Genomic DNA, 72,089 nt, shown 5'->3' on the forward strand with positions numbered 1-72,089 from the left:
GGTTTAATTACTAGTTATATATTACTATATTGTATTTGTTTAATTAGCATGACATTTAAATGGACATGTAGTTTACAACAATTTTATACAATAGCTATAATCATACAATTTATCACAACCCCTCAGAAACATTTAATGAGTTTTGAGTTCAAGTCCCATAAACTACAAAATTAAATTAGAAATTCACCTTTGAAAAAACAAAACAAAAGAAAAAAAAGGTTATAAAACTCTTGAATTCATAAAAGGCAAAGACTTGATAATTAAAGTTGTAATAACACAAAATGCCTGAGATTCTCTACAATGATTTATTACGTTCAGTTTTTAACGTTTTAATCCATTTATTTCATAACCTAACATTATGAAAATAATCCGTTGTGAAAACAAAAAAATATATTATGAAAGAATACGAAAAAGTCTCTCAACATAGATTATAGAAAAAATCACTAAACAAATAGTAGAATAATAACATAATTAAAAATAACACGCTTTCAATCAAAATAACATCAGGTTACATCAGGTTCTGGCTTGATATGTGGCTTATGGACGAGCTTCTCAAAACTTTCTTTCCTAATTCATTCAGCTTGGAGGCTGTAAAAATTGTTCAGTAAAAATTGTTTGGAGGTTGTGTGATAGTGCCGGCCCAACAGGCTAAGGACCCTAGGCCCAAGCCTAGGGCCACCAGTATTTAAGGGCCTCAAATTTTCAATATGTTTTCTATATAATAGGCCCATAATGTTACAAAAGAATTTGTTGTTTAGGGCTTATACTTGTTTCATTGTTTGCTTATTTCAAGTTGTTGTTTAGGTGATTAGGATTTATTTGCTGATTTTATATTTGTTTTATACTTGATTAAGATTATTTCATCAAACAATTTGCCTCAATTAAAGCTATAAAGATAAAATTTATTTAAACATATACTATATCTATAGAAAACATATAAGTTTCAAAAAAATATATATATTTAACTTCGCCAATTATAAACTTTTTAGTTTGTAATTGTTGGTCCCAAGCCCGAGTAAAGGAGGAGGGTTTTGTTACTAAATATATTGAAAAAGATAATTTTTCAAAAGGGCCTCCACTTTGTAGTTCGCTTAGGGTCTCCAAAAACATAGGAACGACCCTATGATAAGCTTAGGTCGGTTTCTTTATCGAACAAAAAGGATGAATTGAGTTGGATAGGGGAATCTTCGGGAGAGTTCAGCGTGGGCTGAATAAAGCGGTTAATTTCAGCATGTTTGATTACAACAGGCTCTTCGTTATGGACTGGTGCAGTTGGGTTTCACTCAAGTGTAACATATTCGCTTGGCGCGCGTAAATGAATAAAATTCCTACTGCTAATGTGCTTTCTAGAAAGAATATCCCAGTGGATGATGAATCTTGCCCTCTATGTAGCTTGGGTGATGAGATGGTCGATCATTTGTTCACTTCGTGTGCTATCGTCACTGTTATATGGCAAAAGGTGAGTGTTTGGTGCCATGTGCCGAATGTTTTTGTGTCTTGTTTCAGAGATCTGCTCGAACTTCATAACCACTATGGGAAGGGAGAGCCGAAGAAACAAGTGATTCATGGTATCATATTGGTCTCGTGTTAAAGCATATGAAGGGCTAGAAACAACTTAGATTTGTGGGGAAGCATGTTAAGATTGAAGACATCTTTAGCGAAGTTGGATCGTTGGGTTTTTTATGGTATAAAAGTAGATCTAAGTTCAAGACAATTTCGTGGTCGGATTGGTGTAAATTTATAATTATGTAACCAGTTGTGTTGTTTTGTTGCCCCAGTTTTGCAGGGTGTATGTGTTTCTAATGAAGCTAGCTTTGCAAACATGGAACAAGTCACGACTATAGTAAACCATGAACAAATACCAAGTTTACTCGCACTTGCAGGGATTGTGATTTTTTACTAGCATTTGAATTTATGTATAATATCCTTGTTATGCTTTGAATTCTCTCCCCATTAGATCATTAATCAAAGGGTTAGTTTATATCAAAGTTCATGATCAGTCTTCAAGTATTTGATGCATATCCTCGATATTCAGTTACCTTAATAACGGTCAGATTGCTAGTGGAGATAAACTTTGACATATTCAAAACCCATTCAACATACGCGGTTTACTTATTTTTGGGTTACATGTGTGACACCTGTCAAGTCACATGTTGTACACATGTTCCCCATGTAATGTTCTGTATTTTTCAAGCCTTTTCCATTTTATTGTTAATTCGTATTCTATCTTCAAGCCTTTGTAATTCAAGAATTAATCATAATGGAAACTATATTTTATATCACCCTTGTTTAATCATACTTACATAATACGTAAACATTTCGCGAATACGCGTTTTAAATCAAAATCAAGCCATACATCGAGATCGTATTCTATTTGAAATATTATTCATACGTGATTTAATATTACACATGCTCGCATACACTTAAAACACTTAAAAACATGCTTAACTATGTGTTTTGAGCACCAAATAACCAACAAAACAACCACAAGGACCAAAAATGAAATTTCCCTCTTCCTAACTTCCAACCAACTCATTTAAAACCACAAACATATATCTCACTTATAAATACCAACCCCAACACCTTCTAAACACTTTCACCACTTCTAAATCACTCTCAAACACTCTATAATATTCTAATTCTTCCACTTTGGGTAGAAAGTTCAAGAACCAAAATAGTGAGTTTTGGTCTTCCTTCTTACACTTTGCTTCTTTGTTTCTTCTTCTCCTTCCTTGAATAACCTCTAGGAGTATTACCACATGTTTACCAAGGTAAACAAAGTTGGTATACCACCATTTTCGAGGTCTAAGTGTCACACCCCAACCGATGGCGGAATCATCGGGGCGCGGCACTGAGCGAAACAGATTGTCCAGAAGTTTCCACAACAACTATTATTACAAATTCAGTTAAGTGATACGTCCCATACCGTATCCCAAATAAATAAACAAGTTATCATAGAATACAACTAAACAAATAGTACTGTTTCGACAACTCAGATTCAATTTATTACAAACCAAATGTTTAAAAGTACTGCCCAGAGTCATTAAGACTCGTCCGGACAAGATCTACAGACAACTAATGCCATAGATGCTTGATCGAACAACTCCAACGGCTCCATGGCTATAGTTTATTCGCTTCTAGAGACCCCTAGGTAGGCTACGACCTACAACTGCTAGATGGGCTCTAAAGCTTTATTATTGCCTCGCTTTCCTAGCAAGTAAGCATCCTAATTACCTGTCACATACGTTAAATAAAGTCAATATATAAAATGTAAAGGTGAGCACACAAGTTTGATAGCAGCATATAGAGTTCGAATAGTTTACGCATAACCAGGCACGTACACAAAGGAAAACAATGCATGTTAATTATCGTCATGGGACCATCGGTACCAACGACTGCGGGTTGACCGTCCGAGACGGTTCGCAATACATGATTACCACCGTAATCCATGCAAGTATTTGTCCTTAACAACCCCCGTGTGAACGGGTGCTGAGTCCAAACTATAGTACTATGTTGCTAAGGCAGGTAGATAGCACTCCACGTGTAAACATAATAAACAGCATTCATTTAGTCAAATAGCACATGCAATTCGGTCAGCGTTCAAATAGTTTGTGTTGGATTGTGATTTGATAGGTAACGTATGTAACACCCAAAAGTGCTAAAGCAAAAAGGGATCGAGTATACTCACAGTGATTGGTTGTGGATTGAAGGGAGCGCTGAGAGTAAGATTAGCCTGAATAGTTCGATAGCATAACGATGAGTAACGCGGAAAAGTAAACAAGTATGGATGGATCGAATGGGCTGGTCGATCGAACGGCAGGTTCGATCGGACGGCCTGTTCGATCGGCTAGTATATCCGGTTGGACAGTCCTGTTCGACCGGCCGGTTGGCTCGATCGGCTGGACCATTCGAGTGGATTGTTTCTTCCTCTGGTGTGTTTGTGTTAGAGGATTTGAACTTTTGAAGTTCTTGTTGCAGTATTTGAGAACACTGAAGTGTTCCTACCTTTTCAAGTCGTTCGATCGAACGGTTCGTTCGATCGGCTAGCTCGCTCGATCGGCTAGCTCACTCGATCGACTAGGAGCTTCAAAGTTAGCCCTCAATTGAATGTCACTCGATCGAACAGTCTGTTCGATCGGCTGACATTCTCTACTAAGAACGAGTTGTGAAAATGGTCAAGTGTTGAAGCATAGTATCTCATGATCCGAACAGTAATGTTTACCAATCGGGCGGCCCATTTGGTTGAACATTACTTCGTCAATACTATACTTCGAAAGTTTGGAATTGTGGGACCATGTGCTAGCCGATCGGCTGGCCCGGTCGATCGACTGGTATGTCCGATCGGCTGGGCTGTTTGAACAGCCTAGCCGTTCTGCCAGCATTTCTGACCTGGTCGGCCTTTCGTCTAACACTTGATTGTTTGTTTATTTGTCATTCTTTCAAGGCATCTTGACAACGTGTTGAACCATGATAACCTTCGTTCCTACCTGTTCCCTTGGCTCGAACAGGAATCACCCAAGTCCGGCCGGTTGAACGGTGCAGAATGTCGGTTTAGAGTTTAACCGATATCGGGTTAACCTTGTATATAGAATCCGAATCTTGAACCCTTTAACTGTTAGAAGGATTGGTTAGCCGGTTCAAGCTCCGTTTCTATTAATTTGAAGGTATTGAGTGTAAAAGAGTTGAAAGAAAGTTGGAAATCCTTCTTTCAATCCTTTACATTATGAAAATGTTTAGATCCATGATGGATCTTAGCTTGTTTATGTGGAAATCAGTTAGATCTAAGCTAATCATAGTGGAATGAGGTCAAAACATGATGTTCTTCAAGAACACCATGATGACATCACCCAAGAACACTTAGATCTTGGTGATTTCACGGTTAGAATCCAAGTTTTGAAAGATAGAAAGGTGTAGAATCAAGTAATGATTAAGAACGTACAAGATTTAGAGTGAAAACTTACCGGGTTTGAGAGAAATCTGAGAAAAAGTGAAGAAGATGGCTGGTTCGGTCAGAGCTTTCCAAAAATGGAAAGTATGACAATGACAGCCCTATTTATAGGCTTCCAAAAGTGGAAAGTGGCAGCCTATCGGCTGGGAACTCCGATCGAGTGGGCAGCTCGATCGGCTGGCAAGGTGCTTAGCCGATCGGCTGGCCTGTTCGATCAGGATGTTTCCTGTTCGATCTGCCACGCACTTCGAGTATTTTGCGACGATTTTTCGACGTTTCGATTCCGACGTATGATGATATGATTTCGATAGTGTTCCTAGTCAAATTACTTTTAATCCCAACCACTATATCTAACATACAATCTTCTATAAGTCACGTTTCGATGTCGGTTTCGATTGAGTTCGATTGCTTTTCGAGTTTCGATTCGATTTTCGATTGATTTGCTTGAATACCACACCAAACCTAAAGTAAGCACGCACAAGTAACACATAAGGCACACACACACATATAATAATAACACAATTCGCGTAATTCGAGTCTCGAGTTCGATTGATTGTTAGATCGGTTTGATTACTGATTAGGTTAACTTTATCGCATTGTTACTTCCTATCATTCACAGTCGTAGATCAGTTCGCGTTAAAACACATTCGATTACTTCGATTCTTGCTGATTTCAACACTTACTCCACATAATACAACTAAAACACAAAATCGACTATCTACAGTCAAAGAATGTCAAAGTTGACTTGGACTTTGACTTTGACTTTGACATTCGAAAACACGGGGTGTTACACTAAGTGAGGATTTTTTGTTAAACGTTATAAACATGTTCATCTTTACTTTGTTTTTGGAACATTTTCGCACCAAACCAAGTCACCAAAAAACTTCCATGTTGGAGGGCTTGTGTTAACGTTTTGTTACAGAAACTTTAAGGTTTTGTAAGTCTCTAAGTAATCTCCAAGTCATAAAGTGAGTAAACCTACACCAAGCCTCCAATTGCGCAATGTCGGAAGTACTCATCTAGGTGATACCTCACTTGGTTACTTTGCAAATAGATAGTTTAGTTATGTTCTTCGTACATGTATTCATGACCATTCGAATCATCCATGTGGTGATTTCATGCAGTCGTGAAAATCTTGAGGTTAGTGGATTACCCTACCTCTAATACATGACAAATACATGACTATAATATACCTAATAATATACATATATAGTACTTCCAAAAACCAAACCATAATATCAACCAAAACTATGGTTGAATGTTATGTGTTAAGGTGGAAATTATATTAGCTTTAGACTCCTTATTTTAGACTTCTAAAGGGTGTAACACTCATGAAAAACACAAACTAAAAATAGTTTCCAAATAAGTATTTAGGCAAGATATGTTTATGTATTTTCTTACTTATGAGTTTTCCATTTATATTCCAATCCTAAAATCTTCATACTCATACACTTGTGTTTACCATTTTAGGGTAAACTTTGGTATAACAACCCTCCTAAAATTATTTCCGACACCCTAAAAATATTTAGAACGTCCCTATACGTCCTAAAATACACCCCGTATACGAGAAATGGCCCAAAATTCCTTTATATAATTAAAAATAAAATAAAAACAATAAAAACAAGTCTGTCGCGGGCCGCGACAGACTACCCTTGGTTCTAAGCGGGCCGCGAGGAGACAAACGGGGTGACCCGGTGCCGCCACGTGTCAGACTCGTGTCGAGTCTAGCATCCGAGTCAGCCAAGCTAGGGCCTACCCTAGCTGGCATCGCGGGCCGCGAAGCCCTCCTTGGTTTCCGTCGCGGGGCGCGACAAAGTGCTGTATCAGCACTATAAATAGCCTCGATCGGATTCAGTTGAATCCGTTAAAAATTTTCATATTCTCTCTCAATATTCTGCATAGCAAATATAATATCGGGCATAATACCCCCCCCTAAAATAGCGAATTTCTGCCTCGTTGTAAGTATCATAACCCCCGGTTACGTATTAGATACGCTGCCCGATTGATCTAGTGCTCCGTAGCGGCTGTCGAGGCTCTGCCCGACGTAGTCGTTGGAGTTTTGTCTCGGGGAGGGTATAACTAATGTAAATATTGGGTTATTATACTAACGCGTGTGCATTGTTTACATTAATAGATTATAACCAGGAAAACACAAAGGAAAAACCTAAAGTAGCAATGTGAGTAATCCTTCTTTTTGTAAACTGTTATTACAAAACCTCAACTATTTTAATTTATATTTAACAGTGATTGAGTATTTGTATTCTACAATTATCGTCGGTATGTTGGGGTTTTGTATACAAAATTTGTTGCTACAATGTGAGTAGTAACATGACCACAAGTCGGGTTGACAGTACCGTGGGTGGTAATTAAAGTAGAAAAATAAACAAATGTAATTGCGAGATCGCCCTTAATGCTGTAAACTGATTTACCTGTCTTGATTAAATTGGGATTCACTCACCAGTATTTCCCACTGACAAAATGTTTTTGAACGCGTTTCAGGTAACAAAATGTGAAAGCCAAATAGAAGCCAGCTGGACAACATTGAAGGCTTGGAAAAGTGGCTATAAAAGTTACCTAAATAAAGACGATGTTTTTATTTAATAAAATATGATTTATTCCTATAAAATGGTTGTAATAGAAACTTGGGAATTTCTCATATGTTTATTATTATAAAAATGTGGTATTTTACTCTGATAAAATATTTCCTAACTACGGTCCTGATGTAATTTCCGCTGCCAAATTGATAAATACCGATACCACCATCTCTGAGTAGGCCGCGACCGCCCGCCTCCCGAGGTAGGGGTCGGGGGTTGCGACATAAGGTGGTATCAGAGCTACAACCACTGATTTCAGCCACAGAAGTGTTCTGCTGATACCAGAATTTTATCCATTTTTGTTAGGAACTAATCTACGTGATTATGTGCATATCCATATATTATTGTTTTGTGTTATTTGACAATTTGTTAGTTTACAGTATGAGTGACCAAAGACCTTCAGACGCTTACAGTCAGTTGTCCAACTCTCCTAGGGACGAAGGAACCTCTTCACAGCCTACCCCATCGGGGTATTCGGCTGATACCGAAGAAGGAATTTTCGTATTCAAAGCACAATCTGAAGAGCCATTCCTTCCCAAGAAGAGAGGATGGTTCAGTAGAGGAGCTCATGAACGTAGAAAAAGAATGAGAAAACTTCAGCAGCAGCGAGCTTTAGCAGCTGCGAATAGAGAAATGAATGCTCAAACACAGGACATGATCAATAGGAGATTAGCAAATTTTCATATCTTAGAAACCACAGCTGCAGACCCGAATCTAGAACAACTCATAGCACCCCAACCATTACCACTATTTCCCACACAACCTATGGAAATTGAGCCAAACCCAGTAGACCAAATCCTAGTGCCTGCTTTTGACCCAGCTGAAATTCCTAGAGTCCCAGCACCCCATCCCCCAGATTATGACCCATGGTTTGATGACCATAGAGATTATCAGGAACTATATCCAATAAAGGAACCCATGCAAAACCCAGTAGCACCGTATCCCAACCTGGACCCACTAGATCCATATTGGGATAATGACTAGTATATCAGAGAAATCTTAGAAAACCCTTACCCACACAAAGAACCCATGCCCCAGTTTCCTGACCCAATACCAGCACAACCCCACCCATGAGTAATGAGAATGTGCAAGAACTCCGAACCTTTGGTGAGGAGATATTAGAAGGAAGTGAGAGAATGAGACAGATAGGCGAAAGGCTCGTTTGGAAATATGACGAGCGTAACATGCAATTCTGGATGAACCCATATCAGTAATAGTAATAATAATAACAATATATATATATATATATATATATATATATATATATATATATATATATATTAAGATCGGAGGCTCTCATGATTGTGTTTGTTTGGAATAAATGAACAATGAATAAACATGATTCAATGATTTATGCAGCGGAAATGAACACAAACTTTGTAAACACAATCAAAGAGGAAAATAGTTTTGATAAACACATGCTTTCCATTAGTCAAAAGATTACAGATCAAATCAAATGATTACAATGCATGCTTACAAACTAAACTCCCCCTCAGCCTGATGCTCCCTGGTTGATTGCACAAGATGAAAGGATTGGAGGAGAAGAACTCACTCAGTCAATCAAATGTAACAGTACAGGGTACTGTTCCATTTATAGGCAAATCAAAGCACTGAAGCATCTTAGCTGACGTCACCATGAAAGTGACATCTAACAACCTATAACCACTGTTCTTAGACAAATACTGCTAATCTTAACCACTGATTCTATACACTATAAGTGACAGACTAAACTACTGCTTCTTCCTTCCATTGTTGCATGCCAAGCACTGATGTTTGACAATCAGTGCTTTCCTCAAAGTTGATCAGTCCTTGAGTGGGCAGTTCTTTAGTCAACAGCGGTACTTAGATAACATCAGTAGATTGAACCAGTATTGTTTGATTCTTAACAGTCTTCAGGGCTTCATCAGCAGTTTGAAGGGCAGCAGCTGTTGTATAGGGACAGTGGATAGAGGACTCAGATGTTATAAACACTTTCAAGGGGAAAGCCTGGTGTAAACAACTGCTTATGATGAATCCACTGTTGTGAACCAGTTTTGGCTCTAATTATCTGTTCCTCTGATAGGGTTCAATCCCAACAATCTCCCCCTGGAACAGATATTGCCAAAACCCTTCATTATTCAGGATTTTTATTGTCTCATCAGAAGTTCCCTAATTTGTCCTTTAAATTGCAGTGCAAAATCCATGGAACTTGTATCATCCTCATCCCTACACAGTATAAGCTCAAGGAGATCTTGTAGATCTTCAACACCCAGGCCCAGTGCTTGTTCCCTTGATATGTGCTTTACTTCTCCATTGGATCTGATCAATGTCAATATATGGCTCTTTTGATCAGACATCCATTTTAGTATTTTTGAACCCAATGGGTTTCGTGGGAGAGGTTTATTTACTGATGAGTTGGGAGATTGTGGCCTTGTGAGAATTTGTTGATCAGTACCCTGAACTTTTGCTAGTTCAGATTTTCAGCTGACATTTGTTTGAAAGCCATTTTGATGATGTCATTTGCTGCAGCTATGTCTTCTGCAGTTTCTTTTTCAATCTGCTCTTGTCTCTTACTTTGATCTAACTCAATGACTGAAACATCTGCTGTTGTAATCAGTGGTTCAGGAGCATTGATCTGTTTTGGCTCTTTGTGTTCAGACTTCTGTGGTAAACTGGGATCTGGCATCCTTCTTTTCTTTAATCTTTCATGAGCCTCATCTGTGTATTGCCTAGTCCATTTTGCTATGGCTTTGGCAGTTCCAACCTTTGCATCCACCAGCTCTTGTTTCTTTCTTTTGTATTCTGAAGTAAGCTTATCAATGGCCTTTTTGTATTTGCTCCAATTTGGAGCTGTCCTTTTCTTACTTGGATCATTCTTGATTCGCTTGATTCTGTTTACCTCATGCTTTAGTGCAATGAGTGGCCATTCACTGAATTGTTCTTCTTTGGCTGGATAAAACTTTTCTTTCATGATGAATTCAAGATAATCCTTTCTCATTTCCTTTTGTAGGGCAGCATCAGGTGGCATATTTGACATATCTTTTCTCAGGTCTCTTGCATAATCTTCCATTTGGTTGACCTTAGTGAGTAAAAATTCCATTCTCTCAGAAATGGCTTTATCACATTGATCTTTGCATTCAATTCTAGCTCTTATATCTGCTTGCCTGGCTTTGAGTTTTAGATACTCATTCATGTTTACTGGATTCCTGAAGCCAATGAGAGAAGGAAATCTTCTTTTTAAAGGATCATCCACCGTATAGAATTGTCTCATCTCATCCTTTACAGCTTCCAATTCCAGTGGATAACTTTCAGCAACGGATACAATGTTTGCAGGGTTTACTGGTTTGGCCAGAGTTGGTGGAGTGGATGGTTGTGGCTTGATAACATTGTAAGGTGTGGAGGATAATGGAGTAGGTGCTGGTATATCATCATTACTCTTCTAAAATTTCCTTTTCCTTGTATAAAGCTTTTTGGGTGAAGGGATTTTTGGTTGTGATGTGACACTGGGTTGTATGGTGATTGTAGAAATGGTGAGAGCAGTGGTAGATGGCTGGCAAACAGCTATTGAAACAACTGGTGTTTCAACCTCTGTTATCATTACAACTACTTATGTGTCAGTAGATGTCTTCTGCTTTTCAGCAGGTGGTGATTTGATGGGTGATGATGTAGTTGAAGTGATGGATTTTGGTGGTGAGGTGATTTTAGGTGGTGGTAGGGCAGTGGTTGTGGTGTGTGTTGAAGTGATGGTTTTAACAATTGCTGAAACTACTGATGTACCAACAGTTGTTGATACAACGGGAGTTACATCAGCTGTTTGGGTAGAGGTTTGGTGCTTGGAGTCTTTGGGAGATGGTTTTGAAACATGCTTTTCCGGTTCAACATAAAGGCCATCATCTATTCCCTTCTTCTTCCACTCCTTGATTTTCTCCCCCTTTTTGGCATTATCTGGGGGTAGTTGATCAATGAGGAGAACAGTGGAAGGAGCAGTGCCAGTGGTATTCATGATGTGGGCCTTTATAGCCTTGATGTCTGCTTGGGTGTTTCTAAACCTTGACTCCATCATGTTTCTTAGCGCTTATACATATATTGCATGTTGCTGATCTGCCATTTGTCTTTGTTTTTGGAGCAGGGGCTGAAATAAATTCCATAGCTCATTTGCAGCAGGTGCAGGTTGCGCAGGTGCTTGAGCTGGAACAGCAGTGGGTTGTACCTTTTGAGCTTTTAACAACTGTTGCACCATATCCTTTATTTCAGTGACAGACGTTTCAAGGTTGTCAATTCTACCCGTCAATTCCTGATATTGTAAATCATCACCCAATTAAATGGGATCATCTGATTCCCCACCAGCAGTGGTTGTATCATTGTGTGACTTAGGAATCGAATCCCAAAAATCATTCATGGATGCCCCTTGTTCTTGGTACTGGGGTCTTCTTCCTTCAGCACTTGATAGCCTTTTGAAGGTACCAGTGGTCATAACAGACTCACTGGTGGTTATCAGAGGTGCTATAGAAGGAATTGCCTTCAAGGGAGTCTGATTAATGAAACAACTGGCCAAATGCAGATCTGTTGATCCAACACTTGTAGTTGCTGCTCCACTTGAACTACTGTCAGGAATTACTTGTAATTCCTGCAGTGTAACCTCCTCAATTGTTGCTGGGATAGTAGAGGTATGAGTATCAGACCCAGTCACTTGTGGGAGTGTACTCTCAGTGATAGGTGATTTAGAGGAACAGGTTGTAAACACAGGGACCCCACATAAGGGTGGAGATCTTTCTTCCATCTGCTGTGAGGAAGTAGCAGTAGTGGTTGTTGGTGACATTTGTGTTGTCACTGGCAGTGGCTCTGGGATCTCATCTTCCAGAGTTGCCTTTGATTTGGGTTTGGGGGGCTTTTTGAATGATTTCTTTTTGGTCGTTTTGGTAATGGCAGGTGTGGGTTTCATAGCAGTGGTTGTGCTACTGTGATCACCTGGAGCAGTGGGCTCAGCAGCAGATACCAGAGGAGCAGTGGTTGCTGCTAAAGTCTGTTCAGGCACCTCTGCTTGTGTTTTTGTAAGTGTTAACATTCTAGTGAATGTTTCAGGTGTTAAACCATTTATTTTAAAATAAACACCTTGGTTGATCAAATTTTCATTTTCCTTTCCCAATTTTTGTTTAAAATAGTAGCTTAGAAACCTTGAAAAAAGTAAAAATGATTTGCTATCAACATTTTTTACCAAATCATCAAAGATCTCCTGGGAATAGTTATAATTTTCATTATGTAAAATGGCAAATCCCAGGCATTGGATCTTTAATGGTATTTCGTTAAAAGCAGTTGTTTTATTTGAAACACACATCAAAAGGGTATGGAATAAAAACCTAGGTGCAGAAGGGAAGTAGCCTTTTTGTAAGGTATCCCTTTTTGTTTGTTCCGCATACCCTCTTTCCAGAAAATCAGTTTTTAACTCGTTTTTGGGAAAAGAGATTTTACCTTGTTGATCATCGAGTTGAAAGACTTCTGAGATGGATTATGGTGTAATTTGAATCTTTTTACCCTGTATGGAAGAGTTGATGGCTATGACAGTATCACCTTGAGACTCAAGTGTGGCATTTTTCCAGAACTCTCTCTGGGTTTGTTGGTAAATTGGAGCATCAGCAGTTAACAAAGTTTTGTACTTTGATGCAGACATGATGTCGATGATGGAATCGAAGGTGTGGGTGGTGGTGGGTTTTGTGAGTATACCCAAGTAATTATGAGGAGATTTGTAAGGAATTTCAATAGGGCCAGTGGCCATTTAGTGCCCTTTTTGGAGGATGATGATGATTTTGATTTTGATTTTGTCATTTTGATGACAAAGAACGGAGAATGATTTGAGACGGAGGTTGGAAACTGCTTTGAGAAGAGAATTTTGGAATTCAATTCGACAGTGTAAACCCTGTTTGGGGGTTTTGGTCAGGGTTTTATTTAGGGAAAAAGTGAATGCTGACGTGGCAGCAGTTACAAAGATCTGATGGCTAAGAACTGACCACGTGCCAACCCCTGATGAAAAGAAAAAAATGAATAATGGAGGACAATTGTTTAGGGAACCACTGATTAAAGCAAATATCAGTGGTAGCAACGGTCATTAGTGAAAACAGTGGATGATTTTTACTATCAGTGGATAAAACACTGATTTTGAACAACAATGCTTATCAAGAGAACGAAAGGACAGGGGTTGACTTTGAGCAGTGGACAGTATTTAGAAAGCAGATGTTTGAGCAAAGCAGTAGTTAGGGGTAAGGATTTGAAAGGCTATTATGTCAACAACTGTTAGTGCAGCAATGATTAAGCTTTTGACAAATGTTTTGAACATCTGTTGTGCTGATGAAAGGAATGATTTTGTCTTGTGTCACCACAATATCATGTCCAACCTCTGTAGATGATGATTATGAAATATCTGCAAGATTGCTATTCTCAACAAAATACATTTTAGATGCAAATTGTTAAGTTTAATATGTCAGCAGTTTCCACAGGAATTTGCATTCAAGGTTTTGCCACATGTCTATTATAAGTTTTGAAGCTTTTATAGATTCCTGACAGTGGTTTAGTACCCCAGATGATTGAAACCTTTTTTTTTTTTACTATGGCTACTCATTTTGTGTCATAATATTTGAATTATAACATGAGTATCCAAGTATTTAAAGGTCTGTTAGCAATCAGTCTTTGATCTTTGTAAAAACAAACTTGAGTTTGACATGACCTTGACACTTGCACCATTTCCTTTTGATCTATTTTCAAGGATAATATCACCCAAAATAATAAGGGTTCTATATCCTAACAGAAGATTGAAACTTTAACTATCAAAAACAAGTAAAAGCACAATAATATATCATAAAAAAAACTGATATATATCCTGTTTTATTTTTTTTTAAAAAAACATTTTTAAGAAAAATAATTAAAGGTTTTTCTAAAAACAGCATCAAAAAGAATCTGGTACATTTTCAATTAAAAACTCATAATCACACCACTCACAAGTTTTATGAAAATGGTCAGTGGTTTGAAATACATTGTAATAACCACTGTTTAAGACCATTTCCTTGTCAGATGATTGCAGACATGAGGAAACTTTGTTGACAAATGTTTTGAAAATCCTTTTATCACCATAAAAATTTTGTCTAGTCCTCTTGTATAATTATTAACTGGTGATACCTTTGTTACCTGAACTTCCCTGAATCAATGAATGCACACAGTTGCTTGATGACCTTTGTTCACCCAATTTTGGACTCTTAAGTGTTTTATATTTATACTCTTTTCTTTTGACTTCAAAAGTTTTGAGATAAATACACCTTTTGAGTTTTTGTGATTTTTCTTCTTCCATTTTTACCCTTCCCATTCATAAAAACTGAAATACTCACTATGAGGTTTTTTTTATGGAATACTTATTCCAGAGTCATTTTTGCAGCAATGTTTTGAGAGATCTGGCCATATTTGTACATGTTTTTGGCAAATCTGACATTACATAAGATTCGGACTACTTTAACACCTGATTTTCTTAATGCATTTTTAACAAAATTGATTTTGGTCTTTTAGAGGATTCTCAACCTGTTTTTCAATACATAAGATTTATGTGACTAAAGTTTTAATTTCCATCTTTTAATGTTAACAAAAAAACTAATGTTTGTACGAATCATAGGTTTTTGTTGACCAGAGGTTCATACCTTAGTATCAAACATGATGGAAACAACACAAACTTCATATCAACACTTGAAATCAAATTTGTAAAGAAAATGATTATACCATAGTTATCAGACATTTTTCAGATCTGAAAGCTATAGGTGGTTTATGTATGACATCACTTGTTATAAGAAGTTTGTGTGTCTTATGACATCTTGGTTGTTTTACAGAGTTTTTGAGTAGCAACTGTGAACGTCCTTACTCGTTACTCTGTTTTTCAACAAAATACAATCAACCTTAGTATCAATGAATTTTGAGCTGAACTGTTATGTCAAATTGATTGTTAGATCGAATTTGACTGTCCGAGCTCTGATACCAATTGTTAAGATCAGAGGCTCTCATGATTGTGTTTGTTTGGAATAAATGAACAATGAATAAACATGATTCAATGATTTATGCAGCGGAAATGAACACAAACTTTGTAAACACAATCAAAGAGGAAAATAGTTTTGATAAACACATGCTTTCCATTAGTCAAAAGATTACAGATCAAATCAAAAGATTACAATGCATGCTTACAAACTAAACTCCCCCTCAGCCTGATGCTCCCTGGTTGATTGCACAAGATGAAAGGGTTGGAGGAGAAGAACTCACTCAGTCAATCAAATGTAACAGTACAGGGTACTGTTCCATTTATAGGCAAATCAAAGCACTGAAGCATCTTAGCTGACGTCACCATGAAAGTGACATCTAACAACCTAACAACCTATAACCACTGTTCTTAGACAAATACTGCTAATCTTAACCACTGATTCTATACACTATAAGTGACAGACTAAACTACTGCTTCTTCCTTCCATTGTTGCATGCTAAGCACTGATGTTTGACAATCAGTGCTTTCCTCAAAGTTGATCAGTCCTTGAGTGGGCAGTTCTTTAGTCAACATCAGTACTTAGATAACATCAGTTGATTGAACCAACAGTGTTTAATTCTTAACAGTCTTCAGGGCTTCGTCAGCAGTTTGAAGGGCAGCAGCTGTTGTATAGGGACAGTGGATAGAGGACTCAGATGTTATAAACACTTTCAAGGGGAAAGCCTGGTGTAAACAACTGCTTATGATGAATCCACTGTTGTGAACCAGTTTTAGCTCTAATTATCTGTTCCTCTGATAGGGTTCAATCCTAACAATATATATATATATATATACACACTAGGTTATTACCTGGGATTGCTTCCCGGGCTCGGAAAACTTAGTTATATTAATTATTATTTGTTATTAATACGACCTCATTACATCAAGCATCTCATTGGATTCAACAACAATGTCTTCACATCACCGGATTAGATCATGAACCCATATTAGAGGTCAAACAAAAGCGCAACAGGACCACATGAATAACATCATTTCCACTTTTACTTCAATGCACTTACGTGATCGGGTGATTTGGGATTTTGTAAAAATGTTTGTTCTTGTACTTCTTTACAAAATTACATAGAATTCAAGAAAACAAAATAATGACTTAAAGAACTATAATTTAACACCCAATCTAATCGGGCAAACATATGTTGACCAAAAGTCAAACAGTTGTTGACCAAAAGTGAAACAGATGTTTAACCAGATCCACTGTCTTCTTATATTTTAGCACTGTTTTCCTCTTCAAAACACTGTTCAACCTAACATGGGTTTCCATCAACTGTTGACCAAAAGTTAAACAGATGTTAAAACCACTGTTTGAGTTATTCAAACGTCTGTTGAATACTAAATGAGATGTTGACCAAAAGTCAATCAGATGTTTGAGTTACATATAATATATTTGTATGATGAAAAGAAAAATATATATATATATATAGATAATAGCTATGGATGCATACTAGTATTGCAATTTTAGATTTTAGTTCCAGTTTGTACTATATGCACATATATATATAGGGGGCTGTTAGAATGAAAACCACCCCGAGTTGTAAGAACCGTGAGAACCACACCATCCAGGTCGCCGTTTACCATGATTTTTTTTACAACTAGATGTGTATATTATAAACACATCCGTAAAAAAAAATTTTAAACGCCCCCCCCCCCCGAGGGGGTAGTTTTTTACACCACAAGTTTGGTGTTTTTATTTTTTTTTTGTTTTCTTTTTTTTTTCACCAAACTTGTGGTGTAATAGAGTAAAGGTGGCAATGTTCGACGATTTTGATCAATATGCTTGTTGTGTAATTGTTTGCATTGGATATTGTATTATGATATTAATATATGGTAAATGTTTAAAATCCAGATGGACAATGAAGTGAATCAAGGAAATCCGAATAACGATAATAACGGAAACCAAGTAGATAACAGTGCCATCCAACATATAGTGGCACAAGGGATTATAGACGCAATGCCATATATTATCAAAACAGTTAAGGAAGCGGAAAATAATAAAAGTAATATTAGAAGTAAACGACCACCTACTGAACCTGATCACAGCGTAAACAATGGACCCTTTCTTCAAGTGCCAATTCCAAAAAGAAGAAGAACCATGTCTTATGGTTGTTCTTACAAAGATTTCTGGTCCTGTAAACCAATAGAATTCTCTGGCAATGAAGGGGCCATTGCAGCTCTACGCTGAATAGAAAAGACTGAGGCAGTCTTAAAAATAAGCAAGTGCGCAGAAGAGGATAAAATAATGTTTGCTTCCAATCTATTTAAGAACTCAGCTTTAGAATGGTGGAACACTATCCTCCAGTCTAGGGGAAGTGACAGGGTTTATAATATGGAATGAAATGAGTTTAAGAATATGGTGCAAAGGAAATTCTGTCCTCCTAATGAAAAGGAACAAATAGCTAATAAGTTCTTAAATCTTAGAATGACTGGAGTGGATAGTAAGGGTTACACTACTACATTCTTCGAATATGCTATAATAGTGCCAACTCTTGTATAACCAGAACCAGTATTAATCTCCCGTTACATTTGGGGATTAATCAGTGAGAATAGACATGTAGTCAAGGCATCTCGACCACAAACTATAGAGAAAGCTGTAGAACTAGCAAATACCTTGACTGATGAATTAGTACGCACACAAGAATAGAACCAGAGGAGGAACCTAGCACAAAAACTTACCCAAGAATTTCGCTATGGAAATTCCAACCGTGGGAAAAACGTAGGTTCTACCTCTGCACCTTACTGTAAGGCCTGCAAGAAGAAGCATTCAGGAAGATGCTCCACCTACTGCAACTTCTGCAAGATACCAGGACACAAAGAAGAAGATTATAGGAAGACACCCAGTAATGGAGTGTGCTTTAACTGTGGAGAAAAAGGGCATATTAAGCCGAACTGTCCGAAACTAGCTCCATCCATGAACAACAAGACTACTAAAAATGCTAGAGCATTTGTTCTGACTGCAAAAGAAGCGAAGATGATCCCGGACGTGATCGCCGGTACGTTTATAGTTAATGATGTTTGTGCCAAAGTATTATTTGACTCTTGTGCGAACCAAAGTTTTATTAATACTTCATTTTGCAAACTTCTCAATAAACCATTAACTAAACTTCCACAAGAATGTTTAGTAGAGACCGCAAATGGGGAAACCATTAAGATCACTGAAATCTTGCAGGGAGCAAGAATAGAATTTTTAAATCAAAAGTTTATTGCAAACCTTTATCCAATGAATCTGGCAGGATTTGATGTTGTATTAGGAATGGATTGGTTAATAGCCAATAAAGCCAGTATTCTATGTGATCAAAAGTCAATCCAAGTAAATTCACCAAAAGGTGAAAACATCACAATTAAAGGAGATAAGCCGTCTAGATCCACAAAATTCATCTCTGTGATGAAAACAGCTAGTTGTGCAAGAAAAGGGTCATTAGTATATATGATTTCCATTATCATTAACACTAAAGGGAAGGAATTGAAAGATATTTCGGTAGTATCTTAGTTTTCAGATGTGTTTCCAGAAGAATTACCAGGACTACCGCCGGACAGGGAAGTTGAATTCAGAATCCATCTGCTACCAGGAACAGCGCCGATTGCCAAAGCACCTTACCGTTTGGCACCATCAGAAATGAAAGAACTGAAGAAACAACTGGACGATCTTTTGGAAAAAGGATTCATACGCCCAAGCTCATCGCCATGTGGAGCACCGATCTTATTCGTCAAAAAGAAAGACGGGTCAATGCGAATGTGCATTGATTACCGTGAATTAAATAAAGTCACGATTAAAAATCGGTACCCATTACCGAGAATCGATGATTTGTTTGATCAACTGCAAGGAGCTCGATTCTTTTCTAAAATCGATTTATGCTCAGGATATCATCAATTAAAAGTACATGAAGAGGACATTCCTAAGACCGCTTTAGAACAAGGTATGGCCATTATGAATTTACTGTCATGTCATTTGGTTTAACCAATGCCCTAGCCGCATTTATGGACATGATGAACCGAATATGTAAGCCATATTTAGATAAATTCATAATTGTCTTTATAGATGATATTCTCATTTACTCTAAGAGTAAAGAGGAACATGCAGTGCATCTGCATGCACTCCTAAGTCTATTGAGAAAAGAAAAGCTTTATGCCAAGTTTTCGAAGTGTGAATTTTGGTTAGAAGAAGTACAGTTTCTTGGGCATTTAGTCAATCATGAAGGAATTCATGTGGATCCCACAAAGATTGAGGCAATTACTAAATGGAAAACCTCTGAATCACCAACCGAGGTTAGAAGTTTTCTAGGACTGGCCGATTATTATAGAAGATTTATTCGAGATTTTTCTAGAATGGCCATTCCCTTAACTAAGTTAACCTGTAAATCTGTTAAGTTTGAATGGGGACCAAAACAAGAAGAAGCCTTTAGAATTATTAAGCAAAGATTAACCAACGCACCCATACTAGCGTTACCAGAAGGGACAGAAGACTTTGTAGTCTATTGTGACGCTTCTAAGTTAGGTTATGGATGTGTACTGATGCAACGTCAAATGGTTATAGCCTATGCCTCTAGACAACTTAAGAATCATGAAGAAAATTATACAACCCATGATTTGGAATTAGGAGCCATAATTTTTGCCCTGAAAATTTGGAGACATCACCTTTACGGTAGTAAGTTTACCATTTTCACGGATCATAAGAGTTTAAGATATGTTTTTGGGCAAAAGGAATTAAACATGAGATAAAGACGCTGGATGGAAATTCTTAGTGATTATGATTGTAACATCCAGTATCATGCGGGGAAGGCTAATATAGTTGCTGATGCTTTAAGTCGAAAATATCATGAAAAATCAAAAAGAGTACGTTATCTTAAATTAAATCTGCAGATAGATTTAAATGAACAGATTAGAAAAGCACAAGAATCAGTAATCCAGGATGATACTGAAAAATTGAAAGGAATGATTAAGGAATTAGAACAAGGAACAGATGGAATTTGGAGATTCCATAAGGAAAGGATTTGGATACCTAAACTAGGAAACCTATGCCACCGTATATTAGAAGAAGCCCATAAGTCTAAGTATACGATACATCCTGGAAGTGATAAGATGTATCATGTCACACCCCTAAATGTCAGAGCTGGCGTGACTAGACTGGTATCTTCATTGCACAGCGGAAGCAAATATGCTAAGACTTCTAGAAAATGAACGCCGCTAAGTACTCGAATTCCCATGGGTTCTCCTATTCCAACCGTTCCATAGTTTTAAAAATGCAACCTGAGAAAGAACATGCGAAAAAGTCAACATAAAGTTGAGCGAGTTCATAGTTTGTTTGTAAAAGATTTGAATAACCGGTTTGTGAAATATTATTCAGAAACGAATTTAGAAATCATTTTCTTGTCAATTTATATGGAAAATTTGTATTTGTAACGCATTATGTTCGTAAAACCATGTATTTGTAAACTCTCGTATTTGTAAAGTTTGTATAACCGTCAATGCCCAACTTGACTTTGACTTCATGCCTGCATAATCCTATGCTTTGAATTTGTATAAAACATGGTATGTAATTTGTAAAACCCTTGTATGAAAGCAACAAGGAAAAACAGATCATTAATGGTTTGAAAGGCCATTAATATGTGTGATGTGATGCAGGAAGACTCAAACCTATCAGATTTGCACTGGGCTTCCGGCTGTAAGACATAGTCACCTCATGGCCCAACCCGCGGGCTCATGGGTGGGGCTCGCTACACCCAAATAGATCTATCACTCATGTCCCTAGGTCCTATAACTAGGATTGATGGCCTTAAGCGTTGTGCCCACCACTCACATGATCTAAGTGTACCCTTCCTTAGCTAACCATACCAAATAACAATGTATGTAAACAGTTGTAACATGTATTTCACCCCCGAAGTTATAAAAACTGAAAACAGTTAAAGTAAAAGCGGGAACACGAAACTCACTGGGTGTCCCGTTCTCCAAATGCAGACCAACCCAGTCCCATTATTATAACTAAGACGATCCCGTCCCTAGTCATGAAAATCATTCACATTTCGATAATACGCATTTGTTTTGTAAAACCGGTATATTTAGTATGATTCATTCGTAAACAGTTTGAGTTCCTCGAAATCCATTCATAACATGATTTAGTAATAGGAGTCAATATTGTATTTCCATACATATGTCAATTGTAATTAATGCTAGGGTTTCATGGTATCACGAGACCGGGCACCTTAATCGCCACCGTCTCCTCGTCGATCCCTCCTCCCCTCGCTTCTGCTCCCCTGCCTCGTCTCCTCTTTTCTCAGCTTCCATTATGGACGCTAAGCTTCATCCTGCATCAACCGTTACCAACATCAAGAGTCTTGTTCCCGTAACCTTAGAGATGACAGCGGCCTATACGCGTCATGGAGCGAACTCTTTCGCCTCCACTGTCGTGCGTTCCAAGTGATCCAACATCTTTCTCCAAAGCCAGAAGCTGAGTCGTCTTCGTCAAAGACGATCGAAAAAGACAAATACACAACTACTAAACCTGCCGATGACTCGTGGGATAGGCTCGATGCTATCGTTTTGCAGTGGATCTATGCAACGATATCCATTGATCTCTTACACACTATCTTGAAACCCAATGCTACTGCCCATGAAGCATGGGTGGCCCTCGAGAATATTTTTCATGACAACAGAAGTTCTCGGGCTATTCACCTCCTTCACAAGTTCTCTAACACTCGTCTTAGCGGCTTCCCGAACGTCTCTGCATACTGCCAACAGTTGAAAGTTCTCTCCGATCAACTTGCGAGTGTCGGTTCGCCGGTTGATAACCAAAGTCTTGTCTTACAACTGATCAGCGGGTTAAACGAACAATATGAGGGGATCGCTACTATTTTGCAAAATCAAGATCCTCTTCCCAGTTTCTATGATGCACGATCCAAACATATTATGGTAGAATCTCGCAAAGCCGAACAAGCACTACAAGCATCTCAGGCAGCCGGTACCGCGCTCACCGCCAACTCCACTCGGTCCGCCGACAATAGCAATGGTCCGGGCGACTACCACACGGACGGTCAATACGGTGGTCGAGGTCGTGGCCGAGGTTCGCGTTGTCGAGGACGTGGCAGGAACTCTTGGGGTCGCGGCCGTGGAAATCAAAACAATAATGCATGGCAACATCAATAGTGGAATGCTCCTTCTCCTTAGGCTTCACAGTCGTGGTCTACTCCTCCTCCATGGGCCTCTCAACAATGGGCCGCCCAAGCCCAGCAGCCATGGGCCGCTCATCCGCAACAACAGTGGGCTGCGGCCCCCTGTCCGTACCCAACCATCAATCCATCTTCTGGAAACTCAGTTTCTGCTCAGGGTATCCTTGGTCCTCAACCCAACCAAGCCAATCATGCTGCCTATACGCCTACGGATATTGAACAGGCAATGTATACCATGTCCCTGAATCAACAGGATCCGATCCCGGTGATGGACACTAGTGCCACCACCAACATGACTAACACCCAAGGTAACTTCACATCTTTTTTTAATAATCGCATCCCACAGGATATAATTGTTGGCAATGGCTCGACCATTCCGGTTGTTGGACATGGCACTCAAATACTACCACCACCCTTCCCACCCTTTTTTCTAAAAAACGTCCTATACGCACCCAAACTTCTCAAAAATCTTATTTCCGTTAGACGTTTTACCACTAATAATTCCGTTTCAGTTGAATTTGACCCGTTTGGTTTTCTTGTGAAGGACTACAAGACCCGGATCCCTATCCTACGATGCAACAGCAACGGTGATTTATACCCGTTATTGCTTGGTCCGGGAAGCACAACCAATCCCTCCACTTTTGCGGCTATTTCCTCTCAATTATGGCACCACCGTCTCGGCCACCCGGGACAACCTACTATGCAATTTTTAAAACGTTCTAGTTCTATTAATTTCAGTACTTTGAATAATAACATTTGTCAGTCGTGTGTTTTTGGAAAAAGTGTTCGTTTACCATTTGTTACTTCTCATACACGTATATTTCAACCATTTGACATTATACATAGCGACCTTTGGACATCTCCCATACTAAGATCGGGTGGTCATCGATATTATGTTCTTTTTCTTGACGACCACACGAACTTTCTATGGACATATCCCATATCTAAGAAATCCCAAGTCTACTCTATATTTTGAAACTTTTACAAATACATTGCAACCCAATTTGAAAAGAAAATAAAAACCCTTCAATGTGATAACGGTCGTGAATATGTCAACTCGTCTTTCACACAATTTTTTAACAAACATGGCATGCAATACCGACTTTCGTGTCCACACACGTCATCCCAAAATGGCAAAGCGGAACGTCAAATCCGCACCATTAATAACATGCTCCGCACCCTCATGGCTCATGAATCCTTACCATTGTATTGTTGGGATCATGCTCTCGACACCGCCACCTATCTCCTAAACATACTCCCCACCAAACACAAACATAACCCCACCCCCAATGAAAACTTATACCACCGTATCCCAATATACGACCATCTACGCGTCTTCGGTTGTCTTTGCTATACCCTTGTCCCATCCACTACCATCCACAAACTTGAACATCGCTCCTATCCGTGTGTCTTTCTTGGGTACCCGTCCACCCACTGAGGCTACAAGTGTTTTAACTTACAAACCAAACAAATTATTATCTCTCGACACGTCGTGTTCGACGAGACCACATTCCCATTTGCTAACCATATTTCTCCCTCACCTTCCTATGACTTTCTACAAAATGGCTTATCACCACTCTTGTGGCCCTCTGTTCAGTTTCCATCTAACACACCTTCCACATCGGCCCAACCTCCTAATTCACCCATCTCAGCCCAATCTCAACCCACCCCAACTGCGGCCCACACACCTCCCACCCCTATCTCGACCCACTCACCTCTCACCCCTCCTTCGGCTCACACATCCGCAACAGTTCCTTCGGCCCACACAACCCCGATCGCTACCCAGCCTAGCCCACCACCCCAAGGGTCTAACCCTTCGGCCTAAACTACACCTATCACCACCTCTATACCGAGCTAGCCTCCTATCACCCAACCTACATGTACCATGCGAACCCGTGCGATGGACGAGATTACCAAACCCAAAAGACAACTTAATTTACACACCGCCTCCGCTTCACCCGTCGTACCTCTCCCTAAAAACCCAACCGAGGCCTTGTCCACATCGGTATGGCATCAAGCCATAAACCTCGTACGGATTTGGGTGTTATCAAAATGATTTCTGAGTTGACAGACAAAGAACGAGACATGTACAAAGCCGAAAAGATGATGATTAGTTTGTTACAACAAGCTGTGAAAGAAGATATATTTGTGCTACTTCAACATGATAACACTTCACGTTCAATTTGGGAAGCACTTAGAGTTAAGTTTGAGGGAAGTGAGAAGATGATCAGGAGCAAGAAATCTTTGCTAAAGAAAGAATTTGACTTGTTTACAAGTTTACCGAGTGAAACAACAAAGATGCTGATTGAAAGATATTGTCATTTAGTCCGATCCATGTCACTGTTAGATATCAACAAAGATCGTGAAGAATGGGTTGATAAATTGGTTGATGCTCTACCTCAGAAAGAATGGGGTACATATCTGATGATCTTAAAGAACACTGGAGAATATGATAAGTTGATAATTTCCCAGTTTATTGAAAAAATTGAAGGACAAGATCTTGAACAACAAAAGATCGCGAGAATGAATAATCCTAATGGACAACAGGATGTCAAGATGTACTTCAAAGGAGGTGTTCAGAGTGTTGAAGCAAGTCCGAAAATCCAAACTGCTTTCAGTGCAGAAAACTCATTTGGTTCAGTTAATCAAAGCCTAAACAGTAGTAGTGGATTTTCTCCATACTCAAATGTTAATCCAAATGTTTCAACATCAAGTTATCAGTCTCAGGGATCAAACAATGGAAATGGTTATGTGATACAATGTAACATCGCGTTGCAACTTCAGAATGGTCAAAGTTTTTCTGAAGAAGTCGCTAAAAGTTATATGGCATTGCTAGCTACAGTGTTAGAATCTTCTGAGGGTTTAGTTGCAGGAAGGATCGGGAATCCTATGCTGACAAAAGAGGATTACGATCAAATTGATGCAGAGGAAATGGAACTTATGGATATTAAGTGGTGTTTAGCTAGTGTGCTGATGAGAGCTGGAAAATTTAAAATAACAACAGGGAGAGATGACTTTCATAATGCTAATGTGTCTACTTTAGGTTTTGATAAATCTAAAGTTACTTGTTTTCGATGCAGGGAAAAAGGACATTTCAAGAGGGAATGTACCAATCGGGAAGCAAGTGGAGCTAAGAATCTGTTCGGGAATAATGATTATTATCGGAAAGCTATATATCAACAAGTTGCTCAACCACCATCATCATCCAATGTTATTGAAGATGGAAAGAAGAAAATGATCGAAGAGTCAAATAAGAAAGCTTATTATGGAATAATTGATCAAGATGGTGAGAAAGTGGCAGAAGGTTTTAGTTGGGACAAATATGTTCCACCTAATTCAAAGTTAGGAGCATTTATTGCACAGATAGTTTAAGAACCAGATTTGATGAAGGAATGGATGGACATGTTTGATAATATTGAGAAAAGACAAGGTGTAGAGTCTGTATATTCAGAAGAAAGTTCAGAAAAGACATAAGTTTTTGATGATTCATCAACTAATAGCAGTGACGATGAAGAAGAAATGCATATAAACATTGGAAAATCTCAATTATCTCCTGAAAGTTTTAAATTTTATTTTGCAGATAGACTGGAGAAGCTGAAAGAGAAACGAGCAGCAAAGGATCAGAAAAAGGCAAAATGGAAAAATGATGCTCTGGAAGAGAAAATTGAACAGAATGAAGGAGTTAAAGTTGTTGAAGAGATGATTGAAGCTGAGAAGGTGATTGAAGTGGAGAAAGTAGTTGAAGTTGAAAAAGTCGTTGAAGTCATAAAGCCATGTCTTAAATGTTTGACACCTTACAAACAATGTGAAGAAAAAGATGAGAAGTATAATGAGCTTGACAAGATGAAAGGAAAGTTATTGTTTGATGTGAACTATGTAAAAGAGTCATATGATGTGTTGAATAGAACAGTGATCAGTCTGCAAAAGACGAATTCAGAAAGAGAAGATGCTTTGGTCATAATGAATGCGCTAATGATGTCGAAGCAGAAAGCTGTCAATCACTACATCAAAGAGTGTGCAAAGCTAAAACAAGAGTTGGAGACTGAAAAAATAGAAAATGAAAGAATCAGACGGTTACTGCAAAGTTATTCAAGTTCTGATTATTTGATTGACGGAATTTATCCAACTATTGCAGGTTTTGAAGCTTTTGAAGATAAGAAGCAGGAAAAGAAGGATACTGGTAAGAAACAGAGTGTCAGTTATAACAAGTGTCCGCCTCCTATATGGAAAGGGTATTCTCCCAGAAAACCAAATGAGGAGCAGGTCAAAAAGTCTGTCAATATAAAGTTAATGTCTGAAACAACTGATGAGTTACCAGAAAACATTGACGTCACATTCACATCGTCTGACACTGATCATGAGTCTGAGTTAATAAATAAAGTGGTCGATCAGGTGTTGGATAAGGATGAGGAGTTGGAGTCAAAATCTGAGTCTGGAAGTTCAAGTTTGTCAATCAACAGTCCAAAGTCATCGGTCAAAAGGGTGTACAATAAAGAATTTCTATCAAAATCTAATTTGAATGATGAAACATATGAAGTTGCATATACTTTGAATGATTCAGATAAATTATATTCTGATAAAGAATTTCCAATAAGAAGTGTTCAAATTGAAAAGATTAAAAAGGTTTTCAAATTAACAGAAATTAATATTTCTGAAATAAAAAATGTAAATCTTAATGAAAAACCTAAAAGACACACTTCAAGAGTTCAAAAAAGATTGAACAAGAAAAAAGGTTACAGTTCTGGTTCTGGTTTTCAAAAGAAACCAAACCATAACAGTAATTTCAAAAAGAAAGGCTTAGGGTTTATTCCACCAGAAAATCATAAACATGAGAAAATTTCTAAAATAAAAACTGTATTTGTTTCAGGATCAAGTTCAGAAAAGAAGCAAAGAGTTCGTTCTGGAAACAATCAAACAAAGAGTTCTTTGTAGAAAAGCAAAAGTATGAGAAGAATGGAGCTAATCAAAGAAAGGAAACAAGAACCTGTTACAGATGCAATGAAGTTGGTCACATTGCATGGAATTGTCCAAAAGCTACATGCACAAAACAGGAAGTTGTTTCTAAACTAAAAGAAAAAGTTGTTGATAAAATTGAACCACCAACTGAAAAATTTAAAGTGTTTAAAAATTCAACATATGAAGTTGGAGAGTGTTCAAAAAGGTTTTACAAACGGAGGGGAAATCTTGACAACCAAACATGGGTTGTTAAGAAATCTGATGTGAAATCTGGCAATGAATCTGATTCCACAAAGTCAGAGGAGCCACAAGTTGTTCAAAAAGAAGAAAATTCAGTTCCGCCAATGGATGATGTCCACTTTCCACCATTGAGGGCTGAAAATTTTAAACAAAAGGTTGGTTAGGTGGAGATCTCAAATCAATTCTTTTCTGAAAAGAAAGAATTTGATATCGAGAAAGCATTTAATGAGAATGTTAAAAAGATTTTTGGAAAAATGGTCGAGGGTAAGGCAAAATCACACTCTGCTCAGATTCTAAGATGAAACAAAGAAGGCAACTTACACCCCGAGTGAAACTGAGGAGGTCACATCCAAGTTTGGTCAGGCTTGGATGTCTGTTTTTCATATGTAAAATCCTGACTTGCCGGAGCTCCCAAGTTGGTAATCGTGGAGCAGGAATCGGCATTTTTCTTGAGAAATTCACATCTGTGAAATTTCGATCTTCAAGTGGTGTTTTCTTGAAATTGTCATATCTTGTCTTTACAAGTGGTATAGTGGTTAACAAACCTACAAGTGGTTGACAGAAGGTTTGTTCTTTCAAGTGGTTAATCAAGGTTATTAAGTTGAACTTGATTTAACTATCATACATAATGGTTGATTAAACAATGTGATGAGTTTATCCCCATTCTTTACAAGTGGTAAAATCAACAAAACTTATTTTCCAGAAAAACCATTTTGATTAAAACAAACTTAAGTGTTTTGAAATCATAATAGAAAATAGTTTGTTGTCAGGGGGATTTCTGATTGTTTATGCCAAGTGGATGGCGAATTGAAGCAATTCACCTCAGGTTGTCATTTTATTTGTACAGTTTGTTTTCAAATTTCTCTTTAAATGTGTTTGAATTTTAGGGGGAGTAAGAAATTTCAGAAAATCCAAAAACATTAGAAAATCTGAAAAAGCAAAAAACATGATAAAATGAAAAAAGAGTTTTGTTGTGAAAAAGAGGAAATGATAGTACATCAGTTGACTATCACAACACGCTAAAAAATTGGAAAGTCAAATGTGATAAACGATCTCAATGCAGATATGCCAGTAGGTTTTTATACATTTAGTAGATTGTTTTCGAGATATAAACATAAAAATCAAACTTACTTATCTCGTGGGGAACATCTCTCGGATATATGGGTAACCCCCGAAATCTTGTTTGAAAGATTTTCTATTTCTGACATACTAGGTCTTTGTGCGTGATGATATCTGGGGTATTATATCAGGACTTCTGATTTTGCGGAAGCAATAGCCTAGTCCTCGTATAATGCTTTGCATTGCTTAAATTTTTAAGCTCACCCTCAGCATAAAAAATGATGAAACATTGAAAAATGCTAATCATGTGCTGTTGAAGAAAAGATCCCCAAACGGGACACACCTAAAGACGAGCCATCATCTCTTTGTCTGAACGGAAGTTCTAACCTGAGCTCTCATGGTCTTGCATTACCCGTTCACAGATATCATTAGTGTACATTCACCTGTAAGACTGAATATAGAAGTCTGGATACGGGAGTATATTCTGAGGTGGTACACGCGAATAAGTTTAAGTGCTTAAAACATTAATCTAGTATCTCGAAACAGTTGAACTTTGTGTGGAAATTTAAGTGGACCAGTATACTGACAATCTAAGTGAATTGTTTAGAACTTAAAATGTTTAAAGCTTAACGGTGTTAGTGATTTGTCTCATAACTGATATGATCCTCTTACACAATCTCACAAAAATATTGACTGTAAATATTTCGTTATTGCTTTTTGTTAAAGACAAAAATCCAAAAAGATTTTAAGTGTGTTTTAGCATAAAATTTTGAAAAATTCAAAAAGATTTTATTTCATCTTATTTTCGACAACTGATATTGAAAAGCTGATTTTCAAAATTCCAAGTGCTAAACATGATGAACAAAAGGTTTGGGAGAAAGTTTGTGTGGGATGAAAAATTGTTTGAAAAGAAAAATGTTATTTCTACAAGTGGTTCATCAGAGATTAACATTGTAAAATCATTTATGAATTGATTAATACCTGTAAGAGGTGTATAAATTTGTCAAATTTTAAATTTATGAAATTTATTGTGAGGTAGAGATTGTGCAGGTATAAGAAAGAGCCAGGTTTCGATCTTAGAATCTGAGCAGAGTGTGAGCCAGGTGTAACACCCCGAAAATATAAAACTTTATATTAGAATTATAAAGAATAAATAAACAAGAACTTACTAACTAGGAAAATTATAACCTAGTTAACTACAAGTCTAACAATAACTTGAAATAGGGTTAAATAACCAAAACTATGTGTTAAACAAAAGTGGAGGGACCAATGATGTTGAAATTGAAACTTGTGTTACTAATTTTATTAAAAAAAACCAAACACCCCATTTGGAGGTCTGGTCGATCAAGAACAAACAGGGGGCGACACCCCCATTCTCAAACCCTAACATCCACAAAATCTCATAAATTGAAGGTGCAAATCTGGTCCAAAACGAAATCCGAGCTTAGAATTGTGATCCTCATCGCAGGAGGATTATAAGGTATGTAAAATTTGATGAGAATCCTCTACTTGAAATTCTCATGAATTTAGGAAACCTGAAATTTGATGATGCATGTTTGTGATTTGGTTAGATTAGTGATGATATAGTGTCTAGAAGTAAAACCTAGACAACTACATGTGAAATCATGTCCAAATTCAGGAAATTCCATGAACACATTGAAGGTGGGTTATGAGTTTTACAAGATGATGATGAGCACTAGGGTTTAAAATGATTATTCTAGTGTAATTCGATCATAGAAAGGGATTTCAGAAAAAAAGTATGATGTTTAAATGCTATATGAAAGCTTCATTGATGTTAAGTCTAGCTAAATAACAAGCTATGAACTTGAATATGAATAACATAAAATTCTGCCCTTATAGTGTTTGTGGAAATGCCTCAAAGAGGGCTTGAAACTGAAATTCAACGTCGAAACGCATAATTTTGATAATTTGACAAATTATGCGAAATATGATTGAAATGGAGTTCTAAATACAATGTGATTGAACTCTATAGGAAAGGAAGCCGGAGCTACGAGCGGACAAGCCGGTGTAGACGCACGACTAAAGGGTGCGCTTTGAAGGTATGTAACTTGACCCGTTACATTAAACGAATTTTGATAATTATCATATATATAGTTGGATAGTGTACTAAAAGTTGAGTTGGATTAAAGCGAGGATATTCGCTATGTTGAATTACAAGTCAAGAATCTGGTTAGACCTCGTTGGTAGTCATCAAAGCGGAGAATTCCTTAGATGAGCCAAACGGGTCGAATAACCAAATAAGGCATGGTAATGCATTGTAGCATGGTTACTCGGTCTTCGTTAACAATTATAAAAGATCCATTAGAATATGAAAAATCAGTGTGTGTTGGTTGGTTAAAATGAGAAATCCGAGAACATGGTTTGGGCAAAACAAACAAAAAGTCAAAACATAAAGTTACAGGGACTACCGTAAGTTACGGTGTCCACCGTAACTTACGGTAGAGATCAGAATGCTTACGGTGGTTTTCTACTGGTTTACGTTAGATCAGAAGTTTCCAGTGTCTACCATAACTTACGGTAGGCACTGTAAGTTACGGTAGAGTTCTGAAATTTCTGTAATTTATGTGTATCATAGTTAAATCGAATCCGTTTTAAGCACAGTTTTGTTTATGTAATGTTTCTAAGAACACTAACATTAATGTTTAATGTAAACATTTCAGTTTCTAGGTGTTGCAAAACTACGGATGACGATCAAGCAAACTTGTTGAAGAACCGAACACTACTTTTGAAGCTTCCGCATAAATTAACTCTGTTTAAACAACGTTATGATGTAATCCGTTTGCTAAATAACTTATGGATGTTTTAATTAGTCGGTAGATAACTAATGTTGTTACTTTAGAACTTGTCTTTTTGAAACTAAGGCTTTAATTTGGACATCTTTTGAATAAAATCTTATGTTTTATTACTAAATTCAGGTAGAAACATTAAGGGTGTTACACCAGGTCACGATTCAAGAATGAGAATTCCAGACTACGATCCTAGATTATTGAAAGGGGGAGTCTGAAGACTGTCAAGAAGAAGTGATTAGAGCCAGTGCATGATCCTGGAGCTGTAGTCACGCAAACTGCTGATTCTGATGAACTTAAGGAATCAAGAGATCTGATCAAGAGAATTAGAAGGCTCAAGAACAAGGTTGCGATTCTGAACCTTTGAAGATCAACATCCAAGGGGTAGGTTATCTGTTGGTGCTGATGAAAAGAGAAGAGAGATATTGAGGATGCTTTATATTATCAGATACTTCGGGAGAGATTGAGAAGACTGATAAAGACTGAAGATTGAAGACTCGACACTGAAGACTTCGTCAACAACCAAGGGGGAGTCTGTTGGTGCATATGTCTGTCGACTTCGTCTTGTATCGAGTCTTGTATTAGATTAGATAGATCAGGGCACGAAATACGAGAAATCTGGGTTGATAGATCACCTTGGTTTGCTCGGTTAGATTAGTTACTCTAATAATCAGAAATCAAGCACGTCCTAATAAGGTACAGATAACAATCAGTTTTTCATGCATGCATAACACGTATCCTACGTACGGTTTATCTACTCACTACTTCTATCACATACCACACAATTCAAATGTCACACTCTGACTTTTGTGGAAAGATCATAGTTAAAAATACACTTGCAACACTTGTTAGAAAATATTTTCTATGTGTTGGAATTTTTAGAAAATTTCGCCATAGTTTCCTTTGTAAATGGAGGCGTCCATGCTAATAAGCATATCATTTTCTTTTCCAAAAATCATTCAACAATCAACAACAATTTACCAAGAGCAAACTATTCCATTTACAAGCCAACATGAACTCGATGTCTCATAAAAACGCGTAGTAACTTGGTGAGGCGTTTAGTGGGTTTAGTTACCCTCTAAAGTGTGTTTACTTTATTTAAAATCTCATTCTCGGGATTTTTAGATGTTCACAACTTGAGAACATATTTTTACAAAAATATTTATCTACAACATTTTCATGGTCACTAGTATCCATATACTTACTTTATTTCCAAAAATAGTGTAAGGATCATGGTCTTTCAAAAACCGTCTTTTAAACTTGGTTTATTTAGGAAAATCATTCACAAGTCTTGGGTTTACAAGTATTCTAGTTCACTAGGTTTATTATTTTCCAAGAAAATCATCTTTCTTTCAAGTTCATGTTTAGACTAGAAGATGATTATTTCATGTAAGCATATAATGATCTCCTAACTTGCTAAACCATGTTTTTAATCATAATCTAGCAAGTTCTATGTTATGATCAACATCGATATTAACAAGCAATCATCAAGTAATCAACAACATAATCAAAACAACTTCATACTAACATTATTTCATCTTGTTTCATCATGTTTCATCTTCTTTAAGCTTATGTTTCATGATTCAAGATTCAAGTCTTTTAGTGTTCATATGTTTCATCATGATATATCTATTAACCACTAAAAACATGAAGTAAATAAGGATTAACAAGAAGCTTACAACTAGCTTATAGCTAGGGAAGATTAATGGGGGAAAAATTAGTGGATAAAGGCTTATGGTAGAGGTCCTTCAAATTCCGAGAACACTGAGCTTCGTTATACACCTTGTATCACCTTGGAATGCACTTGGATTGTATGAAGCTTGAATGAAAATGGTGGTGGCATGTGGAAGGGGGTTCGGCCGAAGGTAGGGAGGGAGAGAGGAGAAGTGAAAGTGTTGTGAAGATGGTGATGGTTATATTGGTCCTTATAATCTTATTTTCAATACGCAATGGTTACAATGCTCCCCATAGTACATACATGATCTACTAATTCCAAGAGAAGATTTGCATGGGATTTAGGAAGATTTTGAAGGATCTTGAGTGTGGGGCCCTCATGGGGACGGTCACAAGGGGGGGGGGGGGTAAGTTGTAATTGTTGATGGTAATTAATTTAATTAGTGAAGGTTAAATGTTAAGTCTAGAGTTTTAGTGTGTTACATGTATTATGTAGGGTGTTTAAGTGTTCGGGAACCATTACTAGCTTAGAAAAATAAAAACAATGTTTCTTGCAATATTTTAGTGGTCCGGGTAATGTCCGGTTGTTCGGTTGGATACCGTTCCGTTAAAGTGCTAAGTTATTCCAAATAGTGTCCTATATATATCTTTTTGTAACACTTTTAATTCCCAACACTTAGGAAAGCATGCCGGACCATTTAGTCAATTTTCTGCACAAGACTATTATGTTAAAAAGCACATGTAAGTATGACGCAGTAATCAGAAAGCAGTTAAGTAATTCAGCATAGTCATCAAGCACTTTAATTAACATTAATTAATCATACGGATACATGTAATTATGAGGGTTGTCATATTCTCCCCCTGTTAATAAAATTTCGTCCCGAAATTTAGCACGTGGTTACTGAGGAAGCAAGTTAAGTTGCGTGGTTTCCTTGTTTTCCTGGGGTGTCACATCATCCCCCCGTTGGTTTGGAATTTCCTCCCGAAATTCTGCAGTAGCTTCAGCCTCAGTAGTGGTTGCACTTTTCCGAAATTCTGAGTTCTGCCGGTAGATTCAGCTTGTAGGCCACCTTGCCAATTTTCTCAATGATTTCGAAGGGTCCAACGTATCGCGGGTTGAGTTTGCCTCGTTTGCCAAAACGAACTACACCTTTCCAAGGCGAGACTTTAAGTAGCACTCGATCACCAACCAGGAACTCGAGTGGTTTCCTTCGCTTATCAGCATAGCTTTTCTGACGGTCACGAGCTGCCGCCATTCGTTGTCGTATTTGAGCAATCCTCTCGGTTGTATCTACTATAAGTTCTGGGCCTGTGATTTGACTGTCGCTAACCTTTGCCCAACAAAGAGGTGATCGGCACTTCCGTCCGTACAATGCCTCGAACGGAGCGACCTGGATACTGGTGTGGTAACTATTGTTTTACGAAAACTCCACTAACGGGAGGTGTTTTTCCCAGCCATTACCAAAGTCGATTACACATGCCCTAAGCATGTCTTCAAGGGTTTGGATGGTGCGTTCAGATTGCCCATCCGTCTGTGGATGATATGCCGTGCTCATGTCTAATCGAGAACCAAAGGACTTGTGCATAGCTCGCCACAACTCAGATGTAAAACGTGAGTCACGATCAGAAATGATAGAGGTTAGCACTCCGTGCCTTGATACTACTTCCTTTAAGTAGACGTCTGCTAGAGTGGAAAACTTATCCGTTTCCTTGATAGCCAGAAAATGTGCAGACTTGGTCAGTCGATCCACGATCACCCAAATGGTATCATTTCTGCGTTGAGATCTACGCAGACCAGTAACGAAATCCATGGAAATTTGCTCCCATTTCCATTTAGGTATCTCTGGTTATTGAAGTGGGCCTGATGGTTTCTGGTATTCGACCTTGACCCTAGCACAAGTCAAGCATTTACTGACGTAGGTTGCTATGTTGGCTTTCATACCAGGCCACCAGTATGTAGTCTTTAGGTCGTGGTACATCTTATCCGAACCAGGATGTACTGAGTAACGAGACTTGTGTGCTTCATCCATCACAAGTTCGCGTAAGTTTCCGTAAAATGGGACCCAAATGCGCCCTGTTACATAGTAGGCGCCGTCTTCCTTTTTTTCTAGCCGCTGCCTCGATCCTCGTAAGGACTCAGCCCTGATGTTCTCTGCTTTCAACGCTTCAGCCTGAGCATCTCGTATTTGAGCGGGAAGGCTAGAGTGAATGGTAAGCTGTAACGCACGTACACGCTTAGGTGTAGAATCCTTTCGACTGAGGGCATCAGCCACAACATTGGCCTTGCCCGGATGATATTTGATAGCGCATTCATAATCGTTCAAGAGCTCGACCCATCGGCGTTGTCGCATGTTTAACTCCTTTTGCTTGAAGATATGCTCGAGACTCCTGTGATCGGTGTAAATGGTGCACTTGGTACCGTACAGGTAATGTCTCCATATCTTAAGTGCAAAAACAACTGCTCCCAATTCCAAGTCGTGCGTAGTGTAGTTCCTTTCGTGAAATTTAAGTTGGCGCGATGCGTAGGCAATGACCTTGTCGCGTTGCATCAACACGCAACCAAGTCCTTGGATGGAAGCATCGCTGTAAACCACAAAATCATCTGTGCCTTCAGGCAATGAGAGGATAGGCGTGCTACAAAGTCTGTCTTTTAAGTGCTGAAACGCAGATTCCTGTGCATCACCCCAATGATAGGTGACACCCTTCTGAGTTAGTGAGGTGAGAGGTTGCGCAATCTTTGAGAAATCCTTGATGAACCCTCGGTAGTATCCTGCCAAACCCAAGAATTGGCGGATTTATGTTGGTGTACGGGGTGCAGGCCAGTTCTTGATCGAGTCAACCTTGGATGGATCCACATGAATTCCATCCTCGTTTACCATGTGGCCTAGAAAATGGACTTCGCGAAGCCAGAAGTCACATTTCGAAAATTTGGCATATAACTGCTCCGCTCGAAGGAGTTCCAAAATAAGTCTCAGGTGTCGTTTGTGTTCCTCCTGACTCTTAGAATAGATCAAGATGTCATCGATGAATACAATAACAAACTTATCCAGGTAAGGCTTGCACACTCGGTTCATGAGATCCATGAAGACCGCAGGTGCATTCGTCAATCCGAAAGGCATAACCAGAAACTCGTAATGCCCATAACGAGTTCTGAATGCTGTCTTAGAGATATCCTCGTCTCGAACTCTCAGTTGATGGTAGCCTGACCTCAGGTCAATCTTTGAGTAGAAACTCGACCCTTGCAGCTGGTCGAATAAGTCATCAATGCGTGGGAGAGGATAACGATTCTTCACGGTCACCTTGTTGAGTTCGCGGTAGTCAATACACATTCTGAAGGTACCGTCTTTCTTCTTCACGAATAACATCGGAGCTCCCCAAGGCGAAGAGCTAGGACGTATGAAACCCTTTTCCAAGAGTTCTTGTAGTTGCGTGGACAGTTTTTCAAGTTCTGATGAGCTAGACGATAAGGTGCTCGAGCTATGGGCGCTGCTCCAGGGGCGAGCTCGATTTGAAATTCAACTTGACGATGAGGCGGAAGACCAGGTAATTCCTCAGGAAATACCTCAGGAAAATCACGTACAATAGGTATGTCTTCTATCTTCCTTTCTTCCGAGGATGTATCAGAAACGAGGGCTAGGATAGCGGTGTGGCCCTTTCGCAAACACTTCTTGGCCTTAAGGAAAGAGATGATGCCCACCATAGCATCACTCTTGTCGCCATGGATCATGAGAGGTTCTTCACCAGAACGAGGAATACGGACGATTTTCTTCTTGTAATTAATCTCCGCTTGGTGTTGAGATAGCCAATCCATCCCAATAACGACGTCGAAACTACCAAGAACGATAGGAATAAGATCGATAGAGAAGGTCTGACCAGCTAAGACGAGGTTACAACCCTTAACTATGTGTGTGGCCTCGAGACTTTTACCGTTTGCTAGCTCTACCGTGTGTTTGGTGTTCAAAGGTGTTGGAGTGCGCATAAGCATTTGACTAACTTTTAAGGACACATAACTAGTATCGGCACCCGAATCGAATAAAACAGTAACAAAGAAATCATCCAGAAGAAACTTACCCATCACCACGTTGGGATCATTCCTTGCATCACCCTGACCAATTACGAACGCACGTCCCCTGGCACCATTGCCATCATTGTTTCCCCTATTATTGTTTCCGTTCCCCTGATTGTTGTTGTTGTTCTGTTTCTGGTTCAACTGGGGGCAGTTTCTCTTGAAGTGACCTTCAGCACCACACTTATAGCATCCCTTGTTACCCTGCTGTTGCTGCTGCTGATTCTGTGGAGCTTGTGGCTGCTATTGACGATTCTGATTCGCAGGTCGTGAGCTCCTGCAATCCTTGGCTTCATGACCCAGCTTGTTACATCTCTGACAACGACCCTTGTTGCACGGCCCGCTGTGGTGCAAATTACATCGATTGCACTTAGGGTGATTTCCCTTGTATCCACCCTGACCTTGATTCCCAGAAGACTGCTGACTGTGGCTCCTGTACTCATCTGTCTTCTGCTGCTGGGACTGAGACTGAACTAAAGTAGAACCCTTGCCCGAATTTCCATCCCACTTGCGCTTGTTATCACTGGGAGCATCAGAAGTAGTAGTAGCGATAATACGCTTGGGCAGCCTGTTCTGCTCAACTGCCTGATCAGTGAGACGATGAGCCAACCGGATGATTTGCTGAATGGTGCCAAGATTAGCTGAGGTCACGTGGCTTTGAATTTCTGGCACCAAACCCTTAAGGTACAGCTCGATACGCTTGATAGGAGGATCCACCATAGTAGGACACAAGATAGCTAGTTCGTTCGATCTCTTTGTGTATGCCTCGATCTCAGACCCCGTCATCCTCAAATTGAAAAATTCCACCTCTAGCTTGTGGATGTCATCACGACTACAGTACTCTTCTTTGATCAAATCTTTGAAGTCGTTCCATGGGGTGGCATTAGCAACCGCCAGCCCTAGCAGTTGAACCTGTGCTTTCCACCAGGTTAATGCAACACCTTCGAGTGTTCCAGTAGCAAATTTCACCCTACGACCTCCAGGGCATTCACACATCTAAAAAACATACTCAATCTTCTCGAACCAGTGAAGAAGGCCTACAGCTCCTTCTGTGCCGCTGAAAGTACTAGGTCGGCAATCCATGAATGTTTTGAACGTGCACACAGGAGGTTGTGCAGGTTGACCTGTCGTGAGAGTAAGGAAGGACAAAGTTTATCACAAGGGTTGGTTTATGAGAGTAGGATCTAAACATCCTAGGATAGGTCGAAATAGCAGGTTATACCTCCTGCTGGAGCTGCTGCGAGTGCCTCAGCAACTCGTTCATTGATTAAAGCCGTCAACTGGGCTTGAGTCAGGTTGATACCACCACGTCCTCCGAGTCCGTTCATGATCCTCACAACGAAGCAACGTAAGTGAGAAAAGTGTCACGAAAGTGCGTAAGCGTGGGACAGCAGAAGAGAGTAAACACACCAGGTTCAAATAGCAATTATCACGTTAACTAATGCACTATGTGAACTATCTAACAGACAATATAAACATAAATTATACCACCTATTGTGTCGAGTCTTGCACGTGGAGCGAAGCGTCGTTGTGGATCGTTGAGCACTGTACAGGTTATAGTCTGGTTTTATCAAAAAGCTTTTCCCCTTTTAAAAACCAAGTTCACTATAACCAATGGCTCTGATACCAATCTGTCACACCATACCCATGATCAGTGGGGGCTTCCCCATGTGAACCACTAGACCGTTACCATATCGACAACTGATGAAAGTAAGTTGTGCCCTAAGTCAATGTCTATCATCATTGACTGAGTGCCCAGATCCATTAGTACACGCCCATCCTACCGGCACGGTGTGAGGCTTGTCAACCCTAATAGCGCTATTAACTAATGACCCGCTCGCCATTGGCCCGACAATTAAGTCGATATAAAAATGAGGGACTTAATGATAGAGTTTTGTCTAGTAAGTTTTAAGGTTGTTGTCCTACCCAAGGAGGACGAACGTACGTATTCTACCCAAGGAGAATACGCAAGATTAATATTGGCATCCTACCCATGGAGGATGGCGGTACATATCCTACCCAAGGAGGATATGCAGGTTCCGTTTTAGTTCTTTAACCCATTCCCAACCACCGGGAATCCCATGCCTTAGAAAGAGTGTGAACTCACCTTGGTTTGCTCGGTTAGATTAGTTACTCTAATAATCAGAAATCAAGCACGTCCTAATAAGGTACAGATAACAATCAGTTTTTCGTGCATGCATAACACGTATCCTACGTACGGTTTATCTACTCACTACTTCTATCACATACCACACAATTCAAATGTCACACTCTGACTTTTGTGGAAAGATCATAGTTAAAAATATACTTGTAACACTTGTTAGAAAATATTTTCTATGTGTTGGAATTTTTAGAAAATTTCGCCATAGTTTCCTTTGTAAATGGAGGCGTCTATGCTAATAAGCATATCATTTTCTTTTCCAAAAATCATTCAACAATCAACAACAATTTACCAAGAGCAAACTATTCCATTTACAAGCCAACATGAACTTGATGTCTCATAAAAACGCGTAGTAACTTGGTGAGGTGTTTAGTGGGTTTAGTTACCCTCTAAAGTGTGTTTACTTTATTTAAAATCTCATTCTCGGGATTTTTAGATGTTCACAACTTGTGAACATATTTTTACAAAAATATTTATTTACAACATTTTCATGTGTCACTAGTATCCATATACTTACTTTATTTCCAAAAATAGTGGAAGGATCATGGTCTTTCAAAAACCGTCTTTTAAACTTGGTTTATTTAGGAAAATCATTCACAAGTCTTGGGTTTACAAGTTTTCTAGTTCACTAGGTTTATTATTTTGCAAGAAAATCATCTTTCTTTCAAGTTCATGTTTAGACTAGAAGATGATTATTTCATGTAAGCACATAATCATCTCCTAACTTGCTAAACCATGTTTTTAATCATAATCTAGCAAGTTCTATGTTATGATCAACATCGATATTAACAAGCAATCATCAAGTAATCAACAACATAGTCAAAACAACTTCATACTAACATTATTTCATCTTGTTTCATCATGTTTCATCTTCTTTAAGCTTATGTTTCATGATTCAAGATTCAAGTCTTTTAGTGTTCATATGTTTCATCATGATATATCTATTAACCACTAAAAACATGAAGTAAATAAGGATTAACAAGAAGCTTACAACTAGCTTATAGCTAGGGAAGATCAATGGGGAAAAAATGAGTGGATAAAGGCTTGTGGTAGAGGTCCTTCAAATTCCGAGAACACCGAGCTTCGTTATACACCATGTATCACCTTGGAATGCACTTGGATTGTATGAAGCTTGAATGAAAATGGTGGTGGCATGTGGAAGGGGGTTCGGCCGAAGGTAGGGAGGGAGAGAGGAGAAGTGAAAGTGTTGTGAAGATGGTGATGGTTATATTGGTCCTTATAATCTTATTTTCAATACCCAATGGTTACAATGCTCCCCATAGTACATACATGATCTACTAATTCCAAGAGAAGATTTGCAAGGGATTTAGGAAGATTTTAAAGGATCTTGAGTGTGGGGCCCTCATGGGGACGGTCACAAGGGGGGGTAAGTTGTAATTGATGATGGTAATTAATTTGATTAGTGAAGGTTAAATGTTAAGTCTAGAGTTTTAGTGTGTTACATGTATTATGTAGGGTGTTTCAGTGTTCGGGAACCATAACTAGCTTAGAAAAATAAAAACAATGTTTCTTGTATTTTAGTGCTCCGGGTAATGTCCGGTTGTTCGGTTAGATACCATTCCGTTAAAGTGCTAAGTTATTCCATTTAGTGTCATATATATATATATATATATATATATATATATATATATATATATATATATATATATCTTTTTGTAACACTTTTAATTCCCAACACTTAGGAAAGCATGCAGGACCATTTAGTCAATTTTCTGCACAAGACTAGTATGTTAAAAAGCACATGTAAGTATGACGCAGTAATCAGAAAGCAGTTAAGTAATTCAGCACAGTCATCAAGCACTTCAATTAACATTAATTAATCATACGGATACATGTAATTATGAGGGTTCCATGGGTAGGATGCCAATATTAATCCTGCGTATTCTCCTTGGGTAGAATACGTACGTTCGTCCTCCTTGGTTAGACAACAACCTTAAAACTTACTAGACAAAACTCTATCATTAAGTCACTCATTTTTATATCGACTTAATCGCCGGGCCAATGGCGAGCGGGTCATTAGTTAATAGCGCTATTAGGGTTGACAAGCCTCACACCGTGCCGGTAGGACCTCTCGGGTCTTGTGATGGAAAATTTGATATTAGTTAACGATTTCAAGATTACAAAAATCACAGTTCGAGCCTAAATTTAAGACCCGTGATGTTTTAAAATTGATTTAATTAAATTAAATCCTGTACATAGATGTATCATGTATATATACCATTATATATGTGTTCCTTTTCGTGATTTAGAACCTATAAATAAATGTGTAGACACATGTAAACATGATAAATTATATAAAGCTATGAAATGATACACTAAGCACAAAATCGACTTAGAAATACTTTTTAGCATCTTGATTATCAAATCACCAAGGTTTGCATCTTAAACACTATTTATTATCGTTTTAAACATCTGCTAATCGCGTAATTAAGAGCCGTAAATCACCGGTTGTCACATATCAAGACTTAAAAAAGAATTTTTGGTGGATCGGAATGAAAAAGGATATAGCAGCTTATGTTTCTAAGTGTCTAACTTGTTCACAAGTTAAAGCTGAACATCAGAAACCCTCAGGTTTATTGTAGCAGTTAGAAAAGCCGGTTTGGAAATGGGAATTGATAACAATGGATTTTGTTACCAAATTACCCAAGATAAGAAAAGGTAATGATACAATCTGGGTGATTATAGACAGGCTAACTAAGTCAGCTCATTTCCTACCAATGAAGGAGACTTTAAGTATGGAACAGTTAGCCAAGTTGTATGTAAATGAAATAGTTTCTTTACATGGAATTCCTTTATCAATTGTTTCTGATAGAGATTTACCTCTCATTTTTGGACAAGTTTCCAAAAAGCAATGGGAACCAAGCTAAATCTAAGCACCGCTTATCATCCTCAAATAGACGGACAAAGCGAAAGGACAATTCAGAAAATGGAAGATATGCTTAGAGCTTGTGTAATTGATTTCAGAGGTAATTGGGACGATCACTTACCATTAATAGAATTTTCTTACAACAACAGCTATCATACCGGTATAAATGCTGCACCATTCGAAGCACTTTATGGATGAAAGTGCCGAACTCTGGTCTGTTGGGAAGAAATTGGAGAAAAGCAACTATCTGGACCCGAGATAGTACAAGAAACAACAGACAAAATCATCCAAGTCAAGGAAAGACTAAAAGCAGCACGTGATAGACAAAAGAGTTATGCTGACAACAGGCGCAAACCGTTGGAATTTCAGGTGGGAGACAAGGTATTATTAAAAGTTTCTCCTTGGAAAGGAGTGGTGAGATTCATCAAAAGAGGAAAGTTAAGCCCCAGGTATGTTGGACCTTTTGAAATTATCAGAATGATAGGACCAGTAGCTTGCCAGCTACAACTGCCAGAGGGAATGACAGGAATACATGATGTATTTCATGTGTGTAATCTCAAGAAATGCTTAGCCGATGAATCGCTAGTGGTGCCTCTTAAGGACATAGAGGTAAATGAAAAGCTTAAGTTTGTAGAAAAGCCTCTACAAAGCCTCTACAAATAGAAAAGTATCAAACACAAGAGATTGGTTCTAGTCAAAGTAAAATGGGATTCCAAGAGAGGACCAGAATACACATGGGAGCTTGAATCAGAAATGCAGAAGAAATACCCACACCTATTCTAGTAGACCTCGAGGACGAGTTCTAAAACAAGGTGGGGAGGATATAACAACCCTCCTAAAATTATTTCCGACACCCTAAAAATATTTAGAACGTCCCTGTACGTCCTAAAATACACCTAGTATACGAGAAATGGCCCAAAATATCTTTATATAATTAAAAATAAAATAAAAACAATAAAAACAAGTCTGTCGCGGGCCGCAACAGACTACCCTTGGTTCTACGCGGGCCGCGAGCGAGGAGACAAACGGCGTGACCCGGTGCCGCCACGTGTGGGACTCGTGTCAAATCTAGCATCCGAGTCAGCCAAGCTAGGGCCTACCCTAGCTGGCGTCGCGGGCCGCAGAGCCCTCCTTGGTTTCTGTCGCGGGGCACGACAAAGTGCTGTATCAGCACTATAAATAGCCTCGATCGGATTCAGTTGAATTCGTTCAAAATTTTCGTGTTCTCTCTCAATATTCTGCATAGCAAATATAATATCAGACATAATACCCCCCTAAAATGGCGAAGTTCTGCCTAGTTGTAAGTATCATAACCCCCGGTTACGTATTAGATACGCTGCCCGGTTGATCTAGTGCTCCGTAGCGGCTGTCGAGGCTCTGCCCGACGTAGTCGTTGGAGTTCTGTCTCGGGGAAGGTATAACTAATGTAAATATTAGGTTATTATACTAACGTGTGTGCATTGTTTAAATTAATAGATTATAACCAGGAAAACACAAAGGAAAACCCTAAAGTAGCAATGTGAGTAATCCTCCTCTTTGTAAACTGTTTTTACAAAACCTCAATTCTTTTAATTTATATTTAACAGTGATTGAGTATTTGTATTCTACAATTATCATCGGTATGTTGGGGTTTTGTATACAAAATTTGTTACTACACTGTGAGTAGTAACATGACCACAAGTCGGGTTGACAGTACCGTGGGTGGTAATTAAAGTAGAAAAATAAACAAATGTAATTGCGAGATCACCCTCAATGCTGTAAACTGATTTACCTGTCTTGATTAAATTGGGATTCACTCACCAGTATTTCCCACAGACAAAATGTTTTTAAATGCGTTTCAGGTAACAAAATGTGAAAGCTAAATAGAAGCCAGCTGGGCCGCACTGAAAGCTTGGAAAAGTGGCTATAAAAGTTACCTAAATAAAGAGGATGTTTTTATTTAATAAAATAGGATTTATTCCTATAAAATGGTTGTAATAGAAACTTAGGAATTTCACATGTGCTTAATATTATAAAAATGTGGTATTTTACTCTGATAAAATATTTCCTAACTACAGCCCTGATGTAATTTCCGCTGCCAAATTGACAAATACCGATACCACCATCTGTGAGTAGGCCGCGGTCGCCCGCCTCCAGAGGCAGGGGTGGTTGCGAAATTTGGTGTTCGTCCTTCAAAACCATTCACTCGCATTTTGTGGAAATCTTCGCAAACCGTGAGTCCATACTTGACCTATTTTACACTTTAAACACTATTTGGGTTGCAACATATATCTGTATTAAAATCACAATCACACATACAAATAATCTTATGCAAACACTCAATCCTTAAACACGTTTACTTGTTATGCTACTTTTTATACGTACTAGAACAATCTTAGGTCATGCTATTGATGTGCACAAAATGCAACATATAAATTACATCAATTGTGGCATAAAACTAACCCTTTTTTAGTACTAATGTTGGAAAAAGTGTGCTTTTGTCTTCCTTTTGTATTTTCAGGATTAAATGAGCTCAAATTAACAAAAGAAGCAAAAAGGCAGCTAAATCTAACATAAATACAAGAAAAGGAACAAACGTCGCATGCCCGACCTCCCGACAAGCATCTTCCTAAGCGAAACAAGAAGACAAAAGTCTGAACACGCCCCATGCTCAGTGAGCACGGGGGCGTGCCCAAGTTTCAGCATAAAAGACAAAGTGGTAGAAGCTTCTATTCCCACCACGGGGCCGTGCTCAGCGGACACGGGGCCGTGGTCAACTATAAGATTCGCTAAATCCAGGGAAATCTCAATAGTACAGATATGCTTCTGTACACGGGGTCGTGCTCAGCGGACACAGGGGCGTGGTCAACTAATGCAGACAGCATTCAATGAAATTTCAATTAATGAAGAGAGAGAGTCGGATGGGCATGGGGCCGTGCCCGGTGGACACGGGGGCGTGCCCGAGCTTCTGTTCAGCCTATAAATAGGAGTGCTTGGAGCTCTTGCAACTCATCCCTTGGCACACCACCTCTCTCACACTTCACCCACCACCATCATCCATTGTCCATCATAGAGTGTGTGAGTCGTCTCGGGATCCAAGATTGATCGTAAGAGTTCTTGACAATCAAAGGCCATGTTTGCTTAAGTCTCTTACATCACTTGGTGAAGACAAGTGTTTAGTGTAATACTTTTTATTTTTAATCTTTTGCACTTTTTAATTGGTTTTGTATTAATGACTTTAATTACTAGTTTCTTATGTTGAAGGTGATTCTTCCTTATCGTTTGTCCGTGGTGTCTTGGCATTATTTTACTGTCTATATAAAATAAAAGATTTTCACCATTCATATCTCCACGGTCTATATGGAGGTATGTTGGCTACCAGGTCGGGGGTTAAGGGAACGATTTAGTAAGAGTCTTGCCATTGTTCAGTGTATAGATCTTGCAAAGGACCTGGGTCAAATTTAGTAGGACCTCCTTCAATACCCAACGGTATTGGATGGCGGGGGTCCAAACTCTTTGATCCCCTTATAAGTTAAACTACTATTAAAACTTTAACCCGGCTACTTAGGACTGTATCCCTGCTGACTCAGACTACTTAGCCGAGGGTAACGTCACCTTCAAAAGAGGGGCCTACCACATTATGCATTAATAACTTAATTAATTATCTTTCAATAATCCGACCCTTTAGGATTGTATCCTTGCTGACTCAAACTACTGGGTTGAGGGTAACGTCGCCTTCAAAAGAGGGGTCTACTACAATAACTAAGATAATCTCTTAAACAAGTGCAAAAGTGCGAAAATAATCAAAGGTTACACTACACACGAGTCGGATCCAAGTGATTCATCTTGTCTATCTGTTTTTATTTTTATTTTATTTTCAGCATTTTAGTTAGTTTTATTTTTCTAGTTTAAAAACCTTTTTCTAACATTTTGATTTGATTAGACGTTGAGGATAAACCGGTACTAAAAGCTCTTGTGTCCTTGGACGACCTCGGTAACTTACCAACACTATACTACGTCCACGATGGGTGCACTTGCCCATATGTGTGTTTAGTGTTAGTGAATATCGTGTTTATAAATTTAAAACTTTGCTAAAAAGTGTAAAAGGGGCTTAAAATATACACCTAAAATATATACACACTGACACGCATCACTATCTGTCATTAACTTTAAAAAAACCTCCCTTAACATGTATAACGCTATAGGATTAACACACCGCTCCATTTGTTGGGCCATTGTAAGTATTCAGTCTTTACAGTCTTATTCACTTCGGTGATAAGGTTAAGCTAGTGGAAACTTTAGGTTGATATTTGCTATTGCATGCTAGTATGATTATATGACTTAGTATACAACTAACATGTGGATTTGTGATTTTATTCATACTTATGCTATGTAGACAAACTAGAATGCTCATTGACATAATTTGTGTTGACGGATATTTTATATATGTTGCAGGACATATTTGATAATGATTTCGCAAGAAAAAAGTTAGGGTGGATTAGATACTCACCTAGTTTTAATTTATGCATTTTAATATTGTTAGTTTGTGTTGACGGATATTTTATATATGTTGCAGGACATATTTGATGATGATTTCGCAAGAAAAGAGTTAGGGTGGATTAGATACTCACCTAGTTTTAATTTATGCATTTTAATATTGTTAGTTTTGAAATTCTAATTGTCGTATTTTTCATTTTCATGAACAATGTAATGCTTGATTTAGTAAAATGAAATGAAATTTAGAATTTTAATTTATTATCGCAAATTTAGTGTTATGTTGTCTTTGAGCAATCTATTACGTCTTGCTTTGATGTTTCCGCTATCGGTTAAGATGTCACACCACAGGTAGCATAAAAGTCTTCGGTCTTTATTTTCAATTTTAACTGACTTGCTATGTCAACGTAAACATTATTTGGTCAATAGATATTCTGATTGGTTAGCTATGCAGACTTAGAGCTACAACTTCTGAGTTGAAATTGAGGCTTAGTAGATGTTTTTTTTTTAATTACAATTTTCAACATCTAACTCAGTGTAAGTGCGAATAGACTAGATCATTTGTAATGGTTAATGTCTCCCTAAGGGGTATTTGTGAGATTAAATATATTGATATTATAATATTTAATCTTGTAGCCATTATAATCATTTATATTATATAGATCAAAATATATTAATAACCTATTAATAATTAGTTGGTAATTGTTGATGGACCATATTACCCTTATTAACTAATTAGGTTTCCTCTTGAGTGTATATATAGGGAGATTATTAGAGAGTTTAAGGGTTACACAAGTTAGACAATTACACAACCCTCATAACATCACAATTGATCTCTCTCCTAACCGATTCCTTCCCTAGTTTCGGTTCATCACCATCATAAACTTACACCCTAAGGAGGAACCAGATCATCCTGACAAGTATGTCAAACTCAATGGCTGCATCTCTGACTAGATTCTCTGCTGGCCTGTCTGCTGTAATAGGTATGTTATTCATGTTTTCCATTATGTTTAAACAGAACTGATCAACATGTGGTATCAGAGCATATGTTGATAAATCAGTTCTGTTTTCGTATCCATTATTCTGGGATTAAAATCTGGAAAACAGAATTTAAATCACGGTTGATTTCGATTCTTATTATGCCGAAATCACTATTTTGAGAAAAGGGTGGTTAATCATGTCACTCGAAATCACTATGGGTAAATTATTGTCCGAAATCTGTTATCAAAAGTCTTAAAATTTAGGTTTCGGATCCCAGAACTATGTTTATTTTTTTAGGGTTCATCACTTGTTCTAAGAAAAACTCGAAAATTCCTTAAGTTTTGGAATATGATTTGGATTAGTTGGTGTTTTTTACTGTTTTGATCTGAATTTTATCTATTAAAATTTTCGAAAACTGTTAAAAGATAACCGGTTATTATTTTCGAAATCTTTTGATAAGTTTAGATCAACAATAAAACAGGAAACACTATTCCACAATCCCTAAAATTTCGAGTTTTCAGTTATTATCACAATAACAACTGTTAACAGTGGATTCGAGACCATCAGATTATGACTCAAGACCATCAGATCTCCACTCGAGATCACAAGGTCTCGACTCAAAATCATAAGGGCTCTCAAATCTTTACAACTCGAGACCATAAGGTCACAACTCGAGACCATAAGGTTGCGACTCGAGACCATAAGACTACAACTCGAGACCAAGGTTGCGACTCGAGACCATAAGGTCACAACTCGAGACCATAAGGTTGCGACTCGAGACCATAAGGCTACAACTCGAGACCAAGGTTGCGACTCGAGACTTCATAACTGACTCGAGATCTCATAACTCAGTCGAGACCTAACTCGAGACCTGACTCGTAACCTCACTATTTTAGGTTGTTTCATGTGAACTAAAATTTAGTTCGATCCGCGCTAACAGGTGGTTTGCTATTAAATACTTGGTTTTGTAAACACTTAATAACCTAATCAGAATCAGATAATTTTTCCACAAAACCAAAGTAGCTTAACTTGAATGAGCTTCTGATGTATCATTTCTGGCCAAAGCTGATTTAATACATCTATTTATTGTTTAAGTATTATAAAAGCTAGGTTGAGTATGCATTACAAACGTGAAATGTCTTAATTTCTGGCCAAAGCTGATTTTAATTCATTTATGTCTAGCATACTTGACAAGTGTATAACTGAAGTGATTGTCTCATTTCTGGCCAAAGCTGATTTGTTACGATTACTTTGCACACATACTTAAATGACTACACTTCTGGCCAAAGCTGCTTTGTCTTCGTTTAAGTAGAATTTTTTAACTAAGTCTATTATTTTGATGTTAGTAATAGACAATATCACAGCTTCATAATTAAAATGGTCATTATTTATGCCTGCCTTAGTATAACATGCCCTTAAATCACATTAGGACTTCTTTCTTAGTATCATAAATTGCTCATCTTATTTCCACTATCAGCACCAAATTGCGGGATTCCACCTTTGACTGGTGATAACTTTGCTGAATGGAAGGATGCCCTCATGCTTACACTTGGATTGTTGGATTTCGATTATGCTCTTAGAGAGAATAAGCCAGGGGACCCTACTACTCAAAGTACTGCTGCTGAGCAGATAGTTCATGAAAAATGGACTAGGTGTAACTGCATGTCTCTCATGTTCATGAAGTAGTCCATTCATAATGCAATTAGAGGAGCTATTCCTGATTCTGAAGATGCTAAAACCTATCTGGCTTCTGTGGAGGCTCAATTCAAAGGAACATCAAAAGCACACGCTAGCACTCTTATCCTCAAGCTGGTGACGACTAAGTATGATGGGAGGAACGGCATTCGTGAACACATCATGATGATGCATGACATGGCCAATAAGCTGAAAGGGCTAGAGATGGAAATCAGTGATGGTTTTCTTGTTCACTTCATCATCACTTCACTTCCTTCGTCCTATGAAGCATTCAAGATCAATTACAATACTCAGAAGTGTTGGACCGTTCTATGACCCGAAAAGTCAATCGAAGTAGTTCATCTATACATACGAAGGCGGAATCAACGTAAGTAAAGTAACAACAGCTAATCCTTTCAATTCCTTGTGTTTTTATTGCTTTCTGATAAAATTTCAGCAGAGTTTCAGCACCGTAGCACACACATACATCGTTCCAAATTATGAACCGCTCAGCCTATATATAGAGATCTTGGGTCGCTTATGTGACAGTCCAAATAAGCGATCCAGATCACTTGTCACATAAGCGATCCAGAGTAATGTCCTAAAAGCGGTCCAGGCTACTTGACAAATAAGCGGTCCACAATATTACATTGACACATAAGCGGTCCTAACTCTATATTACACAATATTTACACTTTGACCCCCTATAGACCAATCTTGACTTTAGACTTCTTGTAGACGCAGTCAACAGACATTCCATGTATCAACAGACTCCCCCTTGGATGTTGACGTAGTCTTTTAGCATCTTCAAATCCATAGTCTTCAGTCTTTGTCTTTTTACCAACTCTGTCTATCTTCACCAGCATTCTTCACAGGTTCTAGAACTGACTCCATACTTCCCATTAGCTGTTGATCCAAACTCCCCCTCTCACTGATTCCCCCTCTCATTATGCTGGAATCTTGAGATATCTGGTTCAAGCTTTTGCAGTTTGCCTCCGTTGGGAAATATTGTCCAAACCTGTTACTCAACCAATAACATTACAATCTATCTTTTCAAACAATAAACACAACTTCAATCAGCTTTAGAAATCCACTCAAGTTTACAAGTTCAATTTAATGACCCTGCATACTTGATTAATCTACCAAGTTCAATTTAATGACCCTGGTTGACCTGTTGACGAATCAAACTGATTTAATAAAACTATTTTCCAATTTTTTTCTGAAAATAACAAGTATCAACTTAATGAACTTGTTTGTGACTTTGAAAACAAACATATTTCCAACAATGTAAGCTCTCCTCGATCTTCAGCTCAGAATCTCCTGCATCTGCTTCATCTTGCTAGAATCCGACAATCAACTTTCCACTCTGGTTTGTCTAAAATAAAGCAGAAATAAAATCTTTTTGGATTTTAAAATGATCTAAACTAAGAAATGAAATAGCAGAAAACTTAAATTGCAGAAAATAAACTATTTACAGATTTGTTTTTGGTGAGCTTGTCAGGGAATCATATCAGCTTTTTAGACAAATTACAAGTACCGTTAAGCTACATTACATACTCAGATTTAAACAATTCACCTCGATTGTCAATATACTGATCCATCTTAAATTTTCATACAAACTTCAATCTATTCAGGATACTGTTTAAGTGTTTTAAGAACTTAGATCAATTCATGTGTCCCACCTCTTGAATATACTCCCGTATCCAGAATCCCAATATTCAGTTTTACAGGCAAAAATACTACAATGATGTCTGTACATAAATTAGGGTATGCGAGAACTGAGGGATCTCAGGTCAGAACTTCCGTTCAGCAGAGAGATATCAGCTTCGACTTTGCAGTGTGTTCCCTTTAGAGAATCTTTTTAGCTACAACAACTGATTATCAATTTTATTGTCTAATCAGCTGAGGGCTTTATGCTATGTTTCAAGCATTATGGTGAAAGTATTAGCCAGGGACTAGGTCAGAACCACCGTTCAGCAGAAGTCCCGGAATAATACCCCAGACATCATAGAGTATAACCACCTAGTATATCAGAATACGAGACCTTTCAAACGAGATTTCAGGGGTTACCTATATATCCAAGTAGTGTTCCCCACGAATTTCACCAGTTTGAAATTTTAGGTTTATATCCCGAATAAATCTACTAAATGTACAAAAACCTATCGACACATCATTAGTGAGACAGTTTAACTCATTTTGTCTTTCCAAATCTTTAGCATACTGTAATTGTCTAGCTGATGTACTATCATTTTCCCTATATACACAAGCTCTTTTTCAATTTTATCATGTTTTTGTATTTTTGCATTTTTTTACTGTTTTTGTATTTTTCTCAAAATAAACTATGTACAACTAACTATCAATCTCCCCCTAAATACCAAAACATGTAAAAAAATCGACAAACCATCGCAGATTGTTTCTCATCTTCATCCGCAACAGTACTTTCATCAACACTCACAACCCCATCCGACACCGAAAGCAATTTCATACCATTAAGTTTTAACAAATATAGAAACCGATTTTTATCAAAAGCTTTGGTATGCAAATCAGCTTTTTGTTCGTCAGTGTGGATTTTCTCAATTCGTATCAACTTTTTCTCGAAGCAATCGCGAATAAAGTGATGACGAATCTCGATATGTTTAGTTTTAGCGTGATGTACTGGATTTTTAGTAATATTTATTGCAGCCTCATTATCAACAAACAGAGGTGTGTTAAGAAACTGCAAACCGTAGTCGCGCATCTGTTGCTGTATCCACAGGATCTGAGAGCAGCAACTGCTAGCAGAAACATACTCTGCTTCACATGTAGATAGCGCCACAGATGTTTGTTTCTTACACTGCCAGGTAACCAATCTCGAACCAAAAAACTGGCATCCTGCAGTTGTTGATTTCGTGTTAATTTTGCAGCATCCGAAATCCGAATCGGAAAACCCTTCGAGTGTAAAATCGCCTTTGCGAGGATACCACAACCCTAATGTGGGTGTGCCTTTCAAGTAACGTAAAATCCTCTTCACAATAATCATGTGCGATTCTCTCGGGTTAGACTGAAATCTTGCTGCGAGGCACGTTGGGTACATGATGTCAGGACGTGAAGCAGTTAGGTACATCAAAGAACCTATCATGGATCGATAAAGTGTCTCATCAACCCTGTCTCCAGTGAGATCTGGGTGAATTCCATGATTAGTCGCAAGTGGGGTAGCAGCTGGAGTAGAACTTGACATTCCAAATTTCTCCAGAATATCATGCACGTACTTAGTTTGATGAATGAAAATCCCTTCAGGAAGTTGTTCAACTTGTAATCCCAGAAAGAATTTCATTTCCCCCATTGAAGACATTTCAAATTTCTGCTTCATCACCTGTTCGAAATCTTTGCATAATTTCTCATTTGTTGACCCAAAAATTATATCGTCTACATAAATCTGTACTATCAGAAGATGACCATCAACGACTTTAGTGAAGAGAGTGGCATCCACTTTTCCACGTATGAACTGGTTAGCGAGTAGGTGTTGAGACAAAGTCTCGTACCAGGCTCTCGGCGCCTGATGTAGACCATACAACGCTTTGTCCAGCAGATAAACTTTGTTCTTGTGGATTGGGTCAGTAAAGCCCGGCGGCTGACCAACATAAACCTCCTCTTTAACCTTCCCATAAAGAAACGCTGATTTAACATCTAACTGAAATACTTTGAAATTCTTCCAAGACGCAAATGCTAGGAAAATTCTGATAGCCTCTAGTCGTGCGACAGGAGCATAGACTTCAGTAAAATCAATCCCCTCCTGTTGACTAAAGCCCTGAACAACGAGTCGAGCTTTGTTTCTTACAACCACTCCTCTGTCGTCCCTCTTACATTTGAAAACCCATTTTGTATTGATTTTCTTTTGACCATCCGGTAAATCAACCAACTTCCACACACCTAACTTCTCAAACTGACTTAATTCTTCTTGCATCGCTATGACCCAGGAGTCTTCAGTAAGCGCTTCTTTGTAAGTTCTCGGTTCGACCTGCGAAATAAAACAACTTAATGAAAATTCAGTTTGTAAAGGTGCTACTGTAGTATAAAAACATGTTAAGCCCTGGTCAATTTGACGTCTCGTCCGAACGCCTGATTGCAATTCTCCTATTATCAACTCCTCTGGATGATAAGAAAGAGTTCGCGGCATCACTTCGCTTAGAACTTCTACATTTCCTTCCAGATTAGTAACATTCTGCTCTGCATCTTGTTCACCAACTTGGTTTGTTTGACTTGACAACTGGATCTGCTCCCCCTCAAGATCTGAATCACCATGGTCAAAAACTGGCATATTTTCAGCTTCTTGATCATCATACACCTCCGACTGATTACCAGGAGCAACTTCATCATCATGTTCACCAGCGTTACTAGGACCTGCTTCATCATCATTTGAAGTCTCCCGAGGTCTTCTAGAATACTCTGCTGGAAACCTGAGCGACGATTCATACTCTCGTAAAATATCCAGCTCATCAAAGAAATCTTCCTCTTCCTCTGATTCTTCTCTCATGTCAAACGATTCCAAAGTTTGTCATAATGATAACGCCATGAATCACCAGGATTCTGTGGCAGCATAGTATAACCCTGACATTCAACATTCGCTGCTTCAATAATACGCTTTTCACTTGGAACAAAGACACGCCGTGTAGGACCTGAATATCCAACAAATATTCCTTCAAAGTTCTTTGAACCAAACTTGCCATTCGGCTCTATTACCGTACAGGGTGACCCAAACGGTTCTAGATACTTCAAATTCGGCTTGCGTTTATTGATTAGCTCAAAACACGTCTTGTTGAACTTCTTCACAGTAAGAACTCTATTGAGAGTATAGCATGCAGCAGAAACAGCTTCAGCCCAGAAATTAATTGGTAACTTAGAATCTGCAAGCATCGTTCTGGCTGTCTCGATTAGCGTCCGGTTCTTGCGTTCTGCAACTCCATTTTGCTGAGGAGTGTACGGAGCACTAAACTCATGCAGTATACCTCTTTCATCACAGTATTCCTCCATCTTACTGTTTTTAAACTCAGTACCATTGTCACTCCGAATTCTACAAATCGATCTCTGGTACAGATTCTCAATTTTCTTAAACAATACTATCAAACTATCAAAGGTTTCGTCTTTTGTTTTCAAAAACATGACCCACGAAAATCTGGAGTAGTCATCAGTCACGACCAAACAGTAGGAATCTCCTGTTATACTCTTAACATTCACTGGACCAAACAAATCCACGTGAAGTCTTTCCAAAGGTCTCGAAACTGAATTGACTTGTTTTGTAGGGTGTGACTTTTTCTTCTGTTTGCCTCTGACACAGCTTATGCACTCCCCTTCCAGATGAAAACCTTTAATATTCACTCCGGTGACCAAGTCGTTATGCACTAAGTGATTCATTTTCCTTAGATGAATATGCCCCATCTTTCGTTGCCATAACCTTGACTCTTTTTCCGTTGCTCTGGACACAAAACAATGAGCCTGACCCGTGGTTGTAGTAGCAACGCTCATGTCCAACACGTACAGATCATTGACTCTTGGTGCCCTCATGATGATCCACTCTTCAGGTATCACAAATCCCGGTTTCAAGATCAAACATTCTTTGTCGGTGAAATGAGTAGTATACATCCTGTCACAGATCTGGGAGATACTCAGCAGATTGTTCTCCAGCTCAGCGATGTAGTTAACTCTCTCAAACGTAATAATGCCATTAGACAGCGTTCCTTCACCTATGATCCTGCCTCCTTGATTACCCGCAAAACCCACATAACCACCATTAATGTCATTCACATCATACAGCAATGCGGTCTTCCCTGTCATATGCCTTGACGCTCCACTATCCATTATCCACCTGGATGCAAGTTTTGGAAGATCCTGCACATAACAAATCATCATTTAAACAACTTCAAGAAAGATGCCGATTCATGCTTCGCGACCCAGGAAGCTCCGGCAATTCAAACTGTTTAATCAAACATGGTGTCCACCCAGGCCTTATCAGCCTTAGGTGTAATCGTGACTTTAGCAATTTGAATTTTGAAATTCTTAGACTTAAGAGGTGGATATTGTGCATCATAATCAACCGTAATTGATTCTTCATCCTTTTTCACCTCAGAAGTTGAAACTTTCTTCTCAACTTTAGATTCAATTTTAGGTTTCCACACCTGTTGAGCTTCTGCAACCCTTTTATAAAATTTATCATTTTGAGTTACCAATTTCTTTACGGGTTCAGTTTTTGCTTTTACGTTGTTGTTTTTAATGTTTTTCTTCTCAATCACTTTCTTCTCAACATACATCGGTGCTTTACCCTTCACATCAACCTTCTTTTGTTGAACCTTCACAGCTTCAGTCTTAGGCTTCACATATGTACACTTTCGTGCAATATGACCAACCTGTTCACATCTAAAACAAGTACGAGTATCAGCTACCCGACTCGTGCCTTCAGACTGAGCCTGTGAAGCTCTCTTCTCAAAAAATTCTTTATTTGATTTTGTAAAAAATTCTTTTTCTTCATCAGCAAGTGAACTTGAACTATTCACAAACTTTTTCTTTTCTACAAACCTCTTGTTTGAAACATTTCTTTTCTGATATGGTTTACCCCCTGATAACCACCCGACCAGTTGTTTCTGTTGTTATTGTAAAAACGTGGTGGATAAACAGTTTTCTTGTTGTAAACCCTCTCTTTCTTTCGACTCAGATTGTTCACTGCTGACAACTCGACTTCGACCAATTTGAAAACATTTGTCAATTTGTTCAAATTAACATTCTCTAATGGAAACTCAGAATCCGAAAACAACTTATCCGATCCCGACATCTTGTACATGACAAGATCAGATTCATCATGTAAGTTGTTTTTGGACTTTTGCTTCGGAATGTATTTATCTAGAAAACACCCATCCTCCTCAGAAGTGTCACAATCCGGTTTAAGCACTTTGTCTACCACACTTTTCACCACATCACTTTGGACACCCTCGTCATTGGAAGACGTGAACGTGACATCAATGTTTTCAGGAAGCATAATATCACTTTCTTCCTCAAGTTCAACCAACCCAGATTCCTTTTTAGTGTAATTGTGCAAAATCGGCGGTGGAACTTTGTGAAACCCTACACCGGTACCATCTGAAAACACATCCTCTCCAGCTTTGTTTTTTCCTATAGGTTTAGGAACAATATTCTGCAATACAAAGCTTGCAGAGTTATAACTGCTAAGTTTCAACTTAATTCGCTCATTCTCTATTTCAGCTTCTTGAACTTTAAGTTTCAAATGAGCGATCTCATCCAGTTGTTTATTAATTAATTCTTCTTTTATTCTCACCACAGCTCGCAAATGTTCATTTTCTTTAAAAGTTTTACCATTTCGTTTATCACTTTCTTTAACTGTGGTTTTGAGCTTTTCAAATTTTTCCGAAATTTTACGGTTTTCAAGAATTAATTTTTCATTTTCAGTTTTAACCTTTTCAAGATCAATTTTATCTTTTTCCATTTGAGAAGTTAACTCTTTGATTCGTTCAGTTGAAGCTCTCACAGTTTTGTCACGACCGAGTATTTGATCCTCAACACTGCTAACCTTGGCTGTCAGATTTTTAATTTTCTCATTGTTGAGGTATGTGACAGTACTACAGAAATTGCATTCTTTTGTGCAATTTTTGCAGTCAATGTTTCCATCAATCTTCTTACCTGACGCATTAGCTGACTCATTTTGACTGACCTGATCTTTAGATTCAGAAACAGAATTAGGATCTACCTCAAGTGCTTTTGCAGCTAGCACTTTGTCATCCATCTTTCCCAGATTTTCATCTGTCAACTCTTGCGCAACATCGATTAAACCCGTATCAATCTTCTTCACTTCATCAATCTCTTCTTTTTCTTTCTTTTCTTTCTCCTCTTTCTCTTTTTCTTTCTCTTCTTCAATCATCTTTGACGTTGGTGTTCCCCACCACTTGTGCTGCCAATATTCATCTTCTTCTTTATACTCTTTGATGATGGCCTCAATATCAAGCGTTTTATCATCAATCGCTATGTTTCCACAATTGTCAAGATAGCACTCCCTGTCTGGATCCCACCTATTTGCTCGTTTTGCCTCTAGATATATACCAGACAGTCTGATAATCTTGTTTTGAGCAATCATCTTCCGGTATTTATATTTCTGTTCCTCCGTTCGATTATCTTTCCATAGAATAGGCTCATTCTTTGCCATAAAAGCATACCCAACGGCATCATCTTCCGGCAAAACCTCTTTGCTCCAATCGTAACCCTCATCATCATAAATCACAGCTAATGCCCTCGATTTGTCTCTATTCTCTTCCTGCTGTTTCAATCTGGGCGGCTCGGATTTATTTTGATGATAGATTGCCTTTTTGTAATAATCGTCACGAAACGGATTCTCAGACTCATCAACGTACGCGTTTCTACATTCACGCTTGAAGTGACCCTTCTGCTTACACTTAAAGCACGTCACCTTCGATTTATCAAACCCCAACTTTGTAGATGGACCACCGATCGTTTTTCTCCCAGTAATCTCCATGAAGCGTTGTGCACGTCGCACTGCACTTGCCATTGCCCAGCGGATGTCGATCAGCTCCATTTCTTCGGGGTCTATCTGATCGTAATCTTCCTTTGTCAGATTTGTATTCCCGATTTTACCAGCCACCAACCCTTCATAAGATTCTAGCACAGACGCCAGAAATACCATTTGTTGCTTGGCCGACTCTTCATCAAAATTCTGTGCGTTCTTCAGATCTATTGCGATATTGCAGGAAAACTTTGCATCAGAACGACTTGCAGAAGAAGTAGATCCACTGTGATAACCACTGTGGCTTCCGCTGCTTGAACTGCTTTGACCTTCTTTGCTTGCTGGAGATACATTCTCAGCAGAAAATGCAGTTTTCGGAGAAGTAGCTTTCGGCATCAAGCTTTTTCGGATAATAAAGATCCAAGTTTTGCTGATAGGATGAGTGATTGACTTTGTAAGTTTTCTTCAATTCAAGCTCATGACTTTCAAGTCTTTCAATCAACACATCTAGAGTCAAATTTTGAGGAGAAATAGTGTTCTTCAACATTAAAGCGTAATATCTCCAATCCATTTCATCAAGTAAAGCATCAAACAGTTTATCAACAAGTTCTTCCTGAGTAGGCTTAATATCATGTCGTGCAAGTTCCAGCTTCAGATGACCGAACCTTTCAATCATTTTACAAACAGATTCATTTTTAAGACACCCAAACATATCAAACTCTTTTCGAAGAAGTTTCGTTTTGTTTTTTATAATCTCTTTACTTCCAAGACACTTCGTTTCGAGCTTTTTCCACAAATCTTTTGCATTGGTGTAATCTATCAATGAAATGATATCTTCCCGCACCGACTGAAACAATAATGCCACACACTTTTGTTCTGCCACAAAAGATTCAATTTCATCAGCTGATGATAATGTTTCTCCATTTTTATCTCCATGATCATATCCATTCTTCAAACTCTTCCAGCTAGCATACGCGAACGCCATCAACCAATCTTCAAACTTTCTCGACCAACGACTATATTCCTCAATAGCCATAAGCTTCGGGGGTTTGTTGAAAGTACCGAATGCACTCTCCGATTCCCAAGCTTCCTTCTTTTTCTCCTTTGATTGATTCTCATTCGTATTGTTTGATGTCGTATCGTTGTTTCCCGAACTACCTGTGAAAGCATACATATCGCTAAATGGATTCAAGAACATATCATCCATCATTAACGTACCTGCAAAATCAGACAACACTTAGAAAAATTTTTGATTTTGAAAACCAACAGAACCACAAAAGCGATCCTGTCTAAACAGTTTGACAGAAAAGCGGTCCAATATATGTTCGTAAACGCGGACCAGATAATAATGACAAGTCCTCTCGAGCGATCCACAATATGTCAAATAAGCGACCGAGAGTATGTACGTTCGAGCGATCCAGAGAATGATCGTTCGAGCGGTTCAAATACTGTCCGTATAAGCGGTTCAAACTATGGTCGTTCGAGCGGTTCAACTATATCCGTTCGAGCGATCCTGAGAGCAAAGTTGTCCAAAAGAGCGGTCCTAAATGTGAATTTGGAGCGATCCAAGCAGGTTTGGTTCAAATAAGCGATCCGATGTCCGAAAAAGCGATCGATTGTTTTTAGCTTGTTTTAACCATTTTTAATCCGTATTTTTACCTGATTCTTTCTAGGGTTTGTTAAAAGTGTGTTTTATACGTTATACTCAAATGTCAGACAATTTTGACCGTTGGAACCACTAGAAACTGAAAAAGTATGAGAGAAAGTGAGTAGAAAAGAGAGATTTCTGCAGATCTATGCTGTCGTAGTATGAACTCCTCGTCCTGAGCTCTGATACCACTTGTTGGACCGTTCTATGACCCGAAAAGTCAGTCGAAGTAGTTCATCTATACATACGAAGGCGGAATCAACGTAAGTAAAGTAACAACAGCTAATCCTTTCAATTCCTTGTGTTTTTATTGCTTTCTGATAAAATTTCAGCAGAGTTTCAGCACCGTAGCACACACATACATCGTTCCAAATTATGAACCGCTCAGCCTATATATAGGGATCTTGGGTCGCTTATGTGACAGTCCAAATAAGCGATCCAGATCACTTGTCACATAAGCGATCCAGAGTAATGTCCTAAAAGCGGTCCAGGCTACTTGACAAATAAGCGGTCCACAATATTACATTGACACATAAGCGGTCCTAACTCTATATTACACAATATTTACACTTTGACCCCCTATAGACCAATCTTGACTTTAGACTTCTTGTAGACGCAGTCAACAGACATTCCATGTATCAACAAGAAGGACAAATGGACGATGAGTGAGCTGGTCGCTATATGCGTACAGGAGGAAGAGCGTATGAAGATGGATCGCACTACTGATGTTGCTAACTTCACCACCTCCAACTCTAAGAAAAAGGAAGAACAATCATCACAGAAAGGATGCTTCCAAAGTCCAAAAGCCAAATCCTAATACAAGTGCACCTTCTAGCTCTAAGAGCTCCTTAGGCAAACCCTACTGCAAGTTCTGTAAGAAAACAGGACATAGGCAAAAGGAATGCCCTGACTTCAAGGAGTGGCTGGCTAAGAAAGGTAACGATTTTTTCATGATACTTGAGTACTTTAATTTAAATGTTCCTTCTAATTCTTGGTGGTTTGATTCTGGTTCTATGGTTCATGTAACCAACTCTACTCAGGGATTCCTTTCAATCCGGAAGCTGGGAAGAAACCAAAAAACACTTAAAGTTGGGGATGATCAGGAATTAGAAGTGAAGGCCATAGGAACGTTACAATTAATTTTGAAAACTGGTTTATGTATTAAACTTTATGATACCTTATATGTTCCTGAGGTAACTTGGAACCTTGTATTAGGACCAAAGTTAGACATGGACGGTTTTGTTGTTTCCCATGGTCATCGCAAACTCTCTATTCTCTATGATTCCGTTGTTTATGGTACTGGCATTCTGGATGGTGGTCTCTATAGATTACAACTAGATGATAATTTTTCTAAATCTTTGTTGTCATATAATATTAATGAATCATTCACAAAGATGAGACAGATTCGAGACTTAGAGATTTCATCTATGTTGTGGCATCAACGTTTAGGCCACATCTCAAGAGAACGATTAAATCGTCTCGTAAAGGATGAAGTCTTACCTCCTCTCGATTTCACTGATTTTGGAACATGTGTCAAATGTCTTAAAGGCAAAAACATTAGCGAATAAGAAAGGTGCCACTAGGAGCTCTAATCTATTAGAACTCATTCATACTAACATTAGTGGTCCTTACCAAATCGCTGGCATAACAGGACATACTTCATTTATCACTTTTATTGATGATTATTCTTGTTACATGTACTTGTATCTTATTAAGGAAAAGTCTGAATCTCTTACAATTTTTAAAGATTATAAAGCTGAAGTTGAAAAGCAATTAGATCGTCAGATTAAAGTTGTAAGATCAGATAGAGGCGGTGAATATTATGGAAGACATACTGATGTGGGTCAAGCTCCTGGTCCATTTTATGAGTTTTGTAAGGGCCAGGGGATTGTGAACAATTACACCATGCCTGGTACACCTCAGCAGAACGGTGTCGCTGAACGAAGAAATCGTGCCCTTATGAACATGGTGCGCAGTATGTTAGCCAACACTAATTTACCATTATTCCTCTGGACTGAAGCGTTAAAAGCAGCTGTTCATATACTCAATAGATTTCCTTCTAAGTCTGTCCCTAAAACTCCTTGTGAACTTTAGACAGGAAGGAAACCGAGTCTTAAATATATGAAAGTATGGGGCTGCATTGCTGAAGCAAAACTCTATAATCCTTTCCTAAGGAAACTTGACCCTAAAACAGTTACCTGTTTCTTTATCGGGTATCCTGATCATTCGAAGGGTTATCGTTTCTATTGTCCTTCCTATGTCACCCGTATTGTTGAAACCAAGCGTGCTGCGTTCCTGGAGGATTTCAAGGTCAGTGGGAGCAGTACCAACCCTTACGAAGAATTGCAAGAAGTACAAGATGCGGGGGGAGAGACTCGTCGCTTACCATTACTCCGTTTACTCCTCTTGTACCCAATGCAACAACTGCACCTGAAGCTACTGCACAAACTCCATCTCCACAATCAGAACCCATTATGCCTCATAACAAAGGCACATCAAACACTCAAAATCAAGACAACGCTGAACCCGATAATCAACTCAGGAGGTCATCTAGGCAAAGAAGGCCTACTAATTGGGATGATTATGTTACCTACCTGACTGAAATGTATGCTGGAAAGCTCAATGATCCTATCTCTTATAATGAAGCCATTAGAAGTGATCAGTCTTCTGAATGGAATAAAGCAATGCTTGATGAGCTTGAATCCATGAAGAAAAATGACGTTTGGGATTTGGTCGAATTACCCAACGGTGTCATACCTGTAGGATGTAAATGGGTGTTCAAAACAAAACTGGATCCGAATGGGAACGTTGAACGTTATAAAGCGAGATTAGTTGCAAAGGGCTACACTCAGAAAGAGGGAATTGATTATCAAGAGACGTTTTCACCTGTCTCTCGTAAAGATTCATTAAGGATCGTTATGGCCCTAGTAGCTCATTTTGATTTAGAGCTGCATCAGATGGACGTCAAAACTGCTTTCCTTAACGGAGACTTAGACGAAGATGTTTAAATGAAACAACCTGAAGGCTTTAAATCTGAAGGTCAGGAGCATCTAGTCTGTAAGTTGAAGAAATCCATTTACGGGTTAAAACAAGCATCACGTCAATGGTACCTCAAGTTTGATGAAGTCATGAGAAACAAGGTTTTATGAAGAATCAAGTGGATCAATGCACCTACCTCAAGATGAGTGGGAGTAACTTTACTATACTTGTCCTTTATGTAGACGATATTCTATTGGCAAGTAATAGTTTAGACATGTTGCATGAGTCGAAGCGGTTACTCTCGCATAACTTCGACATGAAGGATCTCGAAGATGCTTCTTACGTCATTGGCATCAAAATTCACCGAGATAGACACAAAGGGATCTTAGGATTGTCTCAGGAGACTTACATAGATCGTGTCCTTACACGTTACAACATGAAACAATGCAAACCCTCAGTCGCTCCAGTAGTTAAGGGAGATGTTTTCGGTTCATTCCAGTGTCCGACAACAGAGGTTGAAAAGGAGCAAATGAGCCAGATACCTTACGCTTCAGTAGTCGGGAGCCTGATGTATGCTCAAGTCTGTACTCGCCCAGATATCGCTTATATTGCTGGAATGCTTGGCCGTTATCAGACTAATCCTTACCTAGATCACTGGAAAGCAGCTAAGAAGGCCCTTAGATATATACAAGGGACGAAAGACTATAAACTGACTTATAGAAGAAGTGATCACTTAGAAGTGGTAGGTTATTCTGATTCTGACTTTGCCAAATGCAAAGATGACAAGAAATCCACTTCGGGCTACATCTTTATGTTAGCAGGCGGACCTATCTCATGGAAGAGTCATAAACAACAGTTAACTACAACTTCCACAATGATGGCAGAATACATTGCTGTTTACAACGTAACCTGTCATGGAATGTTGCTTAGAAATCTGATCACTGGACTCAAAATTGTTAATTTCATTTCTAGACCATTGAAGCTTTACTGTGATAACTCAGCTGCCGTTAGTTTCTCGAACATTAACAGTTCGACTGGAGCTGGTTTATATCTCGATACAAAATATTTGTTCGTACGTGAACGAGTTGAGAAAAATAATCTTTGTATTGAGTATATTAATACTAAAGATATGCTTGCGGATCCGATGACTAAAGGTCTCCCACCTAAAGTTTTCGAAGAACATGTATCGAATATGGGAGTTACTAAAGACCTTATTTAATGGCATATTGTACTAGCTTATGTTTTAATTAATAAAATTTCCCCAGTTTGATTTTGTATGTCTCTAACATATGTTATGCCGGTGTAATGACATATAGACAAATATAAATACAAATCAGACGCCAAAGGGTTTATGCGTATTTTGATCATAACTATTAGGTTTTAAATTGAGGCTATAGTATGACTAATGGGGGTCCTGAGTCGAATGATGATTCAACGGTTGTATTTCTCTGCTATAGTTCTTGGTTTAAGGCTAAAATGAGTATTAACTTCTGGCCAGGCTCATCTAATACTCATGATAAATGATTACTCGGCTAAGTGGGAGAATGTGAGATTAAATATATTAATATTATAATATTTAATCTTGTAGCCATTATAATCATTTATATTATATAGATCAAAATATTTTAATAACTTATTAATAATTAGTTGGTAATTGTTGATGGACCATATTACCCTTATTAACTAATTAGGTTTCCTCTTGAGTGTATATATAAGGAGATTATTAGAGAGTTTAAGGGTTACACAAGTTAGACAATTACACAACCCTCATAACATCACAATCGGCTCTCTCTCCTAAACGATTCCTTCCCTAGTTTCGGTTCATCACCATCATAATCTTACACCCTAAGAAGGAACCAGATCATCCTGACAAGTATGTCAAACTCAATGGCTGCATCTCTGACTGGATTCTCTGCTGGCCTGTTTGCTGTAACAGGTATGTTATTCATGTTTTCCATTATGTTTAAACATAACTGATCAACAGTATTTTCCTTCACATTAGCATTCTAACGCCCATTTAAAAACATGTAATGGTTAACGGCACTTAGTGCTCTTTCAATCATTACTTTCCATTTTGTTTTATCTTCATTTGGCGTTATCCTATAAATGCTCCTCCTTCTTCATGCCCCTATAATGTCCATAGGGTGATGTTAAGGGCATTATCAAGCCACTTCACGCCCATATAATACCCCATTACGTATGACCTTAAGAGAGTTAACATTATTATGTTTATGTTAGAACTTTAGACCATACGTAATGGGGCATTACCCGGGCATGAATGGGATTGATAACACCCTCAACACCGCCGCCGTGGGCGTTATAGGAGCATGAAGAGAGAGAGACGTTTCTAGTATAACGCTCAATTAGGAGAAAAAAAGTAACGATTGAAATGACATTAATTATTACATATTTGTTTGAAAGAAAGACATTATAATACTGATGTGATAGAAAATAATACCCCTTACGGGACACCAAAATTACGAAGGGTCTTACAACACATAATAACTAATTAAAATGTATTTCTATATGTGAATATATACAAATGTATCTAACTCAAACTTAAATTCTAAATTCTGTAATTACCCTTTACCCTATATATTAAAATTTCAATTGAATGAACAGTAGTAGTAAATTACCCTATCAAATAGTAAAAAATATAACATCATTAAGTCATTAAGGGATGAGCAAATGATATCATGTATCGGTACCGGTATCAAATTTATCAAACCAAGTATATTTTCGGTATCGGTATTTACCGGTTTTACCCTCAAGTACCGGTGCCGTACCAGTACCGCTTGGTACCGAACCGTACCGTACTGTACCAGGTATATTCGGCACCGGTACCTAATTTTGGGGATTTCGATAACGGTATTTGTCACACCCCCAAAATCCCACCTGCGGAGTACTACCGCTTGGAGGCGTGACTGACCAGGATCCAGCCACCAATCATACTGAACAAGCATATAAATAGTTATAAAAGTTTAACCATTCACGATTGGTGTTCCAAAACAAATAAGTTTAAGTTGCAAGCGGAAGCATAAGTTTAAAGTTATAACATAAGTTCCAAAAGTTTCAAGTTTAACATAGTCTTGTAGCAATCCCTGTCCCACAACGATCTTCCTCCATGCAAGCTCCCACTGAGTACCTATGGTCCTGCAAAGCATGTAGTAACGAGTCAACAACTAGTTGAGTGAGTTCACGGGTGGGCGTTCGTTTTAGTTGTTTCGAAAACAGTTTACTTTATCTGGCATCCTGCCGTGGGGGTTACCCCATAGTTTTAAAAACGTGACCAGTTCGTTCCCAGTTACTCCGGCACTCCGGCCGTGGGGGCTACCCCATGTAGTTATCAGGCATTTCGGCCGTGGGGGCTACCCCATGTACATCATCTGGCTCTCCAGCCGTGGGGGCTACCCCATGTGTATACTAGACTCGTTACCGTATCGATTGCTGACTGTAGTCATGTTTATGTGCCCTGAAAACATCAATGTCTATCATCATTGACGTGCCCCAGATCCATTAGTTCACGCCCGTCCTCTGCGGCACGGTGTGAGGCTTGTCAGACCTAAATAGCGCTATCTAACTAATGACCCGCTCGCCATTGGCCCGGCGATTAGTCGATACAAAAAGGAGGGACTTCGTGATAGAGTTTTAGTCTAGTACGTTTATCCGTCCATCCGGACGAGGAATCACATTCCTGAACCACTGACGTCCTACCCGAGGTAGACGAGGAACCACGTTCCTTAACCCCGTTCCCAACCCAGGGAATCCCATGCTTTGTAAAGGGTGTGAACTCACCTTGGTTTGCTCGGCAGTCAAACACAGAAAGTCAATCAAGTCGCAAGTAGTCAATAACGTCCTAACACGGATATCACGTATAATCAGATTCGAACCAAGTAGTGTACAAATGTTCAACACGTTTGGCAAGCACGTTTAGCAGTAACAGTTAACAGTCAATAGAAGCACATACGGTTCACAAGTTCAGCCCAACTACTTAGGCCCAAACACGTAAAAGCAGTTAACACAGAAGCCCATCAGTCTGGCCCATTAACTAAGGCCCAAAAGTGTGGTCTCGAGTCGCAACCGGACTCGCAAGCATGGTCTCGAGTCATGCTGTGTGTTGATCATGGATGGTTGCGAGTCGCAACTGGTGTCGCAACCATGGTTTCGATTCATCATGCTGAGGTCTCGAGTCGCAACGGGACTCGTAACCTGTGGTTTCGGCTTGTCCTGTTATGGTTGCGAGTCGCAACCGCGTGGTCTCGAGTCATCACGCTGTGGTTGCGAGTCGTAACCGGGTGATTGCGAGTCGGTAACAGTCGTTTTCAAGTTCACGTGTTGATGCAGATGGTCAGATTAATGGTACAGTATAATCAGGCCCAAATCCGGAAATAACCAATAGAATTCCACTAACATATTTCCTAATCAGGTTATTAGTCAAAGATGGATCAAAATCACAAGGGTTTTCAATCTTCAACTATCATTCAAAGTGTTCTTCATACATTCAAAGCATATATTCAAGTTCTTCATAACATAAACAACACTTATTCACCCAAAATCATGAACAACTATCAAGATACAATTTACTAGCATGCATCCTACTTGACAACCATATTTATTAGCCGATTTTTCTTAGTATAAATACCCAAACTTTTCGGATCAAACCCAAATGCAACCAATATCATCATTCACCTTTTTGTCATACCATGAACCCATTTTCAACATCAAATATGTATAGTTCCACTCATAACAAGAAACATTCATGAACCGATTTCTTTTCAAAACATTATGTATAACTCATCTTAACATATTGTCACATAATCTCATCTTACAAACATAACATAAACACACTAACATTTAACAAAGCATTAAGAACACTAACCGGTTATGGGTTTCGAGGGTGTGTGAAAGGCTTCCAACCGGGTGTGTGTGTGAGCCGATCCAAGTCCAAAGATCCAAGAATGGTGGAGTGTGTTTGTGTTCTAGAGTTTAGGTGAGAGAGAGAAGTAGGAGAGTGTGTTGTAATATTCAACAAAATGGTAACACTAACTAAGGTAGTGTATTTATAGTCAAAGTTCCAAGTGTGTGCACCCTATGGGTTTCGGCTAAGGGTTTACGGCCCAAAGACCCAACCGGCCAAAGGTTCTCGGCCCAAGGCCCAAAACCGATTACTAGTCACTCGAGACCTCATGGTCTCGAGTCGGGTTCCTTGTTGTTTCGTGTCGGGTTCTCGGTTCACATATAACACACATACATATATACATACAATGCACACAAAACAAAGCACATAAAAGTTCACGTTATCATTTTAACTAGTCACATAACGTACAAGCAAGTTACAACGAAAGGTTCTAGATTTCGAGTTGTCACATCATCCCCAAGTTGAAAGAAATTTCGTCCCGAAATTTGATGGCACTCACTGAGGAAGCTAGTTAAGTTGCATGGTTTTCCTGGTTTTCCTGGGGTGTCACATCCACCCCCCGTTGATCTGGAATTTCGTCCCGAAATTCCGTAGCTTCAGCCTCAGTAGCGTTTGTACTGTTCTCAAACAGTTGGGGATACTTTTGTTTCATCCGATCTTCGCGCTCCCAGGTAAACTCTGGGCCGTGACGTGAGTTCCAACGAACTCGAACAAGAGGTATTCTAGTGCTCTTGAGGACCTTAACATCCCGGTCCGTGATCTCGACAGGTTCTTCGACGAATTTCAACTGTTCGTCGATCGTGAGTTCCTTCAGAGGAACTACGTGCGTCTCATCTGACAGACACTTCTTCAGATTTGACACATGGAAAACGTTGTGAACTGCCCCGAGTTCTGCTGGTAATTTCAGTCTGTAGGCCACCTTGCCTATTTTCTCAAGAATTTCGAAAGGTCCAACGTACCGTGGATTGAGTTTGCCGCGTTTACCAAAACGAACCACACCCTTCCAGGGTGAAACTTTGAGTAAAACCCGCTCCCCAACCTGGAGCTCAAGTGGTTTCCTGCCCTTATCGGCGTATGCCTTCTGACGGTCACGAGCGGCCGCCATGCGTTGTCGTATTTGAGCGATCCGCTCAGTAGTGTCTACCACATGTTCTGGACCAGTGATTTGACTATCCCCCACCTCTGCCCAACAGAGGGGTGACCGGCATTTACGTCCGTACAATGCCTCAAACGGAGCAGCTTTAATGCTGGTGTGGTAGCTGTTATTGTATGAGAATTCTACGAGTGGTAGATGCTTTTCCCAGCTGTTGCCAAAGTCGATTACACAAGCGCGAAGCATGTCTTCTAGTGTTTGGATAGTACGCTCGGACTGCCCGTCCGTCTGCGGGTGGTACGCTGTGCTCATATCAAGACGTGAGCCAAAAGACTTGTGCATTGCCTGCCACAGTTCCGAAGTAAAACGTGCATCTCGATCAGAGATAATAGAAGTGGGCACCCCGTGCCTCGAAACAACTTCCTTGAGGTATATTTCTGCTAAAGTGGAGAATTTATCCGTCTCCTTGATTGCCAAAAAGTGTGCGGATTTTGTGAGTCGATCCACGATCACCCAAATAGTATCGTTCCCGCGCTGTGATCTAGGTAAGCCAGTAACGAAATCCATGGAAATTTGCTCCCATTTCCATTGTGGTATCTCTGGTTGCTGAAGTAGGCCTGAAGGTTCCTGATATTCCGTCTTGACTCGCGCACAAGTCAAACACTTGCTGACGTAAGTTGCTATGTGGGCCTTCATGCTAGGCCACCAATACGTAGTTTTAATATCGTGGTACATCTTGTCCGAACCAGGGTGTACCGAGTAGCGAGATTTGTGCGCTTCATCCATCACAAGTTCTCGTAAATCGCCATAGTGCGGGACCCAGATGCGCCCTGTTACATAATAAGCACCATCTTCCTTCTGTTCTAAACGTTGCCTTGACCCGCGTAGTGCTTCAGCTCTAATGTTTTCTGGCTTCAGTGCTTCTATCTGAGCAGCTCGTATTTGCGAAGGTAGACTAGAATGGATCGTGAGTTGTAAAGCTCTTACGCGCTTAGGCGTAGTGTCCTTCCGACTGAGGGCGTCTGCCACAACATTGGCCTTGCCCGGGTGATACCTGATAGAGCACTCGTAATCATTCAGCAGCTCGACCCATCGTCGCTGCCGCATATTCAGTTCCTTCTGCTTGAATATGTGTTCTAAACTTCTGTGGTCGGTGTAGATGGCGCACTTGGTTCCGTACAGGTAATGCCGCCATAGTTTAAGTGCGAAAACAACAGCTCCCAGCTCTAAATCATGTGTCGTGTAGTTCTTCTCGTGAACTTTGAGTTGTCGTGAGGCGTAAGCTATGACTTTATCTCGTTGCATCAATACACAACCAAGACCTTGAATTGATGCATCACAGTAAACCACAAAATCTTCTGTGCCCTCTGGCAATGAAAGGATAGGTGCACTGCAAAGTCTATCCTTTAGATGCTGAAAAGCTAACTCTTGTGCATTTCCCCAACGATAAACAACGCCTTTCTGCGTTAGTAAGGTGAGAGGCTGCGCGATCTTAGAAAAATCCTTAATGAATCTCCTGTAGTAACCTGCCAATCCCAAAAATTGGCGAATTTCCTTTGGTGTGCGAGGCGCAGGCCAGTTCTTAATAGATTCCACTTTGGATGGATCAACGTGAATCCCATCCTTGTTCACCACATGCCCTAGGAAATGGACCTCTCGAAGCCAGAAGTCGCATTTCGAGAACTTTGCGTAAAGCTGTTCCTTCCGGAGGAGTTCCAAAATAAGTCGTAGATGTTGTTCGTGCTCTTCCTTGCTCTTAGAATAGATCAGGATGTCGTCGATGAAGACTATAACAAACTTGTCCAGATACGGTTTGCACACTCGATTCATCAAATCCATAAAAACTGCCGGTGCGTTCGTCAGCCCAAACGGCATGACTAGAAACTCATAGTGCCCATATCGAGTCCTAAAGGCCGTCTTAGAGACATCCTCTTCCCGAACTCTCAGCTGGTGATATCCCGATCTCAGATCGATCTTTGAATAGTAGCTCGACCCCTGCAACTGGTCGAACAAGTCGTCAATACGCGGTAGAGGATAACGATTCTTCACAGTCACCTTGTTGAGTTCGCGATAGTCGATACACATTCTGAAGGTACCATCCTTCTTCTTCACAAATAACACTGGAGCTCCCCAAGGCGATGAGCTAGGACGAATGAAACCCTTATCCAAGAGTTCTTGTAGTTGCGTGGAGAGTTCTTCCAACTCTGATGGCGCTAAACGATAAGGTGCACGGGCTACAGGCGCGGCTCCAGGAGCTAGATCAATCTGAAACTCGACTTGGCGATGGGGCGGAAGACCAGGTAATTCCTCAGGGAATACCTCAGGATAATCGCGTACAACCGGAAAATCTTCTAGCTTCTTCTCCTTTTCTGTGGTATCAGTAACTAGAGCCAAAATCGTTGTGTGGCCCTTTCGTAAGCATTTCTGGGCCTTAAGAAGAGAGATGATGTTCTCAACAGCACTTCTCTTGTCGCCACGTATCATGAGAGGTTCACCACCTAAACCAGGAATACGAACGATCTTTTCGTTGCAAAGAATCTCTGCTCGGTGTTGGGATAACCAATCCATCCCAATGACAACGTCGAAACTACCCAAGACAATAGGAATAAGATCGATGGCGAAGGTCTGGTTAGCGAGAATAAGCTGGCAACCCTTGACTACGTGTGAGGCTTCCAAATTCTTACCATTAGCTAGCTCTACAGTGTGCTTGTCGCTCAGGGGTGTAGGAATACGCTTAAGCATCTTACTGACTTCTAGTGACACATAGCTAGTATCGGCACCCGAATCAAATAAGACTGTAACATAAAAGTCGTCGAGAAGGAACTTACCCGTCACCACGTTGGGATCATTCCTTGCTTCACCCTGGCCAATCACGAACACTCGTCCCCTAGCACCATTGTTGTTGTTGTTCCCATTGTTACCATTCCCCTGATTGTTGTTGTTGTTCTGATTCAGTTGGGGACAATCCTTCTTGAAGTGGCCTTCAGCTCCACACTGAAAGCATCCTTTGTTGTTACCCTGCTGCTGTCGCTGGTTCTGCTGAGGTTGCTGACGATTCTGATTGACGGGGTATGCGCTTCTGCAATCCTTTGCAACATGACCAGGCTTGTTGCATCGATGACAGTTGCCCCTGGTGCATGGCCCACTGTGGTGTAGGCTACAACGATTGCACTTGGGGTGATTCCCCTTGTATCCACCATGACTTTGACCACTAGATGACTGCTGACCGGGGC

Source organism: Helianthus annuus, chromosome 13, assembly GCF_002127325.2.
Source record: "Helianthus annuus cultivar XRQ/B chromosome 13, HanXRQr2.0-SUNRISE, whole genome shotgun sequence".
In the NCBI taxonomy this organism is placed as follows: Eukaryota; Viridiplantae; Streptophyta; class Magnoliopsida; order Asterales; family Asteraceae; genus Helianthus; species Helianthus annuus.